This window comes from Podarcis muralis, chromosome 7 (assembly GCF_964188315.1).
Source record: "Podarcis muralis chromosome 7, rPodMur119.hap1.1, whole genome shotgun sequence".
NCBI lineage: Eukaryota > Metazoa > Chordata > Lepidosauria > Squamata > Lacertidae > Podarcis > Podarcis muralis.
This window is the reverse complement of record NC_135661.1, coordinates 3,990,710-4,060,020: the sequence shown is the minus strand read 5'-3', so window position 1 is coordinate 4,060,020 and position 69,311 is coordinate 3,990,710. Positions and strand designations below refer to the sequence as shown.

The 69,311-nt window shown below is 46.8% G+C and overlaps 4 protein-coding genes and 1 long non-coding RNA gene across 10 annotated transcripts in view; 1 reads left to right on the top strand and 4 right to left on the bottom strand.

Annotated features, from left to right (window-relative positions):
• The window catches only part of GPAT4 (glycerol-3-phosphate acyltransferase 4), a 25,151-nt gene extending 2,476 nt beyond the window's left edge, over positions 1 to 22,675 (bottom strand). Inside the window, exons 1-10 of one of the 3 annotated variants that reach the window (XM_028741523.2) lie at positions 22,530 to 22,675; positions 9,729 to 10,497; positions 5,997 to 6,066; positions 5,615 to 5,912; positions 5,151 to 5,225; positions 3,897 to 3,986; positions 2,472 to 2,565; positions 1,642 to 1,757; positions 1,335 to 1,390; positions 815 to 900 (exon numbers count right to left, since the gene is read on the bottom strand). In XM_028741523.2, coding sequence (XP_028597356.1) covers positions 815 to 900; positions 1,335 to 1,390; positions 1,642 to 1,757; positions 2,472 to 2,565; positions 3,897 to 3,986; positions 5,151 to 5,225; positions 5,615 to 5,912; positions 5,997 to 6,066; positions 9,729 to 9,893 — 1,050 coding nt within the window. In that variant the 5' untranslated portion in view covers positions 9,894 to 10,497; positions 22,530 to 22,675. Of the gene's footprint in view, positions 1 to 814; positions 901 to 1,334; positions 1,391 to 1,641; positions 1,758 to 2,471; positions 2,566 to 3,896; positions 3,987 to 5,150; positions 5,226 to 5,614; positions 5,913 to 5,996; positions 6,067 to 9,728; positions 10,498 to 14,278; positions 14,431 to 22,529 lie in introns of those variants that run through there. The other 2 variants (XM_077931044.1, XM_028741524.2) reach the window with 2 other exon arrangements.
• A 9,103-nt stretch (positions 22,676 to 31,778) lies between these two features.
• LOC114602835 (protein phosphatase 1 regulatory subunit 3C-B-like) lies at positions 31,779 to 37,473 on the bottom strand. Its single transcript, XM_028741522.2, has 2 exons — positions 35,674 to 37,473; positions 31,779 to 33,734 (listed from the first exon to the last, which is right to left on the bottom strand). Exons 1-2 carry the CDS (start codon positions 35,886 to 35,888, stop codon positions 32,831 to 32,833), a joined length of 1,119 nt encoding a protein of 372 aa, XP_028597355.2. The 5' UTR covers positions 35,889 to 37,473; the 3' UTR covers positions 31,779 to 32,830.
• LOC144328350 (uncharacterized) lies at positions 35,843 to 38,214 on the top strand. The gene is made up of 2 exons (XR_013393530.1): positions 35,843 to 35,929; positions 37,471 to 38,214. It is a non-coding gene; the product is annotated as an uncharacterized LOC144328350 (long non-coding RNA).
• Positions 38,215 to 40,228: 2,014 nt separating this feature from the next.
• GINS4 (GINS complex subunit 4) lies at positions 40,229 to 50,479 on the bottom strand. Of its 2 annotated transcripts, XM_077931042.1 has the most exons (7): positions 50,313 to 50,478; positions 49,573 to 49,659; positions 48,198 to 48,311; positions 47,589 to 47,686; positions 46,714 to 46,802; positions 43,147 to 43,237; positions 40,229 to 40,870 (listed from the first exon to the last, which is right to left on the bottom strand). In XM_077931042.1, exons 1-7 carry the CDS (start codon positions 50,373 to 50,375, stop codon positions 40,774 to 40,776), a joined length of 639 nt encoding a protein of 212 aa, XP_077787168.1. In that variant the 5' UTR covers positions 50,376 to 50,478; the 3' UTR covers positions 40,229 to 40,773. The 2 variants fall into 2 exon arrangements, with proteins under 2 accessions (XP_077787168.1, XP_077787169.1); XM_077931043.1 differs by lacking the exon at positions 49,573 to 49,659 and having other exon boundaries at positions 50,313 to 50,479.
• Positions 50,480 to 51,777: 1,298 nt separating this feature from the next.
• GOLGA7 (golgin A7) lies at positions 51,778 to 68,274 on the bottom strand. Of its 3 annotated transcripts, none has more exons than XM_028741516.2 (6): positions 68,154 to 68,274; positions 66,969 to 67,101; positions 63,084 to 63,236; positions 58,045 to 58,146; positions 56,775 to 56,837; positions 51,778 to 53,101 (listed from the first exon to the last, which is right to left on the bottom strand). In XM_028741516.2, exons 1-5 carry the CDS (start codon positions 68,168 to 68,170, stop codon positions 56,790 to 56,792), a joined length of 453 nt encoding a protein of 150 aa, XP_028597349.1. In that variant the 5' UTR covers positions 68,171 to 68,274; the 3' UTR covers positions 51,778 to 53,101; positions 56,775 to 56,789. The 3 variants fall into 3 exon arrangements, with proteins under 3 accessions (XP_028597349.1, XP_028597350.1, XP_028597351.1); XM_028741517.2 differs by having other exon boundaries at positions 68,088 to 68,167; XM_028741518.2 differs by lacking the exon at positions 68,154 to 68,274 and adding an exon at positions 67,327 to 67,926.
• Positions 68,275 to 69,311: the final 1,037 nt, after the last annotated feature.

Below are 69,311 nucleotides of genomic sequence, written 5' to 3'. Positions count from 1 at the left end.
CCATCAACCCCTCTTCCTCATCAGGCTAGTTTCCAGACCCTTGATCACCCTGGTTGCCCTCCTCTGCACACCTTCCAGCTTGTCAACATCCTTCTTAAACAGCAGTGTCCAGCTCTTCCTTCAAGGAGCTCAGATCACTTTACATGAGATTATCCTGTTCCATCCTCACAACAACCCCATGAGATCAGTAAATTAGGCTGAGAGAGCAACATGCCCAGTTTTCACTGTGGGGAACCTGCAGATGTTGCTGAAGACCTGGAACTTCCTTCATTCCTGGCCACTGGCCATGCTTGCTGGGACTGATGAGAGCTTAAAGTTCAAGAAGGGCCATAGGTCCCCACCCCAAGGGGTAGAGCAATGCAGCTGAAATTCCTCTGTCTGTGTGCCATCGTGCAGTGGCCTGCTTTACCCAACTCTCTACGTGCTCATGCAAGTTTTGAATGTGCCCCAAACAAATTCCATGGATCTGAAATTTAGTCCAAATAGGCATAGGCTAGTGGGGAATTCTCCCATGAAAGTCCCGATGAAGAAATGGGGATCACTCCCAATCATTCCAAGGTGGCTCATCTACAGAACTCCCCAGTGGAACGTGTCCAATGTAAAGCCCAAGAGTAAATACTTTCAATGGCATAACAGGCTGAGAGGTTGTGAAAAGTTGCAGGGCCTGTGTTACATAAGATTCTGGAACCTCTTGCCAGAAATTCCCAGGGCTTCTCAACTCTCCAGCATTCCTGGCTCCATACAGACCACAGTGGCATTATCCTCCAGTCTCCAAGGCCTACCTAGCAAGCTTCAGGGTGGTAACAGCTCTCACCTTGATAGCAACCGGATAAACAGTGGCACCAATCTCAAAGCTCCCTTTCTTGAACATCATCACCGAAGTGTTGTTGATGCAAGTGCCTGTGAAGAGAAATGGCCATTTCTGTAGGAACAGGGATCACCAATGGTGGGACAGAGGACTTACCCATGGGGGTGGGGTAGGGTGGGGAAGCCTGTGTATTTGTGAGAATGCGGCATAAATCAAGGGCATAGCTTTCAATGAAGTCTGAGTGGCACATCCAATTTCAAACAGAACGTATTTTCAGTGGTGAACCATACCATGTCAAGAAGTTGTGGGCCATAGAGATGCAGGGATAGAGTGGCCTTCAGTCTCTACCCACCCAAGTGGCTGCTTTCTGTTAGGTACTTGGAATTCAGGACTGTGAGTCCCTCCAGCCTTTACTTGCCTCTACAGTTTATATGTTTAATAGGATGCTTTCATCCGTCCTGTGGCTGGGGCACCATGACTATAGAGAGCCCTGGGACTTAACCCTTCTTCCTTAATTCTTGCTTACCTTCAGGGAAAATAAGGATGGGCAATTTATTTTTATCATGAGCATGTTCGGACAGCCTGCAGGTAGAAAGGAGAGAGAGAGAGAGAGAGAGAGAGCATGTGTGTGTATCACTGAGAGGTACATGCCTGGCTGATCCAGAAGAAGATTCCAGCAGCCCCAGCAACTACCAAGGAAGCTCCTCAACTTCAAATCAGCCAGGTAGCCAAGTCTGTCACCAGTCAGAGCTGCAACTCCCCAGACCATACGCAGCACAACCCACAAGCCTTGCCTGCTGGGCATATGGAGCAGGGACAGATTGTGCACCCACCTTTTAGCCACCAGGTGGCGATCCTTCACCTCCGAGCGTTCAAACCAGACATGGGGACAAGCCTTGACCATGGCCCTCTGGATTACCCCCATGAGCCCCCCATGGACCTGGCCCACCTGAGGAACAAAAAAGAGGTCATAGGTCAGTCAGGGTGTGGGGGGGAGACTTTGGTTCAGGATTAAGACAGCCATGCCAACATCAAGCAGCTCTACTTGCAGAGGAAGATACCTTTGTCTGTATAAAACTCTCCATCCCGCAGGAATGCCAAGCGTTAAGGAAGGTGAGAATGTGGGACCTGACTGCTACCCACCCATCATGGAATGTGGGCGACACCTGTCCTCCCTTTGTCCAAAAGCACAGGGTCCTCAGGGAGGGCTGCAGAGGAACACAGGCCTCTCTTGGCTAAGAAGCTCAGGAGTGTGCAAATAGCTGCAGCAGACCACCCAAGCACCTGACATTCTCCAGAGACCACCAAGGGCGCCAAAGGATTCCCAAGGTTCAAGAAAAAGGCAGCAGCAGCGAGGATGCTCAAGGAGAGTTCAAACGGCCTCCACACTCCTATCTTATGACTGTTCCTTTGGGTGGTGGGCACATCGTAGCAGCATGAACAGAACATGCTTCCTCCCCATGGCTGTTGGGAGGGGCACATTGACAGATTGGTTTAAAAACAACCCAGTGCCACCAATGCTGCCTGACAGAATTGGGCAATGGCCCTGATTTTTCAAAAACGAATCCAGTATTTTCAATAAATGTTATGTTCAAGAACCTTCTGCTACTACACAGTGATCCTCCTCACACACACACACATGCACATGGTTCTCCATCCTCACCATAGCATAGTAACCATCACTGGCCAGAATTATGACATCAATCGGGGACGTGTGGTTAGCCACACAGATTCCTCCATTGCGGGGTCTGTTTTCCCTGAAGTTGGGAAAGAAAAAGAGATTAGCCAAAGGGGGGAAAAAAGGCTGAAGCACAAGCTCAGCCTGTCCTGGAAAAGCATTCAGCAGGGGGCCCCTTCCATGTGTCCTTCTTCCCCCAATTTCTATCCTTAAGGAACAAGCAACCTCAATGCCCTGCCACACAGATAATGGCACAGTTCACACACAGTAGATAAAATCAGGTTTTTATGTGTTCTGAACTTAAAAAACAAACAAACCAACAATCCTGAAGTTCTGCGTCAAAGAAACCTCAGATCTATGACCATATAAATTATATTAATTTGTGTCCCATGTTTGCACAATGTATTCTACATTGCTAAACATGTCATTCTTGGGGACAGTGGCAGATGACACTGATTATCCAGCTCAAATCTGGGTTTAAACCTGACTTTCAGAACTAAATAGGCCTTGGTTGCCCCTGTATCAGGGGAGTACAGCTCTGTTACTATGACTCAATCTCTCGCTGGCTTTTGAGACCACTGACCACGGTATTCCCCTGAGACTGACTCTGTGCAATGGGCACAGGGGTTCTATTCCTCCCCATGAGTGTTCATTCCCAGGCACCTGTGCTAGGGGGTTCCACAGAGCACTATTTTGTAGCCAATGCTATTTAACCTCTATGTGAAACCACTGGGAGCGGTCCTTAGGTGTTTCGGAGCACAGTGCCATTAGCACGCGGAGGACATGCAGCCCTAGTTCTCCATAGCATCAGAATCAGGAGAAGCTGTGCAAGCTCTAGGCAAGCGTCTTTAAAAGCAGAGCAGGAGGAACCTGGGAAGTGTTGGGACAGCATCTTTGCTCATGAACACAGCTTATGAATGGTTGAACCATGTATCCAGTACTTAGAGCGGATACTGAGGCCGTGAGCCAGGACACAGAGAGTCATCAGGCACCATTGCTTTTGACTTTCACATTTCTCTTGAAGACTTTCTAATGTCAACAGGCCTATGCAGTTGCTTAAAATGTCCCTTGAACAGCCAGTGATTTTAATAAGAGCTTTGTTTTGCTTCTGCGTGTTTCAGTGTTGCTGTACAGATGTTTTGCTGATGCTTTATTTAAGAAGACATAAGGAGGAGCTGTAAAGGCACTGATCGTACCCTCTGACTATTGGGATTCTTGTTCAGCCACCTTCCTGGCTTCTCACATTATCAGGCATTCTTTTTGCAGCCATAAGATCTAAAAACTTGTTCTCTCCTCTTTCTGTTTTTTTAAAATGAAAGCCACAGAAATGCAGCCAACACACAGGCCCCAGTCAACATTCCCCCTTTTCTGGGCATGTGTACTACAACCTCCCTCCCATCCCCTCCATACCGGTGGTGGTAGGTGATGATAGCTGTGAGAGCTCGCACACAGATCCGGTAGCACATCAGATGAACGTGCCTGCTCAGGAACTCTTTGCACCTAAAGGGCAAACACCTGATTAAATTGAAAGTTGTTGTTGTGGCTATTCATTCATTCTCCACCCTTTTCCCTAATAGGTACTCAGAGTAGCTTGCAGATAAAATAGGAACAGCTAGAAAAAAGAAAATAACAACTACTGTATAAACCGTAATAGAATGCTTAATATTAAATATTAAAACTATGTGCATATGTTTATTTTAAAAATCTATTAAAAACACACTATCACAACGGCTATAGCATAGTGTAACCATCTATGTCTAGGTGCCCCTGCTTTCCTCAAAATAGCACTTACAAACCTAAAGAAAAGAGGAAGACACACATCTCTAAATGGCCACATACCAGGCAACCTTTAGCGCCTCCCTCTGGAAGCAGCTAGCTTTCAAAATCACCAACCAGATAGGACTACATGAAGGAACAGGTGGCAGCATGGCTTTAAAAGAGAAAACCGCAGCCATCCTTTTCTTCTGATGATCCCCTGATGAGGAACGACTCCAAATCCAGTGGGTGCAGACAGAAGGATCCTGCCATTTTCCTGGACTGGTGGCTTTGGTCAATGGACCCACTTTTAAGAAAGGGCTGGAGCCTGCCGTGTGAAGCCTGTGCAACAGCAGCCCTGTGGTGGGGGTGCTTCCTCACAAGTTGTTTTTTGCACAAGTTGCACACATGCAAAAAGAGGGAGATCTCAGGGAAGCCCCCTTTGGACTGGTGTGACTCAAGAGGGTTGGGGTGAAAGGCAGAAAGGCTAGCCTTCTGGATATACTGATAAGCTCTGACCTTTTAGTGAGAATGGCATCATCTTAACAGAATTCTATTTCTCCTTTGCTCTGCCTTTTTTTTTAAGATTCTTGCTCAGTTATTCAAATTTTCTTGAGATGCTGAAGGCAATTCCCCCTTCCCACCACCCAAATAGAGAAGAATACAAAAAAAAAGTCTCGCCCACTTTTGTTCCACGTTTAATTGCCCAAGGGCAAAATGGTGATATGAAGGTTGAATCAACAGAGCCTGACCAGAGAGACAAGAGCAGAAACAGGGAGTCCACATTTAAATCCATTAGTTTTCCTCTGATGTTTTCTCCTTAATCCCAGTACCCGAAGCAAGTTAAGAGTATTTCAGCACCTGTTGCCAGGTGGTGATCTTTGTAGGGGTCCACTATTGAGAACTCACCTTCCGTTGGGCAAATAACCCACCATGGTTGTGCCAGTCACCAAGAGGCTAATGCCAGTGAAAGCCAGAGCTACCCTGCGGGGGGGGGGGAGAGAGAGAGAGAGAGAGAGAGAGAGAGAGAGAGAAAGAGAGAGAGAGAGAGATGAGAACCCTGAGGAGGCAGGACCACCAACTGCACTGGTACCCCAGCCACTAACATAGTTCCACCATGGGGCAGGCACAACATGAAACACACACCCCCCCCAGCTTTCATTCTGGAGCAAGTGGAGAGGTTCTTCCAGATGTTGCTCGGCTACACTCCCATCATCCCTAAGAACTACCCCTGCTGGCAGGAGCAGATGGGCACTGATGTCCAACACTGGCTGGAGGGCCACAGGTTCCCCATCCCTGGACCATAGGGAGCCCCGGTTGCGGTGGGGCCATCACCCCGCTCAGTCTTTCCCAGGAGAGGCCCCAGGCCCTACCTGAGTGGCAGGAGGAAGCAGTAGCGGATCAGGACGCCCAGGCCCCAGAGGACTGTGAGGCGCAGGCTGATGTAGTGGAAATTGTAGTTGGTTCTGCTCAGCAAGTTCCAAGACTGCAGCTCTTCGGCCGAGAAGCGCTTGGTCACCTCATCATCCATGATGGTCTCGATGCCCTTGCGGCAGAAGTAGAAGATGTCAGAGAGTTCAAACTCGGGGGCATCCAGGGCCTTGTTGCTACCACTCCGCCGGATCTCTTTGATCTCCTCCTCCAAGGAAGTGGGCTCCTTTGCAATGATCCCTGCAGCAGACACACACAGTGAGGGGAACGAAACCCGCCACGCACCCCCTCCTCCCCCAGAGAGACGGCAGCAAGGCCTCTTACCATTCACATAGGGCTTATAAAGCGGGTGCTTCTTCTCTTTGGCCCCACGCTCAATCCTCAGCGTTGCCCACTGCAAGACAACAGAGTGGAAAAAGGAGAATCCTACCAATCACACACAACTGACCTGGAACTCACTCCTGTGAAATGTGGCAAGAGACACTCACACAGATGGCTTTCAAAACAGCTGGACAAGTTCAGGGAAGAGGATGGGTGGACCAACCACCAGAGTGAACACAGCGGAGGCTGGTCCATTAGGGTGAATGGGGAACTGTCCCACCAACTTCAGTCTGCTTTTAGCCACCCCTGGACCAGCCTGCCTACAGCTTCCTCTTCCTCCATCACCACTGCCTCCATGTTGCCCTTGTGGAACTCGGCAAAGGAGAAGGATGGGGACAAAAGTAGACTGACTTGGCTCTGGCTCCCCCCTACTAGTTGCCTTCCTGCCTTCTGCCCTACAAATGGGCAACAGTCACATCTCCATTTAGTAGTTCACCTCTGAATACCAGATCTTGGAGATAAACAGGGGTGGCCACTGGCTTCATCACTCGCTTGTCAGCTTTCTGGATGCTTGGTTGTCTGTTGTTGGATGAGGAACAGGACAATGGGCCCTTCGTCTGCTCCAGGAAGCTCTCTCTTAGGTGTGCAGGAAAGCAACCCCCAGCAGCCTAAGCTGGTAAGACTGCGAGTGGCTGGGGTAGGACCTCGGAAAGCCACTATGAATCAGGGTGGGCAACACCAGGCTAGGAGGAGCAGCGACTTAGAGGAGAATGAACAGGACACAAGGCTGCTTTGCCTAGTGGGGTTTGTTGAGTTCCCTGCTCCGACAAGGGCAGACCTGGCCCCTCATAATAAACAAAGGCCTGTCTCACAGGCAAACAGGATGCTTTCACTGGTTGCTGGTTTAATCTGGTTGTGGATGCCTTTCTCTGGCTGCAGTGCCTGGTTTGTATTGCCTGTTTTAGTGATGGCAATTGAAATGCCAGTGTTGCTTACTGATGCTTGTGACCTTTCTTTCTTTTTGGTAGCCTGCTTCAGATGCTGTCCTCTCAGAAAAATACAGCCCATGAAACGCTTAAAATAAATAAATATATCCGAATCAAATTCTGGGAAGGATGGGACTGGAAAAACAATCTGTGGACCTGGATCGTAACAATAGCAGCCTGTGGAGGCTTCCAGCCCAGGAAGCGGGAGGCCTGAAAAATAGGAAAGGGCTGGTCCAGTCAAAGCTTTTCCAAAGCACCGTATTGGCCCGAAAATAAGCCGCACCTGAATATAAGCCGCAGCTTTTAAATTGGAGCGGGGGGGGGAGGATACCTGAATATAAGTCGTTCCCTTCCTTGCTGCTCCTGGCTGCATACTGGGTGTGTGTGTGTGTTCGTGTGTGCTGCATTGTCAGCAGCCTTTCCCCTTCCTCGCTCTCTCCCTTCCCGGTCTTGGGGGAGGGGACGGGGGACTACGCGCAGGGCGGGTGCCACTGTTTGCCCCACGCTCCTGGCTGCATACCGTAAGGTCGCGAATATAAGCCGCACTTTAACTTTTCACGGTTAGAATTTGGGGGGAAGTGCAGCTTTATTCAGGTCAATATGGTATTTGTTGAAATAAAAAAGCAAATCCTTGGAAGTTCAGGAAAGGGAAAACCATACCTGCACACACATCCTTTCTCCAGCTGACTTCCAAGTTACATGAGGAACAGCAAGAAGCCAGCTTAAACCAGTCAGGGCCAGAGCTCTGCTTGTTGCCTAATGCCCTTGCCAGCTTTTGCCTACTTGACCTCTGGAACTGACATGAAGCAGACAGCTGGTTGCGGCAGAAGATGCACGTCAACGTGGCTCATGCAGGGACACCACATCCTCTTTGGCAGATTGATGCAAAAGGGGAAGTGCCACCCTGCCCTGCCCCTGCTCCTGCCCACTCACCACCCCCTGCCCATACCTGCAAATGCAGCCACATGCGCTGCTGGGCACCGCCAATTTCAAACAAGATTGGGCTGGTTTTTGGTGAGATCTTGTTCAAAATGGCTGCAGTCTTGCCTGAAATTGGCGCTGTTGGTGGCAGTGCTTCATCATCACTGACGGAGGCAGTGGGGCACCCCCGGGAGTGCCGCCTGGGGGGCTTCTGCCACCTGAGGCAGTGGCCTCACCCTGCCCAATTGCTGGGCCAGTTCTGGGTTCACGCAACCTAGCCAGGCAACGTTCTCCCTGCCCTGCCACCTCCAGTGCTCCTAATTTTCTGCCCCAACCAGCCACAGAACAAGACACAACCCTGGGCAGCTTTTCAAGTGATTGCCTGAAGCCAGCCTCATTTCCCCCTTATGCCCAGGTCAGCCTCTCCCCTCCAAGGCACCATATACCCACAACTGGACTCCTGGTTGCCTTCTGTTCCTCCTCCCTGCTGCACTGGTACACAGCTAAGGACTAAAATATTCAGGGCAGTAAACTTGCACCACAGGCCCACACTCCTCCTCGATCAACAGGCTTTTTCTCCACCAAAGTCCAGTGGAGGAAGCACACAACCATCTCTCAGGCTGAGAACACTGCAGCATTTCTTGGTATGGTTCTGAAATGAGGATTCTAAAACTGGTTAAGATATGCTTCTCAGAGTTCAGAAGAGTCTGCCCAAAGCTTCCTCACTGAAATGAAGAGAAAGCTGCAATAGTGACCCACATGCACTGAGCCGGTGTAAGCCCACAATTAAGCAATTCAGAACAGGGTATGCAATTGGACATGCCACACTCTTTGAACCCCTCACTTCTAAACATATGTTTAAAAAGACATTTAAGAGCATCTGTTGTGTGCGCCTGTTACCAACTCGGGCTCAAATGGTGATGATGTGGTCTACTGCAGAACACTTTGATTTGAAATCACTTTAGAAATAGTAAATGTAATGCTGAAACCAGCTGACAGAAGGGCTGGAGAGAGACAAGAAGAGAAGGAGAGAGGAGGGTGTGCTGGAACCCTCAGCATGTTTCCTAGAGGGAGTTAAGGGTATGCCTGTGCCAGCCCAGCACTTAAGAGCCTGGCAGAATTAATGATCAGAAAGAGAACTGGGGCACAAAGGCCCACGGTGTGCATTTAGGTTCCAGGAGATGTGGACCTCAGGGAAACAAAAAAATTTATGCAGAGCAGAGGCACTTTCATTGACTGCTCTTCTCTCAATTGCTAAACTCAACATGATACTGTATATGATTTGCTTACGCGAGCACAGTTGCTCACACAGCTGCCCATCACAAGCAGACTGGGGCGGGTTCTGCCTCCCAAACCAATCACAGCCCATATAGAAAGTGATCTGGACGGTGTCAGAGGGGAGCTTGTGCCCACTCCTCCTTAGGGAGACCCTTTTGTGCAAGGTGGTCCACAAAGCCCACTCTTAAAACTCTAGAAAAACTGACGGCAGTGCTAACGGGCTCTTTGACCCTGCCCTCTGATCTGGAAACTCTCTCCCCTTGCCGATGCCTGGGGAAACTTTGTAGTTACTTATTTAGTAGCACTTTGCACCTGCTCAGGGTCATCTTCGTTGACTCCAGCGTCATGCGTTCCAGGGCTAAGTCTTGGCATTGACAACAGCCGCTAGAGCCAGGCCTAGAGCAAATAAAGCCTTGCCTGAACGTTGATTGCAAAGCCTGCTGCTGTCAAAAAGCTCTGAGTCACCCTGACTGCTGACACATCCCATCCAGTGGTGGGGATTAATTCTTGCTGCCTTCCACTCACAGCAACATCAGGAATTTTGACTCACCTGGAATATCTGCAGCAGGGTTCTCATGTAAAGGCGGCGGATGCCAAAGGAAACTCCAAAAATGGCTGGCACAATGATGAAAACCAAGAGCAGAGTGAAGAGTACGGTCAGGGAAATGCCCAGCAGGTTAACCACCAAGCTATCAAAGGGCAGTAGTAGAAACATGGCGAGCAGCAGGCAAGGCGAGTGTCCTGTGGGATCCTGAGGCAGGCAGAGAGAGTGTGCCTGGGCAGTCAGCCAGTTCTTGTGTCAACCAGTGGCAACTTTGTGTGTGCAGAAGGTCCCTGGCATTTCACAGGTGCCATTTCAAAGTTCACACCCTTCCTCCAACAGTTGTGGGGTGGTGAGGAACCCCCGTGATCCAGTCCGGAAACAGGCAACAGAGCAAAGAGAAATGGCAAAGGCTTAAGAGTACGAAGGTCACACCAGGAGTGCCACAGCGAAGTGCACCAAGAGCAAGGAGAGATGTGCTCGGGAGCAGCTCCCAGGAAGCTGCGAGAATGAAGCCCCTCTGAGCTGTCAAGGGCATGAAACGTCTCTTTGCCAGGCTGAGGTGAGCTCCTTTTCTTGCCCAGCATTAGGAGGAAAGCCTGGTGGGCTACAGAGCTAGAGCTCTTGCCACTGAGACACAAGGGCCAGCTCTGAATCTCGCATGTAGTCTGTAGCAAGTGTCATTCCAAGGGCGTCTGGGATCAAGTCACAACTGGCAGGTGCTTCCTCTTCTTTGGAAGATGCTCTGTGAGACTGCAGCATTCACAGGTCTCAAACACTAGGGGAGGAAAGAGAAAGGGTCAGGCACACCATGCCACTGAAATATCAGAAGAGGAGAGGGGAACGTAAGAGAAGGGGAACAGAGTTACCAGTCCCAGGACAGCAGCGAAGGGGAAGCTCGAGTACCTTTCGCTAAAATGACAGCAAGGAGAAAACTTGGGAAGGATCAACTCATCCTGCCAGTCAGATCTGTGTATTGTTGACAAAGTCCACTAAAGTTACTACAGTGGTACCTCTGGTTGCAAATGGGATCCATTCCAGAGGCCTGTTCGCAACATGAAAAGAGTGCAACCCACAGCGGCGCGTCTGCGCACGTGCGGGTTGTGATCCGCTGCTTCTGCACATGTGTGTGACGTCATTTTGCACTTCTGCGCATGCGCGAGCGGCGAAACCCAGAAGTAACCTTTCTAGTACTTCCGGGTCGCTGCGGGACGTAACCTGAAAGAACATAACATGAAGTGGACATAACATGAGGTATGACTGTAGTCCACAAACATTGCTCCCAGCTTGTCTGATTTGTGGTCATAGAAGGAAATGAATAAGACCTAACTATTGGACAACTTCCCTGCCTGGTTGGCTACAGGTGATTCTGACTGGCGGGGGTAACCAAGCAAGAAGCGATTTACAAGCCTAGCACATTAACATGCAACTATTTTCAAAATGAAAGCAAGTAACCTGTGAAGAGGGACAGAATGTGTTCTGAAATGGAACATGTTCTACTTCTTTATTGTGTGAGTGAGTGAGAGAGAGAATATTTCCTTTTTCTAAAATTGAACTGTTTCACAAAATAAGTAAGTAACTTAATGAATGGAGACAACATTTATTTAAAAAAGACTGCTGTAGCACACAGGATGCATCTGACAAAATGGGTGTGAGTCCATGAAAGCTTATCCCATAATACAACTGTTAGCTTTTAAGGCACCACAAGATTCTTTCCTGAAAATATTTATTTATTTATTTATATGTACATTAATGACACACACAGAGATGTTCTAAATACAGGAGTCCAAAGTGTCTAAAATTGTAAAACATATCTATAAAAGCAATAAAACAATACTAGATCATTTGTAACACTAGAGAGGTCAGCCATCAGCCTTTCCCAAAGAGCCAGGTTTTAATTAGCTGGCAAAATGAATATAATAACAACAACAACAACAACAACAATAATAATAATTTTTATTTATACCCCGCCCTCCCCAGCCAAGACCGGGCTCAGGGCGGCTAACAACAAATAATAAAAACAAGTTGATTAAAATACAATTTAAAAGATTAAGATACAACATTAAAACAATTAGGGAGCAATCTCTTCATAGGAGGAGAAAGGAAAAAGAAAGAGGGGGAGGGAATCAAACTGATTCTGAGCCAAAGGCCAAGTGGAACAACTCTGTCTTACAGGCCCTGCAGAAAGAGATCAGATCCCACAGGGCCCTGGTCTCAAGAGACAGAGCATTCCACCGCAGGAGCCAGTGTTGAAAAGGCCCTGGCTCTGGTTGAGGCTAATCTGACTTCCTTCGGGCCCAGGACCACTAGGGTGTTGCTATATATGGACCTTAAGGTCCTCCATGGGGCATACCAGGAGAGGCGGTCCCGTAGGTACGAGGGTCCTAGGCCATGAAGGGCTTTAAAGGTCAAAACCAGCACCTTAAATCTGACCCTGTACTCCACCGGGAGCCAGTGCAGCTTGAAAAGCACTGGGTGAATATGCTCCCATGGCAGAGACCCTGTGAGGAGCCTCGCTGCAGCATTCTGCACCCGCTGGAGTTTCTGGGACAGATTCAAGGGCAGCCCCGCGTAGAGCGAATTACAGTAGTCAAGCCTGGAGGTGACCGTTGCATGGATCACTGTGGCCAGGTTGGGGCGGGAAAGGTAAGGGACCAAGTGCTTGATGCAGCGAAGGTGGAAATATGTCGCCTTGGCTGCTGTTGTAATCTGCGCCTCCATGGAAAGGGAGGCCTCAAGGGTTACACCCAACCTCTTAACAGAAGGCAATGGCACTAATTGGGCCCCCGCAAGAGTTGGTCCCTCATCCCCATACCATCCCGACCCAGCCAGAGGACCTCTGTCTTTGAAGGATTTATGATGGCCATCCATCAGCTGATAGAGCTGAGTGTCATCAGCATATTGGTGACAACCCAGCCCAAAGCTCCGGATAATCTGGGCAAGGGGGCGCATAAAGATGTTAAAAAACATTGGGGAGAGGATTGAGCCCTGCGGCATTCCACACACCAAGGGGTGGCGCGATGACATCTCCCTCCTTCCCATATAGCATGGGAAGCCCCATGGACTTCCCTGGAAAGGGCTTTCCAAAGCATTGGTACCATAACGCAAAAGGATCTGCTTCCCAAACTCACCCCCTGCCTGTACTTCAGTGGTGGCAGATGAGCAGGACTTCAGGAGCTGATCCTTGTCAGGGCAGGTGAGCTAATGTCCCTTAAGGTACCTGAGTCCTCAGTCATTTAAGTGGAGTCCTAGCACTTGAACTGGGCCAACAATGTCACAAATTGATCATTTTCAAAGCTGTAATCAAGATTTTTCAGGTTACTGTCCTTCGGGTTAGGATGCAATTAGGAAGGCACAGACCTTCCTCTTGGAATCAGGCAGCCACCTTCGCTGTCTTCCTTTTGGAGCCTGCTGAAGTCATTCGTATTTAGACAAGCCTCCCAGGTGTCTAGAAAGCTTGTATGAGTTTTAATTTGTTTAGTCTATTTTACTGTGGCTTTAATTTTCTGTTTGTCTTAAATTATGGTGTAATTTTTTTAGTGATAATTTTATTGTTTTATCTTTCTGAATCTAAGGGAGCACTTGATTGTGTTATACTGCTGAAGCAAAGAGGTAGCAGGGGTCAGCAAACTTTTTCAGCAGGGGGCCGGTCCACTGTCCCTCAGACCTTGTGGGGTGCTGGCCTATATTTTTTTTTGGGGGGGATGAACGAATTCCTATGCCCCACAAATAACCCAGAGATGCATTTTAAATAAAAGGACACATGTAAAAACACACTGATTGTGATTTAGAAGGCGATGGGGCCAGATCCGGCCCCTGGGCCTCAGTTTGCCTACCCATGAGGAAGATGGACCTGCTTGAATGGGAGACCACTGGGAGACCCAGGAAAGCCTCTTTAACCTCTCTGAAAAAGCAGAGTGTAACAAACACTAATTAAAAACACTATTACTCTAGCCCAGGTACCTGCCCATCAGCACTTGCCACATCAACTAAGCCTAGAGGCATGATGGAGATGCTACAACTCTCTCTCTCTCTCTCTCTCTGTGAATTACTGTATTTTAATATTTTGCTTGAAGCCGCCCAGAGTGGCTGGGAAAACCCATCCAGATGGGCAGGGTATAAATAAATAAATAAAGTGGTGCCTCTAGTTATGAACTTAATTTGTTCTGGAGGTCCGTTCTTAACCTGAAACTGTTCTTAACTAGAGGCATGCTTTCGCTAATGGGACCTCTTGCTGCCGCTGGCACACCATTTCCGTTCTCATCCTGGGGCAAAGTTCTCAACTCGAGGTAACTCTTCCAGGTTAGTGGAGTTTGTAACCTGAAGTGTTTGTAACTTGAGGTACCACTGTATATAAAACCCCTGACCAACTCTCCCATTTGCCCAGGATCCCACCCTGGCGGAAGCTAAGGACACAGAAGACCCCCGTCCCAGTCAGTTTGAACTGACTGAGTAGCTATTTACACCGAATCCAAAGCCCTGCCAAGGCCACAGACTCTCTTTCCAAAATTTGGAAACAGTCAAACAGTACTTTGCTGCTCACTCAGAATTTTACTCACAGAAGCTGAATAGAAGTCACAGAGGGAGGTGGTGAAGAACCGGAGCTTTAGCCCAGGAGACTGTTTATTAAGCAACATCCAAGGGGTGGTTGCTTTTTTTCTGGTGGGGGCGGAGAAACAGAAACAAGAGGCTCCAGAGAGAAACTCACCACTGGCTGCCCTCAACTGGAACAGTGTATGATCTTGCATCACCAATGGACTGGAACAGCAGTCAAGAGCATGTACACCCAGCTGGGGTGTGTAATCTTTGCAAAATGTTCCAAGAGATTCCATGGTTCACGCTGGGAATGACGAAATGGCTTCCTCCATGTGGGAAGCAACATATCAGAGTCAAGAGAAATCACTGCCTGAGGGCACCAGCCTGATTCTAAGTAATTGGCAGTGGTATAAAGCCATTTGTATGTTTCCCAAACTGATTGACTAGAAATGTGCACCTGATACAAATAAGCAGGAAAGCTGACTCAAAATTATTTTGACTGAAATGTGTTAATCACAACATCATCAGAACGTTGTGGTCCCCAAGACAGAAAGAATCAAGAGTGGGTAAACTTCCAGAGACATCAAGTTTCACTGTCCCAGAAAATCTGCATAGCAGATTTTCAAGAAAAGGACTCTTCAGCAGGCAGGTCTCAGCAGCATTCTGTGCAATTCAAAAACTCTGCCATATACAAAGCAGGGGAAGGAAGCAAAGCAAGAGCAGACAAGAGCAGGATGGGACCATGATTAAACTCAGACATATTCACTTCCATCACAATTTTGGCTTGCAGAGCTGGAAACATTTTCTCACTGGTAATTGTAGACTTAAACAGCAATGCTTGCTACCTAGGTTCCTGTTGTTGTTTTACATCACTATCTGAAATATGCACTGGTATCAGAATAGGTTCTGTTTCAAGTAATCTTCCTTCCAGATTGCATTGCTCAGGGCTCAATAAAATAATTCCATTTATCATCAAATAACCACCAATACATCTCATTGTTGTACTACACAACTGTGGCAGATTAAAGATAGCCTACAAAGTTCTCCCCATCATGCTCATTAAGGGAAGCAAGGGAAGTGGTCAATGAAATTGAAACCTCAACGGATCACATTAGCAGTCCCTAACGAGTGAGGCTGCAGTGATATTATATCAACATGCTCACGTTTGTGACAATTAACCTATGGAGTTCAGTACCGTCAAATGGGACGACATGCACTGGCTTTAAAAGAGAATAGTTTATTATTCATTTATTTTAGGTATCTAACATTTTCACAGAGTGGTTTACATGAACATTTTCCCACAATAAGAACCAGCAACTATTTAAATAATAAAACAGAAAAGACAACTGTTTCTTTTGGAGAAGCTGCTGCAACTTCTTCTCGGCTTCCCTGAGAGCAAGATGCTTGAAGAGCCTCTGTGATGGCAGGTGTGGGATGGCTACCACTGGACTGCTCCCAAGCTCTTATTTGCTTATTATGCTCAAAGGGATTAGATTAGCCTCCAGAGAGTGAGCAATGATAACCAAATAGAAGGGATAATAAATAACAAGATGAAAGATGAAAAAATATGTTTTAATAATTCCAGTGGCACCTTTAAAGATCAACTAAATATAAGCTTTTAAGGTATGAGCTTTCATGTGTAAACAGAAGGGGAACCTCTGGCCCTGCAGATGCTGCTGAACTACAACTCCCATCATCCCTGGCCATTGCCCATGCTTGCCGGGGCTAATGGGAATTGTAGTTTAACAACAACTGGAGTGCCAGGCCATACAAACAGGAAAAGGGCATCAGGTGTCTGTCCTGCTTGTGAGCATTCAGAACATCTGTCAGACCACAGTTGTAAACAGATTGGTAGACTAGGGGCACCATAGATCTGATCTAGCAAGACAATTCATATATACAACAAACTGCCCATTATTTGGAGCAAGAGACATTCAGACAGGAAAACCATTCCCTTATTTTAAGTTTTCCCACCTGTCCATAACCATTTTTTCTAATAGGTCCCTTAAGAACACTGTATAACATTTAGATAGTGCTTTTTGCAATGCTCCCCATGGACATGCTAATGCTCTACTGGCAGGGGAACCAGAAGCAGAACCTCAGGAGCCAGAGGGAAATGAAGGACACCTATGGGAGAATATGGTCCTTCAAGTAAAGGTAAAGGGACCCCTGACTGTTTAGGTCCAGTCGGGGACGGCTCTGGGGTTGCAGTGCTCATCTCGCTTTACTGGCTAAGGTACAGATTCCGGGTCACATGGCCAGCATGACTAAGCCGCTTTTGGCGAACCAGAGCAGCGCACGGAAACGCCGTTTACCTTCCTGCCAGAGTGGTAACCATTCATCTACTTGCACTGCATGCTTTCGAACTGCTAGGTTGGCAGGAGCAGGGTCTGAGCAATGGGATCTCACCCCGCCACGGGGATTCGAACCGCCAACCTTCTGATCGGCAAACCCTAGGCTCTGTGGTTTAACCCACAGCACCACCCGTGTCCCAGTCCTTCAAGTACCCAGGTCCAAATTAAAAGGGAGGACTCAATGGCACTATTGCCCGGGGGTGGGGTGGCATACTTGCTTTCTGCCCCTAGTGACCAAGCAATTAAGAATCAAGCTTGTTCTTTCTGCACAGGCCCATCCTGGATCTTGGTTAAGCTCTGGTGCAAGGCAGCATAGAGAACTGACTTAAAATATACATATTTTATATGTGTCAAAAATCTGCATGGGTTTTTTTTTAGAAAAAAAAAACCCCTGCAAGTGCTGCCAAGAAAGGAATTGAAAATATGTGAGGCATTTCACTGAAAAACTAGATGGATAAGGCAGCACCTAAAATTTCACACACCCCCAACAGCTCTGGGCAGCACTAAGCAGGATGAGCTCCAAAAAAATCTTATATGGCACATATCAACACCTCTTTCACTGCTTATCTGTTCCATTTGGACTCCATATGCCTTTTGTCTTCCTTTTAAAAATAAAATAAATAAAATCCATGTATTACTGTCAAAAACCAAGGTGTTAACCTGGGAAGCTCCCTCTTTCCTCTCTTCCAGCATGATGGTGAGGGCTTGTCCAGAAAACTCCAGAATGAGAAAACTAAGGAGTTATCCTTATGCTATAATCCTTACCCCACTTACCTGGGAGTAAGCCCAATAAGTTCAATAGGACTTACTTCTGAACAGATATGGCAAGGATTGCAGTCTTTAGTTTTCTAACTCTGGGGTTTTGTGGACAAGCCACCAGTCAGATGCAGCAGAATAGACTTCAGCAGAACTATAACCATGAGTGCCAACTTGCCCCTGGGGCCGTGGGTACTAACATTTGTGGGTGCCTGGCCCTTTCATGGGGAATTTTGTGTGTGCTCAGGCACCCAGGGAGCTGGCACCTATGACTATCATAACATTATCTTCTAAAAAGACCACCTTCAAGGCCGCCTCAATTGAATTCCTTAGAATTTTGGAGTTTATGAGGAGAGGCAAATATGCTTTGGGGAAACTCCATACAGTGGTACCTCAGGTTAAGTACTTAATTTGTCCCGGAGGTCTGTTCTTAACCTGAAATTGTTCTTAACCTGAAGCACCACTTTAGCTAATGGGGCCTCCCGCTGCTGCTGCGCCGCCGCTGCATGATTTCTGTTCTCATTCTGAAGCAGAGTTCTTAACCCGAGGTACTATTTCTGGGTTAGCGGAGTCTGTAACCTGAAGCGTATGTAACCCGAAGCATATGTAACCCAAGGTACCACTGTATTCTGGGCTAAACTTCAGTGGGATTCAGGGAACCTGATGAACAGCACAGTCCTATGCAGAGGTCCCACAAAGCTCAGTGGATTTATTTCCTTGTAGAGTTTAGGACTGTAGCCTTAAAAGCCTTAAATAATTTCCTTCACCTCTAGCATTCCTTGGAATCCAGTTTTGGACATCTGCACCTGCCATTTCCCATGTTGCTTTCTGTGGGCTCTTAATGTTCAGCTACTGCAGTGACCTAACTTTAAACAAAGGAAGTCCTTGTTTGAGTAGCTGTCTGAATTATTACATTGCAAAGTCTAGTTTTAATTCTTCTGGTAAAAGCAAAGTCAGATCCTCCTTGTTTCTGTGACCTCCAAGGTACTATCCTGGTATGCAGTCACATTAAATCAAGTAAAAGCCAACTTTCGTTAATATAAACAAACCACAAACAGTAACCAAGACTTGTTCTTGGCTGACCTCTCATGGTTTGCTTAGAGGACAACAAACATCAGGGATATTATGGCAAGGCAGACTATGGCCTGTTCCCCAGCAGCAGGGGAGGAGCAGAGCAAGAACTTTTCAGCAGAGGCACAAGCACATGGTTCACTTGCATCAATTCAGTTTACTCTTAGCTATGGCTTCAAGTGATATATGAACTGGGTCAGTGTGTGAGGCAGGATGATGGATAGGTCTTTGGGCCTGATCCAGCAAGGCCCGTCTTATGTTCCTGTTTAGAAGAGTCAACTGACTGGTTTGGGACCAAGGGTCAATTTAAGCAAGAGGCTTCCCGACTATCTACTTTAACAGAGACCTTTCCAGCCTAACTGGTTTGCTAATGGACACTCATACATCTGCCATGGAACTTGCATGTATTGCAGGATGTCTGGGGTGCCCTACTTCATGCAGGTGGCTGCCTGAGCCTTGCCAAGAGGCCATGTGAACTGCCAGGGGGCCTATCCATGCACTGCAACTGCCCAAAGCAGCAGATTGGTAGGAATGGAAAGCTATCTTCCAAGGAAGCTTTTTGCTGGTGATAGGACTTCCCTGTGTTTTGATCATGGGCTACTTCTGGACTTTGTCTCACATTGTATCTGTGTTTTGCCATGGGACTGTGACCAGACCTTCCATTTTGGATTGCTGCTGTAAGTGGATGTGGGGCTGCTAGGTTTGGTTTCATCTGAAGCAGGAGAGCAACCAATTGCACTGAAATCCTAAGGACACTTATTGGGGAATACTGAACACAGTGGAATGCTACTTCCACATAATTATTCATAGGTTTTAGCTGTCAAGTTACTAATCTGACTCGATATTCCTTTAGGAAAAGCTTACCAAGCCCCCAATGGTCTTCTACCATGACTTACAGACATGTACTTCAGCCTTTCAGGGAAGGGAGGGTTGTTGTTGTTTTTTTAAAAAATGCTCTCAACTATGGATTGAAATCTAGGGCCACTGGGATACTATAACCCCTGCCTCCTTGGAAGAACATATTATTATTAAGTATTATAATGCAGGGCGTTGTTTAAGATTGGCCCAAGACCTGAAGATGTTGAGAACTTCATAGGGTGGTGTGTCCATTTGCACACATGCAAATGGAGTATCTTCAATAAATCTCCAAACATCATCCTCATTCCCACAGTTTGTAGGTAAAGAACATCTACCATGGTGCACATGCAAATGTAAGTGCACAAATCATTAAAAAATGTGGATTCCCTGACCATGCTTGCTACCTAGGCCTCATGCAACTTAGGAATGTATCATCATTTTCCTGCAGTCAACAAGTTCCTGGCATTTACTTTAACACATTTTTTACATAAGCACACCTATATAATAAGGCTGTCACCTGATTAAACAGTTGTTCAGAAAAAGTATGATTGTTTTATCCAGTTTTTACGTGACGCACACATGTCACAGTAGGCATCACCTTAGAAGAAGCATTATCTGCTAAGTGTGAGAGAATCCTCCTTGCTGCTAGTAGATTTTGGAAATGCTTGTTTCTTTAAAAGTACCACAACCAACCTGCTCCCCAGTGACTTGCAGGCATCTCACACTCTCACAATCCACTTAAATTAAGCCACTGTGAAGCCATAGCTCAGCAACAGAGCATCTGCCTTGAAAGCAGAAGGTCCTGGGTTCAATCCCAGGCATCTCAGGGTAGGGCTGGGAGAGACTCGTGCCTGAAATCCTGGAGAGCTGCTGTCAGTCAGTGAATATTGTCCGAGAATACTGAGCTAGATGGACCAATGGTCGACCCACTGATTTTACTGAGAGGAAAGTATGAGCTACAATTGTCCTCAAAATAAGCCACACTGAACTCAGTGGAGCTTCCTTCTGAGTTGATATGCACAAAATTGTGTTGTAGAACCACATTCATACACACACTTCCCTGGGAGTAAGTTCACTAAAAATGGTGAGAATTACTTATCAGTAAACAACATATTCATTCCTTAGAAAGACTTGTGTCCTGCCTTTCCGGTCCAAACATTGAACTGCTAGAAATGGCTAACAAAATATATTTTAAAATACAACTCTAAAATATAAAAGCTGTGTACAATTAGGCTGCAAATATTTTCCACACTAATTAAGTAGACTCTGAAGCACTTAACTCTGATTGTGGTGTACCTGTAATTATTTGTGTATATTGTAACAAGTACAGCCTGCAACAAAAAGGTGTAACAACAGTGGTGTTTTCCAGTTCCTTGTTTGAGTCAGACATCTCCTAATAATAATAATAATAATAATAATTTATTATTTATACCCCACCCATCTGGCTGAGTTTCCCCAGCCACTCTGGGCGGCTTCCAATCAAGTGTTAAAAACAATACAAAATTAAATATTAAAAATAAAATATATATTTAAAAAGCTGTTCTCAGTTCCATTCTTCTCCTCGCCTAATTTTCTATTTCCCCCTTCAACTGTCAATCAACATTCCACACCCATTGCCCAGTCCTCACTGGCCTGTTTTGGGAATTCATCCCCTATTCCTCAGTATTTCCCCCATTATTATCAGTAGTAGTAGTAGTAGAAGTAGTAGTAGTAGTGGTATTTCTGCAAATCTTGGCCTTTCACCCAAGCCTGCCAATAACGGCATCGCATGTGTTTGGCCAAATAAGGACTCACAGCCTGAATGCAAAAAAGATAGGGAATTACTCTAATACATATTCTAATGTATAATACAGGCCAACACACACAAGTATACAAGCACTCGGCTCAGCACCTGAGATCCTCCTGCCAGCTGAGTTTCCATGGGTGGATGCAAGGAACAAGGCCTTTATGGCACTGACGCTCTGGATTGTCCTCACTAGAGCAACTCGCATGTCTCTACCACATGGACAGCTGATATAATACTGATACACACAAATACACACACACACACCGTATATATACATACACACACACACTATGCAAAGCCTACGCATGGCTAGCCTTGGGAGAATTTGAAAGACTGCTGCTCAATCCTACACACCTAGCAGTAAGTCCTACTGAACTCAAGGAGATTTACATCTGAGTACACACGTATAATGCATAAAAATAAGAAATTATCCAAGCAGTGAATAGAAAGCATATTATGAAGCATAATAAGAACAACTACAAAACATTTTAAGCAATCCTTTATTATACTCCAGCCTGCATTTGGGTGCTTTTAACTGAAGTTTTATCTGCTGAGGCTATCTTATTTTAATAATTTGTGAACTGAACATTGGTCATTGTTTACATGGTTCGATTATATGCTGTGTTTTAAGTGTGCTGTAATTCACCTTGCAAGTGGCTTTCGACCCTGAAAACGGGCTAGAAATCCATTAATTAATTAGAATCTTTTTTTCCCCTTTAACAAACTAGTACCTCCCCCGTACATGGTACTAAATCACCTACACGCACATTGTATTTCATACACAGGGTGACTGACATCAATCATCATGCAAGTCAAGAGCATTGGGCATCAGTTCTGGGAGGGTGTGGAGGGGAAGAGGGAAGGGGCAAGCTGGTGGGCAGTAATTAATAATGTAGTAATTATGATTAACAGCAAGAGAAACTAAGGATTAATGTCACAGGCAGTGGTTTGATTCGATTCCTGTTAATAACCACAGCAGACCAGAGCTATGTTGGCTCATAAGGGGAAACCCTCCCGCAGCCACAGCTGGGCAGCACCAAGGCTCCCGCTTCGCAGGCGTCGAGGGGCCAAGCGCTGCCCTGGAGGCCCCCATCCCCAGGCAGAGGCTGCCCCTGCGGGGAGACAGGCGCCACGAACAGATCGGAGGTGCGGGGGTTGGAGCCGGGTTCAAATCCCGCCCGCTGACCTACCTCGCAAGGGCTGTTCTGAGAGACACGCCCGCCCGCCCGCCTTCAGCAGAGGAAGAGCGGTGTACACGTGTCAACGTCACGCAAGCCTGGCGCCGTCACGTGTGAACGGCCGCCCCGCTCTTCTCCACGCGCTCGCCCAGCCGCCCCGTCCCAGGCGGCCCGTCAGCCGGCCAGGCCCGACGGAGGCGGCCGGGGAGGGAGCCGGTGGGGGGTCCTCCAGGGAGGGGGCGTGGTCTGGCGGAATGGGCGGGGCACTCACCTGCCTTGGCTCGCTCGCGCTCTGCCTCTCCCCCAACTGGTCCGGCTGAGGTGAAGGAGGCGCCGCCGCCGCCGCCGCCGCCGGAGCCAGGAATCGCGAGCTGGTGCGCCTGCGCGCACAAACCGCCGCCGCTAATACGTCACAGCGTCACCAGCCGGGGAGACTCGCCGGCGCCGGTCGCTCCGCCCACCAGGGGCGCTCTCGAGCTCCGCCTTTTCGCGAGGCAGCCAATCGGCGGCAGCTTTTCCAGAAGTGCCGCGAGCGTCCAATGAGAACGGCGCTAGGGTTGAGGGAGAACTGACGGAGAAGGGGCGTCCTATTGTGCGCGCCCAGCGCGTCGAATAGTGTTCCTAAGCCGGAGGACACGTCGTTCTCCCGCCGCGACGCAAAAAGGTGGGCGGGGCGGAGAGACGCAGCGCGAGGTTTGCGCAGGCGTGGCAGCACGCGCCTTCTCAGGCCCGGCTGTGGTTGGAGCGCGACTCCGCTCGGCCCTTGGGGGGGGGGGGGGTCAGGGATGGGGGGAGTTGTAGAGGCGAAGGGGACCCTGAGGGTCATCTAGTCCAACCCCCTCGCGACCCCGAGAGTCTCCTGCTCTTTACCTGCTCGCTAAGCTGGGAAGCCAAGTTTGAGAAACATTGGACGTGCTTGCCCATTAAGGAGGACACTGCACTCTTAACGTGCTCAGAGGTGCTGTTGCTCCTTCCCGTAGGTAGGGAGCCTCGAAATTAACGCCGAAGCCTTCCAAGTCAAGTGACATCACTGCCTCTGGCAAAAGCTGCATGACATCCCAGAGTCCTTGGGATACTTTCCTCCCAGAACTTGCAACAACTCTGACCATGGGTGATACTGCCTGTGGCTGAGGGGAGCTGGAGTCCAACAAAATTGGAGAGGACATAGTTTCTCTACCCCTGAGTTAAAGGGATACTACATATCAAGGAAACCAAAATGCTTGTTTACAAAGCTATTGTACTACCAACATTACTGTACGCTTGTGAAACATGGACCACTGATAAACGCCATCTCCAGCTCCTCGAAAGATTCCATCAACTGGGTCTCTGAAAATTTAACACATCACTTGGAAAGACAGGTGAACTAGTGCCAGTGTACTGGAAGAAGCAAAGATCACCAGTGTTGAAGCAATGATTCTTCAACATCAACTTCGTTGAACTGGTCATGTTGTGCGGATGCATGATGATCGTCTTCCAAAGCAACTACTCTATTCCGAACTTAAAAATGGAAAGTGTAATGCTGGTGGTCAACAAAATATGTTTAAAGACTGTCTCAAGGCAAATCTAAAAAAATGTAGTGTAAACACTGACAACTGGGAAACACTGGCCTGCGAGTGCTCCATTTGGAGAACAGGCTTTACCAAAGGTGCCATTGGCACTCAAACTCAGGACGCAAGGGAGAAAGATGCTAAGAGGAAGGCACGCTTAACAAATCCACACCGCGATCAATTCCCACCTGGAAACCAATGTCCCCACTGTGGAAGGACGTGTGGATCCAGAATTGGCCTCCACAGTCACTTACAGACTCATTGTTAAAACCGTGTTTATGGAAGACAATCTTACTCAGCTACGAGTGATCGCCAAAGAAGAAGAAGAAGGAAGACATATCAAGGACAATCTGGGGCGAGGATGAGAGCACTATTAAAGGATTAGAAATGGTCCAAAACCAATTTCTCAAGAGACTGTTTTCCGCACCCAAGGGAACAGCATCCGAACTCTTACACATGGAATGTGGATGGCCAACATTAACTGCAAGAGCTATTTGCACCTCGTTTAATTAGCTGAAAAGACTTGTTATGCGGAATTGGTGAACAGCCTGTAGTGGAAATCTAACACACAATATTATTTGAACTCTTTATTATTTCCCTAAATAGAGGAGATTATATCTACAGACAAATGTCATCTAAGGGATTGGTGCCACTGGACAGAATCACTACATGATCTGCAAGCGATTAAATTCTCTAAATGCTCTCCTTGGTTCCCTCTTCTAAAAACAGTCCATTTTAGAGCCAGTTACCTGTCAAATCTCTGGCCAGCCTCACTTAGATTTGCTTTTGCTTAGCTGCATTTTCAAGTTATGCCCTCCACTATCCTGGACAGATAATATAACAGGGTACCGTACGAAGATAAGACTCTGAATATGTGGGCATCTGCAGGTGGAAGACATCTTGCACTATTTACTATATTACTATTTACTATACCTTGGACCCAGGAGGCAATTTCTCACCTTACAGGAAATTTGTCTCCCCCCAGCAGAGAAGGTCCTATTGCTTCTTGGTGATGCAAATGCTTCAGTGACTCAACAAGTCACCCTTTTTGCTTTGGAGGCCAGAAAAGATCAGAAAGAAGACCCTGGGCAATATAGCACTGAACTGTAAGGGAGACACAGAGATCTAAAGAGAGACCATTATTTGTGGCATGACACCCCTTTTGCTTGTATTTATTTTTTATTCAGATTTGCCATGGCCAATGGCTAGTACAACAACATTTGGACAGGACATATCGAGGACAAAAATGCCTATTGTTTCCCATCCTTGGATGATGTGGCATGTCAGGTGAGGTAGGAAAAGGCCCGCCCATTGGTCTCTCTAGCAACCTCTTAGGGCATGCAAATAGCAACCCAGGCCAGTACCATAAGCAAGGGACTGGTTTGACTGGTTTAGCAGGTTTCCTCTCATGAAATCTAACCCCACATACACAGGATCTCAGGTTTGGAAGGGACCCACAGGTGCAATCCACACTGACACCCACAAACCTGTAACAATATGCTACTCTGATTAGCAAAACAAGTTGCTGTTGTTTTATTCCAAAAAACTGAAACATTTTCCACACACAAAAATAAACCTTTATTAATCACAGTTGTATGTGTGTGTCTTTCCTTGAGCCAAGCTGATCAGAATGTTTCTGGTATAGAATTTTTGCATGCTTTCCAGGGCATTAGAGTGGAAGAGGATGCGCAGATCGGAGCTACGGCAAACATCCCCCATGCAGGTCCCACTGAAATGAGTGGCAGCTGTGCAAGAGCATGGTCAAGCTTTGACCCAGATCCTGTTCATTTCCATAAGGCTTGCCCTGGGTTGTGATCCACTTGAATTAGTTGGAGGTGTCTGGATTTTCCAGCACCAATATTTGTCTCTGCTCTGGGTGCACGCAAACCTCGGAGGATCAGGCTGTGACATTTGTGCAGCCTGATCCTATGTATGTTTCGTTGCAAGTCACACTGAAGTTAACAGGCATTACTTCCATGGGCACCAGACTGCAGCAGGAATGGGGAACCTGTGGCTCTCCCAATGCTGGACTCCAACCCCCATAAGCTCTAGCCAGAGAGACTAATGCTCACAGAATGATGGGAGCTGGAGTCCAGCAAACTCAGGAAGGTAGTCACAAGGCCATAGAATTGTAGAGTTGGAAGGACCCTGAGGGTCATCTAGCCCAACCCCAATCCTTGGGCTCCAGTGTCGTTCACACAGGCCCATTACATTTCATCCAGTAAAACCCGTGTTTAGCAAATCATCACCATGGAGAAACCACAAGCGTAAGAAAATGGGCCCCTTGGTATAATAGTTTAAGGCAGGGCCCAAGCAGGACACTCCACCCGCCCCCCCATTCTGTGGCTGTTGTGCATGCCCAGACTTCGGTGGGATGTTTCTGGGAGGCATTTATTTTTTGCCATCTTAGGCTTCTGCTAACCTTAGGTAAAGGGACCCCTGACCATTAGGTCCAGGCGTGACCGACTCGGGTTGCGGTGCTCATCTCGCTTTATTGGCCGAGGGAGCCGGCATACAGCTTCCGGGTCATGTGGCCAGCATGACTAAGCCGCTTCTGGCGAACCAGAGCAGCGCACGGAAACGCCGTTTACCTTCCCGCCAGAGCAGTACCTATTTATCTACTTGCACTTTGACGTGCTTTCGAACTGCTAGGTTGGCAGGAGCAGGGACCGAGCAACGGGAGCTCACCCCGTCGCGGGGATTCAAACTGCCAACCTTCTGATCGGCAAGTCCTAGGCCTTAGGATGGCCCAAATATACCAATACTCCTCTCTTGTTCTTCAGCAGCCTCAATTGGGCTACAATCTTGTCAGCAATAATCACTACATGAGGTCACAAGTCGAGGGAGACATGATGTCACAGAATCCAAAAGGTAGCCCAGCACATTGGCATCTGTGTGCAGGAAAATGTGCTTTTATTCAGGATTGTATCCAGTGCTGGTCCTACTCAGAGTAGGCCCATTGAAGTTAATGGACACTGTTGGACAAATTTGCCCCAGGGATCTTCCCCAGAGGTAGTCAATTGCTCTGTGAGAGGGAGGAGTCTGACACCACGATCAGGCAAAACCACAAGTTGTTTATTCTCGAGATAGCGCTGCACGGACATCTCCCCACTCATGCTGCAAAGAGGGAGGGCACCGTCCTATTTACATCACAAGTACTTTATACCCTAAAGCCTGTCCAAATTTCTCTTCACAATCTCCTATTGGTTAAGAAATTGAAGTTTACAGACTTCCCGGTCCGCCTATTACATATTTTCTCCTTGATATGTACCCCCACTGTTACATACATCACATGTTCATGTTAATTAGCTATAGCTCCACCAGGGGCGGTTTGACTAATATTCATAGCCCTTTTAATCATGCGCAATGCCTTTCTAACTGTTCTCTTCCATTTTTCCTCATGATTTTGAGTCACCCACAGACTGTCTAATACAGGGGTCAGCAAACTTTTTCAGCAGGGGACCGGGCCACTGTCCCTCAGACCTTGGGGGGGGGGGCTGGACTATATTTTTTGGGGGGGGGGGATGAACGAATTCTTATGCCCCACAAATAACCCAGAGATGCATTTTAAATAAAAGGACGTTACACAGGATGAGACAGTAAAATCTGCCATGATAAAGTGGGCGCAGGACATTGGACATAACATTATGTTTGAGGACTGGGAAAGGTTATGGAACACCGGAATGAAATTCACGGCATGTAATGCCTTGAAGGAAAACATTATGAAAATGATATACCGGTGATACATGACCCCAGTCAAGCTTGCTAAGATATACCATTTGTCTGACAATAAATGCTGGAAATGTAAGGAGGCTGAAGGGACATTCTTTCACCTCTGGTGGACCTGCCCAAAAGTGAAGGCCTTCTGGGAAATGATACACAATGAGCTAAAAAAGGTATTTAGGTATACCTTTCCCAAGAAACCAGAGGCCTTCCTCTTGGGCATGGTGGACCAGAAAGTGTTAAAGAAGGATAGAACTTTGTTTATGTATGCTACTACAGCAGCAAGAATTCTCATCGCAAAGCACTGGAAGACACCAGATTTACCCACGCTGGAAGAATGGCAGACGCAGTTGATGGACTACATGGAACTGGCTGAAATGACTGGCAGAATCCGTGATTTGGGAGAAGAAATAATGGAGGAGGACTGGAAAAAATTTAAGGACTATCTGCAAAAACATTATAAGTTGTATGAATGTTAAGAATGTGTACGATTTGGAAATTTTTGCTTCAGCAACTTGAATAGGGGAATTGGAAATTAAGCTATAAGAAAGATGAGGCAGACAACATGAAGTAACCATACTATGTTTATTTATAGGGTACAAATAACTGAGATACAGTATTTTAAATGTGGAAACATAGTATTTGAAAGATACAGTAAGACATGAAATAAGGTAACAAATTGCTGATGTTACAATTGCAAAGAACGCAGAATTCGGAAGATGTGGGGAAGTCCAATTGGAATTGTCAAAGTATTTTGGAAAGTTGGAATTTATGTATACTTTCTTTTTCTTACTTTTACTTTCTACTTTTTATTCTGTAAATTTCTGAATATCTGAAAGAAAACTTAATAAAATATTTATTAAAAAAAATTAAATAAAAGGACGCATTCTACTCACGTAAAAACATGCTGATTCCCAGACCATCCACTGGCCGGATTGAGAAGGCGATTGGGCCGGATCCAGCCCCCGGGCCTTAGTTTGCCAACCCATGCTCTAATACCTTTTGGCTACTCTCAGCAATTTCTATACTTCATGTATTACATATTACCACGAGTTTCCTCTGTCTTTGCAATGCAAACAGTTACAACAGCAAGGTGAGGCATGGTTGCTTCTGCTAAGCCTTTTCTTATCCATTTATCCCACAGACATGAATAACTTAGTGGGTCTACTCTGAGTAGAACTTAGATACTGCCTATAGTGGTCTTAAAAGAAAAAGAAAAAACCTCATTACCTGAGATATGGCATAATGTGCTTCAGTGCTTTTTTTCTGGGGTACGCAGGGGTACGCATAACGCCCAAACATTTCGTGAATCTTTGTACTTTTGTCCATTTACTGTATTTATTTTTCCTGATTTGAACTATAAAATGGTGATTTTCTTGAGTCAGAATGTTGTTGTTTTTGTTGTTTAGTCATTCAGTCGTGTCCGACTCTTCGTGACCCCCTGGACCAGAGCACGCCAGGCACTCCTGTCTTCCACTGCCTCCCGCAGTTTGGTCAAACTCATGCTGGTAGCTTTGAGTCAAAATGAGAGTAACCCTAAACATTTTTTAAAGAAAAAAAGCACAAATTGTATACATTCAATGACGCCAAATTAAAAGGTGTCAATTTTTTCTCCTAAATCTGTTTAAACTGCCTTTCTATTTCTTTGGCAGACTTTCTGTTAAAGAATCCACCTCAGCTTGGGCCAGACCTTTTACTCTGTGGTTATTGCCAAGTTAGAATTGTACTATGTATTCATCTGGTACAAAATTCCTTGCATGTAGAAAAATAGCACATCAAGAAGTGGCTTTTATTATGTGCTCTCTCTCTCTCTTTCTCTCTCTCTCTCTCTGATGTACTACTTTACTAATTGCAGGGAGGCCCGATTTGTTTTGTCTTTACACAGGGAAAGTTTAAGAAACACATTGAACTGACTCTGCTTAGTCTGCCAACTCATTCTGCAGCATGTGCAGACTGGACTTTCCTGTGTACCTCTGTCGTAGAGCCCCTGCTTCCAAGGCATGAAATGCCTGTACTTCTAAACTAGGGGCATAGCTCAGTGGTACAGGACCTGCTTTTCATGCAGAAGGTAAGCTCCCAAGTCGATTCACCAGCATCTCTGGCATGGAGGTAGCAGATGCTGCTGTTTGTAGATGCCCACTGCAGTGGTCCCAACTCCACCTGCTGTGGAAAGGACCACGCTTGCTTCCAGGAGCAGCTGCAGAGACAAAATCTCCTCTGCAAGAAAGGCTTTCCTTCTAAACGGCCTCTCTTGGCTTAGGGGAATGCAGATGTCAGTTCTGGTTTGCCACTTTCCCCATCATGTCACCTGCTAATCACAGCGGCAGAGGACACAGGAACGAAAAGGATTTGAGTTCCATGACGCAGGCACAGGAAATCCAGGTTTCTTGAACCAGATTAATGGCCAGCTTAAGATGAAAGAGCTAAGAAGGGCATTCAAAATCTGGAAAGAGACTCTGGTCACTGCCAACCTGTTTATTGAGCATTCATCCTGATTTGCTTCCACAAATCTGTGGGGAGGTTGTACAATGTATGCTGTTTAGGGAGCAATCATTCTGATTTGTTTGTGGGGAGATGTCACATCTATACCTTCCAGTGTATGTCCCCAACACTTTTCTTAGCACAAAAATCTATGGCTGCAGGGAGTGGGTTTGCTGCGCAAGAAATCCAACTCAACTGCAGTTGCACAACCTGAACTTGTTGGTGCGCAGGAGAAGCCCACCCACAAAAGAGCAAGGGTCTGAAACAGCCTCATCATTTTGGAAAGTTCCTTTTGCCAGCATTCGCCAACTTGACTTATGCAGTCACCTACAGAGAACATGTTTAGCACAGAGCCTGCCTGGGTGATCCCAGGTTCTAGTAAAGCGAGAGAGGGATGGGCGACTTCTTTCTAAGCACCACGAATAAATGCCAAATCACAGAGGGATGGCTTATTCAGACTTTCTCTTGTGCTGTGTTTCTAGGCACAGGTCTGTGCTTTAAAGCTCCCTGTCAGAGCACTTTGTTTGTTTTGCCTCTGTGCTTTCCCTGTGAAAACCCACTCTTTGCAATTCTATGAAATGACAATCCCTGAGCCACTCTGGAAACTTTTGGGCTGGAAGAGTGGGATATGAAAGATTTAAATCTCTCTCTCTCTCTCTATGTCACCCCTTGCTTGCATTGTTTCTCAACTAAACAGCCACAAATGTACCCTTTCCTCACAGACAAGTCAGAACCCTGGAATTGTAGAGTTGGAAGGGACCCCGTTAATGCAAGAATCTCAACACATGGCCCACCATCCAATGCAAAACCATACTGGACCTTGCTTAGCTAGCAGCTTTATTGCTGCACCACTAGGGAGGTCATAATAGTGGCACCATAAGGTAAGGAGAGTAGTTCAGCAGAGGTGACAGGATCATAGCAGGTACAGAGGATTTTGCCTTCTGCCTTGCCCGAGGGCTTCCTTGCAGAAGGGGCATAGATAACTCAGGGGTCCATCTAGCTTGTTATTGTCTACATACTTGGGTCACCAGCTGCTTTTGGACAATTCCCATCATCCCTGACCAATGGTCTTCTAGCTAGGGATGATGGGAGTTGCAGTCCAAAAACAGGCTGGAGACCCACGTTTGGGAAGCACTGGTAGCAGCTTCCCAGGGTTGCAGGCAGGAGCCACTTCCCAGCTGCACCAGGGTATGGCAGGGGTTTAACCTGGAGCAGATGCTGTTATCACTGAGCTGGGATCCTTCCCTCTGGACCCAGCCAGCTTCACCTCTCAGAGAGGAGGAGAAAGGCAAAGCCACACAGATGCTTCCCATGCTTTCTCCTCCCCTCTGCCATAGCTGCTCACTCCCTGGGTTAAGGTAGGTAAAGAGGCACCAAAAGCAAGGAGGAGAAGCAAGGGAGGAGGCTTCTGAGATTGGCAGTGTGGCCCCTGCTTGGTACTAACCGCTGGCACCAGTGCTTGCAGCAAGCAGGGGAAGGGCTCAGCACCCCTTTCTCGGCCACTGCTCCTTTGCCTACACCACTTTCCTGCCCCCCACTTTCTCAGAAGACACAGGTTGTAACACAGAGACCTGCTGCCATCACACCCGGTTTGTGGGCTTTCAGCTGCACTTCCAGCCACTGGGTCTCAAATCCAGCCAGGGTCACATGGAGAGCAAGGCACACCTTCCCAGGACGGCTTAGAAGCACCTCCTAAACTAAAGCATTGCTCACTTCAAGGGAAAAGGAGTTGGGTTGCAGTCGCCAGACCGGCAGCATCACTCAGGGTCTACACAGGAACAATATTTAATGAACAATTTGACATTTACATCAGCATTGTGCAGCACAAGATCCTATGCACATTTACTCCTGATGTCAGTCCTGCCAAAGGGACTTACTCTCCGGTAGGTGCATGTAGGGTTGGAGATATTAGACGTGCAAAGCTCTTCACGTGCATAATCCTTACAACCACCCGGTCAGGTAGGTCAGTACCTTTATTGCAATATGGGGAGTCAGGGTTGTCTGTGTGTGAGAGAGAGAGGCAGACAGAAGTCAGGGGCAAAGAATCTCTGGACCAGGGCCAAAACATGGCCTTCCCAGCCTCTCATTCTGACCTTCAGGATTCTCTGCAGGTCAGAACCCCTCTCCCCACCCACTTTTGGCCGTCTTTGAGGGTTGTTGCCTGGCTGGAATGTGTCCTTGAACTTGCTTGATATTATTAATAATAATTTATTAAATTTACATTCCCTCCTTGCTCCCAAAGGAGCCCAGGGCAGCAATGACAATGGATGGACAACAGAGGGGGTTGTATGAGGGTATGTAGAAATTGGGACATTTTGTTGCACTTCTGGCCCCAGACACCAATGGCATGTAGACCCTGGAAAGTTCCCTGGAAGGGAATGAGGTCCTTGTGCAGGAAAAAGCTCCCCCACCCCTGATCTAAGAATGGCCTGCAGGGCGAAGAACCAAGATGGTGCTATGACGGTCCTAGGCAGTTTTTCTAATCCATGCTGATGAAGCCAGGCAAGCCTCCTCCCAGATAACCGTCCATTTCCCATCTGCAGTGGAATAATTGGGAGAGCCTGCTTTCTCCTTGACCTGCACCTCCGATTTGGCCAGCTTCTGGCCGTCAAAGTCTCTCTGGTGCAGCCAACCCCAATTCTGCCATGAACCTCAAGAGCTTATGGCTTGGTTGCAAATGAAGATCAAATTGCACACTGCCAAAGTATAGACTCGGCATGTGGCATTGGCCACAGAACAGTCTTTGCAAGAGCCGCCAGGAGAGCAATGGGTCAGAGTCGTGATCTGGAGCTCAGCCGAGAGAGCTCAATCCAAAGCATCCCTACCAGTAGGCTTGGTCATCGGAGCGCCTCCAGGTGTGCAAGCGAGAGAGGACCAGAGCGGCAGCACGAGAGGTGCCCAGGGGCTCGCCAGCCGTGAAGGTGCCCTTTGCCAGACGGGAGAGTGCATTGGGAGGGGAAGGACCCATTACGGGGCGGATTCTGTAATTCTTCCCGTGGTTGTTGTCCCAATAGACTTTCTGGCCACAGTGGAAGGAAACACAGAACTCAATATTCCCGCAAGGAGCTGGTGCCTTTGGTAGGGCCACCTCAAAGGAGAAGACATCCGTGTCGGTGAGGCCGTATGTGTTGGGCATGTACTGGCAACAGACATCGCGGAAGCTCCTCCATGAATCAAAGGTGATGCGGATGTACACTTTCTTCTCAAAGCTGATGTTTCTGACTTTGATGGTCCCTGAAAGGGACTTCTCCTGGATCACACAGTTCTCCAGAGACACACAGCTGCTTTGCAAGCGGTTGCGAAAGGCTAAATAATCAGCAGAAGGTTGGGGAAAATCCAGCATGTATTTTTTCGTCTCAGGACGGGAGCCACGTAGCTTGTTCCGAAAGTTGGTCAGGTGAGACAGAGCTTGGTGCAAATCACACAGGTCCTCCTCAATCTTGGAGAAGATCCGGACAGCCGTGAGTGAAAAGCCCTTCATATCGGCAAAGACCACCTTCTTCTTTTTCTTGCCACGGCAACCCTTGATGGCGTCTCGCCTCTCGCCTTCCAGGCAGTTGTTCAGGCAAGGGCGCAAAGGCTGGTGCCCAAGACCCTCCCGCAGCTCCTCGTAGGAATCCAGCAGCTTGCGAATGGGAGGGGTGTGGCTCAGGCAAAGCCTCATGGCCCGATCAACGGAGGTGGCTCGGGGCACCATCGCCCGCGTGCTGAACACCTGGAAAAGGCTGGAAGCCGGAGAGGGAGTTAGGGACTCACGTGGAAGCACCTAGCCAGGATCAGAGACAGCACAAGTCTTGGCGTGACTTATTCCCCCTCAACATAGAGATTATTAATATACATATTCGGGGTGGATAACTCCACACAGATGATGTAGTAGACAATGTGAGCATTCATTTCACTCCCAATACCTGTGATTGGAGGCTGGTGCATGCACACAAAAGCCTTCAGGCAGATATACAAGTACCAAAATAGCAGAAAGGCAAGTTTGCAACCACTCAGGGCCCCTTCCAGACATTTGTTGTTGTTGATTTGCAGCTTTCTTCTGCAAGATGCCACTGATGCAATAATAGCACATCAATGGTGGATTTATACTGGACTGTCCACACATCATTCAGCTTTATTATCTGTTCTGCAATTCTTCCGCAGTGTTATCACATTCTAGTTGTCTGGAAGGGCACTCTTGTACTACAGCAGAACAAAAGGACAACAAACAACAACAACCCTCTGGATATTTGTGGTATGTAAAGTTACAGGTTTTCAGTAGGAAGTTACCCCTGTTAGATTTTTTTAGGTGGAGATGTCAAGGATTGAACCTTGAATCTTTGGCATGTCAAGCTGGCACTCAACCACTCAGATACTTTCCTATTTTGGCTATATCCCTGTGTTTCGTCCCAGAAGATCAGGGCTGCCTCACGCTGTTTTATCTATGTGATAGATGCCAGCCCAAGGCCAACCAGGGAGCGGGGATTTGAACCTGGGTTTTGCCAGCAGGGATCACACCAAGGCACCAGTGTGACTGCAGCTGATAAAGTTAAGCCTACTTGCACCATGGCTAAAGATCACAACAAAATCAATGGTCAGTCTCTAAGGCTGCACACACAACACCTGTTTAAAGCACACCCACACCCAAATCCTGATAAATGTAGTTTACCTTCCACAGAGCTGTAATTCCCAGCACCCTCAACAAATACAGTTCCCAGGATTGCTTGGGGTGGGTGCTTTAACTTAATGGTGTGCATGCAGCCAAAGAAGGGGAACCCAGTGCTATCTGTCTTCAAAGGGCTACTTCTCTTGTGCCTTTAGCAGATTCTTGATGCCCAGAACTCAGAAAAGGCTCTTTGCAGCACAGAGACAAGCATGACTCCCTGCTAAAATCTACACTGCAAGTCCCCTTAAAAGACACAGGGTGCAATGTTCCATGGAGAAGTTGGTGACCCCATCACCAATCCTACCACCTCCTCCCCTTATAAGGAGCAAATGCTTTTTTATTGAATTCCGCTCCCGACCTGGATGGTCAGACCGGCAACATTTTCACCTCGGAAAGCAACAGGGCTCTTCCCAAGAAAACCTGGAGGGGGTCCCTCCAACAGGCCTCCAGCATTTGAGCGTTGCCCATTCTCCCCTCTTGCCGGCTCAACCCCCAATTTACACTCAAGTAGAAAGACAGTCCCGTGACCCAGAGGAAGCTGCCTTATACTGAGATGATTACTTAATTTATTCAGTTAATTCGATTTATACCATAAAGTGCTATTAATATCAGTGTAGCCAATCTGGCTCAGCAGCCTCAGTTCCAGCCTTCACCAACCTGGCGCCCTCCAGATGTTTCAGACTGTTATTAGGATAGTTAATAGTACTACATTTATTTATATCCCACCCCCCTGGGTCAGCCCAGAGGCGTCTCCCAGAAAGGCTTCCCTCTCCACTCCAGGGCTCGGTTCCAGACCTAACGGGAGCTGCCAGGATCTGAACTGGAGCTTTCCCGCCTGCTGCTGCCAAGCAGGCATCCCCCTCGAAGCGTTAGGAAGGGAAAAGTTGCCTCCATGGGAACCCAGTTATGGGCAGAGCTCCAGGGGAGAGGCAGCAGCGCCTGAAAAAGCGGCGCGCCCCAGACTGCTCCCCTTTCCCCCTTCCTTTGCGCGCGTGTCCCGTTCCCACGACACTCACTCTCCGCAGCTCATCGCGCCGCCTGCAGCCACGGTCCCGGGTCGTGGGCTCGAGGCGCTCCCGAAATGAAGGAAGGAAGAAATGAATGAAGACGCTGGAAAGGGAGGAGTGACCACGCCCCCACCGCTCTGGCCACGCCCCTCCACCTGACCCAACTCTGCCACGTGCGCCTGGATGGGCGGGGAGGAGGAGCAGCGGAGGCCCCTTGTGAGCATTGCCCAGCGCGACCCAAAGCGGCTTACAACCAACCAGACAGGTAACAGACAACCCACAACGTGGTTTGCATGCAAAAGCAAACCCCAGAGCACGTGCAGAGTGCATTTCCATAAGCAGCGAGGAACTTGCAGCTAAGGCTCCAAATCGTGGGCTGGGGAGGGAGAGGCTCTGCTCCCGAAGGCCATGGTTCTCACTCACCAATACATTTCCAAAGGGGCAGGCTGGTTTCGCAGCAAAAAACACAGACGGACAGCTAGCCAAGGAGCAGTGCCACAAATACAAGCAAGTTTATGATGGCAAAAGCGTCCGCGGGCCAGAATCTGCAGGGGATGCCAGTTGGACTAGACTAGAGCGTCAGAGTAGCACCTGGGAGATCCCCCCTCTTGGCCACAAAGGTCACCATGTGGCCTCTGGCCAGCCACTGCCTCTCAGTCTAACCGGCCTCACTGGATTGCAGTGGGGATTAAACAAAGAGAACAGGGGATGCCACCCTGGAGAAAAAGCTGGGGTGTACATGTGATAAACACAACAAACAGCTCCCTTTCCACCTCAGTTTCCCCTAGCTGTAAAATGGGAGACAGTGCAAAAACAGGGCATGGCCTTTCGTGTGCTTTATATTTTCATATGAAATTAAGTAGCAGGAGGCAGCCCATGGCCAGCAGTTTGCTTTGCTGTGATAAGTGTAGGAAGTTGTGGGCTGTTTAAAAGATCTGGAGTGGGCGGGGGGTGAACTTTAAGGCAACGGCTGCAAAGAGCCACAGAGGGGTGCAAGCTCAGAATTCACCTGCAAAGTTTTCCTCCACCCTTTGCCTCACATGCAAAAAAGTGGCAACCTTATTTGGAAACTGAGTCACAGGGTCAGTGACCCTTTATCAGGCCAGGGAGTCTATTTGCCCATAGGCAACCTCCTGCGGCCCCATGCCAACAGGTGTAAGCTCCCACCTTGCTGCAGCAGACATACCAGCGGTGCAAAAATGAGGTTTGTGGCACCAATGCCCATTTCTCCATCCTGGCAGGAAAGTGGCAGTTCAAGGACACTTCTCAGCTGGGCAAATGCCTTTGAGGGTGTGGAGCAGGGCTAGAGTGAGGCATGGCCTGGGGATTGTCCTGAGGGCCAGGCAGACCCCCTGGAGGGCTGCATTTGGGGCCCAGGCCCCCACCCCCTTAGTATGAAGCATTGCATTGCCAAAGCCTGGAAAAGAGGGGGACACCTTTGTTTAGGAAATTTTATATACTGCTTGGGATGTACAGGGTAGTATTTCTGGTGGGGGACACATCCTGCTACTTCAGCAGTAGTTTGCCCACCTTTGGTTCCCACCCTGCACTTAGCTCTCACCTGTGGCTCCTAGAAGCTGTCGTGTCAGAAGGGGACAGCAGCCACCTGGCTAAACCAGGTGAGGGGATCTGATGGGATTGAGCAGATGAGACCAAGGACTCAGCTATACAGCTGCAAACAAAACGTTTTAAGTGCAATATACTATGAGACACTAGATGGCGATAATGAGCCTTACAGAAAATTCAATGTATTTTCAAAAATGCTTTAAAAAAAAAAGCATTTTCATAATGTTTTTATATGTGCAGATTCCACCCACGAGTGGGTCCAGCAGGCAAGAAGGCAGTTTTTGCAAGTGCTGCAGAGGGAAGTGAAGGGCAGATGGAGCTCATCCCATCGCCCAGCTGTGAGTGGTGAAGGCTGCTCCCTGCAAGGCCCTTTCCACCTGGCCTGGGGGTGGGGCCCAGACTCACCAGCCCCACTGAAGAGGCTCCTCATGAGGCCAGAGGAACATCACTATGCCTGGCAACAAATCCCACTTTTTGGATTCTTCTGCCCCATCTTTTTGTGTCTGCCAAACAGCCGTGTCATGCTTATACAGTGGTGCCCCGCAAGACGAATGCCTCCCAAGACGAAAAACCCGCTAGACGAAAGGGTTTTCCGTTTTTGAGTTGCTTCGCAAGATGAATTTCCATATCGTCTTGCGATTTTTTTCCGCTCCCCCCTTTTTTCTAAGCCACTAAGCCGCTAATAGCCTTTTAGCCGCTAAGCCGCTAATAGCGCTAATCCGCTAATAGGGTTGCTTCGCAAGACGAAAAAACCGCTAGACGAAGAGACTCGCGGAACGGATTATTTTCGTCTTGCGAGGCACCACTGTATTTTATTCTCTTGTTAACTATGCTGTTTTAAATGTGCATTTCATATTTGACTTCACTTAGCAATGTTTTCTTTTGAAATGGTTAAGGTTTTGTTTTTTGTTAACTTTGTGTTAAATATGTATTCTGTAGTTGACCTGCTTTGTAATGTTTTCTTTTGAAATCTTTGAGATGGTATATTGGTTTCCTGTTAATTGTGTTGCTTTGACTGTGTACTTTATATTTGACTTTCTTCAGAAATATTTGATTATGCATTGTTTTATTGATGTTTAATATGCTGTAAACCACTTTGAGATTTTTCTTAAAAACATAAAGTGGTATAGAAATGAAATAATAAGAATAATAATCTAGAAGGAAAACTCTGGGCCGAAACCTCTGCTGCTTTGTGGGACATCTTTGGGAGCAGAGTCCCTCAGATGGGGACGTTTGATGGCACCTTCTACGCCTTCTTACAGCAACTCCTACTTAATATATGTAATATTATACAGTCATGCCTCATGTTGCATCTGCTTCAGGTTACGTCTTTTCAAGTTGCATCCCGTGGCAACCCAGAAGTACCGGAACAGTTACTTTCGGGTTTTGCTGCTTGTGCATGCGCAGAAACGCTAAATCGCGCAGCACTTCTGGATGCGAACGCTTTGAGTTGCGGACGTGCCTCCGGGACGGATTATGTCCACAACTCGAGGTTCCACTGTATTTAATATATATAATATTAAAATCAACGATAAGCTAAAAACTCAAAAAACAAAAAAACATAGTGGCATTCTGCATACCTGGGTAGGCTTGTCTGAACAAAGTTGTTACTTGCAGGTGCCAAAAAGTTTTAGACAGACGGTGCTGTCCTGGTGTCAATAGGCAGGGCATTCTGGAGTGCGGGTGCTGCCACACGAAAAGAGATCTTTCTTACAAATGCAAAAGGGGTATTTGGGCTGCTGTAACAGTGTCAGGGCTGCAGATCCAAGTGGCCAAGGGGGTGTTCTGTGGGGTAAGGAGATCATGCAGGTGAACCAGTGCCAACTTGTTAAGGGCCGCATATACTAATAGTGGCACCTTGAACGTGCAACAGCAAATCAGCTGTTTTTCGAGAAAGGGCCCTACTTCTGTGGTAGAGCTCATGTCTTGGATGCAGGTCCTGGGCTCCATTCATAGCCACTTCAAGCAGAGCTGGGAGTCCCACATTCAAAATGCCAGACAGTGCAAACAATATTGATCTAGATGAGCCAGTGCCCCGACTCTGTGGAAGGTCACTTGCTATGCTCAAGGGACTTTGCTGGCCTCCAGCAGACCTTGGACTGGAAGAGCAAGGCCCCCACTTCCTCTAATTAGCCTCGTGCTGCTGGCTAATCCTCCAGGCAAGCAGCCTTGACGTGAACACAGGAGACAAAGCTGCTAAAAACAGCGGCTGGCCATGCGCCACCCTCTCCCAAGTGTCCACCTGGACAGTGACCGGCAAACGCTGGGTCAGAGGGATTCCCGATGCCCCGTGAAAGTCCAGGGGAAACCACTCCACAGAATTCCCTGCGCTGTCCCCTTTGCAGCAGCCATTCCTTCCCCACACGCTAACCAAGCCGACCACCAAGGAAGCCAATTGCCCAAAGGCTTCCGCTGCCTCGAACTTCTTGCTGCGTCCTCACTTGACCCCACGGCAACATCAGAAGCAAGGGCACCCGAAGGTGTTTTGTGGGAAGGACCCACAGCTGAGCAGTGTGGCACCTACTTTGCCACAGTTTAAGTTCTGAAACCCAAGAAAGCTGCTGCCAGTCAGTGTAGACAATACTGAGGTAGATGGACTGAGTAATGCACCTTCCTATGTTCCTACAATCAGGTGAGTATTATTATCATTAATTAAATTTGTATATATACCATCCCTTATCCAAAGATCACAGGACACTTCACAAGATAAAAATACAAAATGAGAACACAAAAAGACCGTTGATCTAGCTCAGTATTGCCTCCACTGACTGGAACCAAGTGGCTTAGAAAGAGGGCAGGCACTGAACGGAGGGCAAGAACAGCGCCCCTACGGACACCTCCCCAACCAGGAATCTGCTTCCAGGACCTCTGTGTGCCAAGCAACTGCTCTGCCCCTGACCTATGGCCCTTACCAACACCCAGTGCGAGGGCAGCGCTGATGCATTAGGGTTAGGGGTGGATGGAGAACACCCTTGAAAGAGGTGGAAACAATGGACCCTCCTGGAACAAGCTGCTCTGCTTTAATGTCCTCAAAAGTTGTTTCTGGCCCTGCAAGAAGCGACTGGTGTTTTCTGACGTCACCCAGGGAGCTACTGCAGAAGTCAAGCTGAAAAGGAAGGGATGCTGGGCCCAGTCATCGCCTTGGAGGAGGCACACCTGGCAGGCACAGTTCTCTCAGCTTCTGCAGGAACTGGGCAGCAATGCCCAGAACAGATCCAGTGAAACATTGCCATCTTCTGGAGATGCAACAGAACAGCAGCTGTGCCTCTTTTTGAAGCCAGACCGCCTAGGAAGTCAAGCTTCCCCACCTCCAAAATCCTCTTTCCAGGGATAACAGCCCTTCTTTCCTGTCTGCTGGGGACATTCCCCCTGACATGATCTCAAGTTGCTATTTTAGCTTTATCAAGAGTCCTCCAGATGCCAGCAAGCCAAAGGAGGTGAATTACCAGGAACTAGACAGAGATGGTCACCAGGCAGTCCTTTTGATGTGGGATAAATATTCGCTTCAGCATTTGCAAGGATGTCCAAGCATCTGCATGCTGCTTAGATGAGCTGAACTGCCCCGGAAGCCACCAGGGGAGCAATGGTTTGGTATCTGATCAGATGCTGAGAGTCTTCATCCAGGTCAATCACATATTCTCTGAAAGAGACAGACCATAATAAGGTTAGGTAAGGTTGCAATCCTATGTACACTTACTTTTGAGCATAGTAGGAATTTCTTCCTAATTAGAGATATGTTGGATTGATTTGCATGCTAGTTACTAGGAATTTATTAAACTCAACTAGGGCAGTGTTTCCCAACCGGTGTTCCGCGGCACAGTAGTGTGCCGCGAGATGTTGCCTGGTGTGCTGCTCCGGCGGCTCCTCTGCGGCGGCGGCTACAGCGGCAACCTCGGGCGGCTCCTGAGGCGGCGAAGGCGGCCCAGCGGCCGGAGGCGAAGACGGTTGCGGCTGCTCCCGACGCTCACCAGCGGCCTCCTCTTCCTCGCCGCTGCTGCTTCGCGGCTTCTCCTCCTCCGCCTCCTCCTTCTCCTCGCCGCCGCCTTTTTCGGGCTCCGGCTCCTTCTTCCCCTCAGGCTCCTCCGCGGAAGGCCCGTCCGGCAGCTCGGCCTCCGAGTCGCCGCTGCTGCTGCCGCCGCCTCTTTCTCCTCCGCTACCGCCGCCGGGCTCTCCTCCTCCTCCTCCGGGCCCCTCGTCCTGGGCGGGCAGAGCGGCGGGGGTCTCGGCGGCCGCCGGGCTCTCCTGGGTCTCCTGCATGGGGGGCTACGCGGCCTTCCCGCTCGCCTCACACACGCGGCACACGAACAGGCAAGGCGGCGCGCTGGGCCGAAAAGGGGGAGGGAGGGGGCACAGAGCGCGCAGGCGCGCGCACAGGGGAGGCGCCCTCTCGCCGGGCTATGTGCGCGAGAGCGGACCCGGCGGCGAGTCTCGCGAGAGGGGCAGGGACCAACTCGGCAGACGAGAGGGGGAAGGAACGGATTCCAAAACCGGTGTCTTGCCGCGTTGTATATGTTAATTTCCTATGTTAATGGGCTAGGACAGGGTTTGCGATCGGTTAACGCCCAGTTATGCTTTCCCCCTAGGAATTAGGCGTTTCGGTCTTGAGGTACGCTCGCTTCACACCCCACTTGGAGGTTCCCCGGCAAGGGGGAGGGAAAAAAATTGAAAGTTACACTTTCGTGCGTCCCTCCCGGCGTGACGCTGCGCGCTGACGTCACGGGGCTGTAATGGTGGTGTGCCTCGAGATTTTTTTCATCAAACAAGTGTGCCTTTGCCAAAAAAAAGGTTGGGAAACACTGAACTAGGGCACTAATTTCCATCTCCTCTCTCTCTGAGGTCACTGTGAAAATATATTTTCAAATGTCAAAGATCTGCAAATATTTACACACACTTACAACAGGGTGGAGAACCCATGTCGCTTTGTATATTGTTGGCCTCCGACTGCCATCCTGTAAGCCTGGCCAAGGATCAGGTGGGAACTGTAGGTCAACATCTAGAGAGCCACAGGTTCCCCAGCCTCTCTCAAAAACCGCCAAGCCTTTCCAAGCGGAAGGACTGGAAGCCTCACAAATCAGGCTTAACACCCACGACATATTTAAAGAAATCCATTTCCATTGCCATTCAGATACACACGGCCCCTGGCAGTGGAGGAAAAACAGAGACAGCCGCTGTGGCCAGAAGCCCTTGAGAGATGGGTGAATACAGAATAAGGCTCATTCATTTTCAAGGCCATCCAGGTTTGTGGCCCTTGCTTCATATTGCAGCAGCAAGTTCCACATTTTCACTATTTGCCGTGTAACGAAGGAAGCAGGGGAGCAACGGCCAAACCCTACTGGGCTGCTCCTGAGAAAGCTGACCATCTGTTGTTTTTACCCTGCTTTTCTGTCCATGGACATACAAAGCAGTTTGCAATTCTCAAATCAACTATAACAAAACCCTGAAACATAAACAGCCATCCTTGTTTAGAAAATAACATTTAAGACAGCAGCTGATGGAAGCCAACCAAGCACCTTTAGTGGTTTAGCTCAGTCTCAGTGCACAAAGCCCAAGAAGTCGCTACAATCCTGCCTGTTGTGTAAGCCGCTAGAGGTTTCAAAAAGGCAAAGGGACATGCCGAATATCAGCCGCAAGGAAGCAAAGAGACACACCCAGCAAGCAGGTGCAAAGGCTTCTCTTTTTCAGAAGTTGTGCACCTTGTTGGAGGCTCCTTGGGAACAACGGCTTGAACAGGAGTTTGTCCTGCTGGGTGGACAGGAGTAGCAGCCTTAAACATCTGGAAAGCACCAGGCTGGGAAAGGCTGGTGGAGGGAACTTCTCTGGGGAGATCGTTTGGATGCTGGTGTTTGGGCTCATCCCTTCCTTTTTGGGGTACTGATAAGCTCAGCAAGCTCCATTCTTGGGGAGTCTCTTTCCTACCTCTGCTCATCAGTCTCTGGTTCCACCAGGATATTCTCCTGTCTCTCTTTCACCCGCAGGAATACGAAGGAATCCAGATTCGGTTTGGGTACTGTAAGGAAACACAAAGAGAGGGAAAGGCTTCTCCATAAAAACTGTCTGCAATGCAAAGCACTCCTCCAAGGGGAGACTGTCACTCCATCATCTGGGAGTGAGACAGATTGACTTCTCTGGAGACTTCAAGGAGCGTGACTAACAAGTACAGCACCATCCAGAGCGGGGACTGGGAAACGGAGTATCAGAATGACGGAATATTGGGGCAGATCTTGATGAATTGCTTTACAGTGCAACCAAAAAGCCTTATATCCAAAAGCCTTATAAATTCCTGACAGATGCTTTGAAAAGTAATCACATCCCAAATAGATGGGAATTCCCGGAAGGGGTATCTTTTACGTATAAAGGTAAGAAACAAAGGTGCAGAGATACATCAGAAGTGGAGAAATTCTGGAGAAAGTCTAAAAAACAACTAGGAGAAGCGGAGCCCTTGACAGGAGAAGGGGAGGAAACTCCCTAGGATACAGGTGAAAAATAAGAAGAGATACAAAAGCAACAAGAGTCATAATTCAATAATTAGAAATAATAAAATTATAACATAAATCAGAATGGCAGATTCAAAAGTATAAATATGACATTGATATGAGAACAGAACAATAAGAATATGATTTAAAGATACCAAAAAGTTGAGAAAAGAGTAGAAGAAGCAGGAGAAGATATTATGTTAAAATAAACCAGAAGAGGAAGTTGAGGGAAGTCGTATGGGGGGAGGGGGAAACGGGGGAATGATATTATTGTTATATAATGTGACATTTTGATGTTTAAAAATGTATAACCCAATAATTTTTTTAAAGGAATTTTAACTTTCTTTAAAATAGTGGATAACTTTAATTTGATTGGTATTTGGAGATTTAAACACCCACTGGAGAGAGAATTTACATTTTTCTCAGAACTGTATTGGTCTAGCGGAAGAATTGACTCAGTATGGCTCTCTAGAGAATTATCAAGACAAACCAAAAAGACAGAGATACAACCAAGAACACTTCCAGACCATAATTCACTAATACTCGGATTAAAAGGAGAAAAAGATTGCCTGTTTAGATGGAGATTAAATGAAGGACTTTTAGATAATCAAAATGTTTTACAAAAAGCAGAAAAAGTCCTGAGGGATTATTCTGAATTAAATTTAAATCAAGAAACAGATATAAAGATGGTCTGGGATGCCAATAAAGCTGTAATGAGAGGCTATTTTATCCAACAAAATGCCTACCAGAAAAAGATTAGAGAAGGGAAATACTGGAAGAATTGATTAAAAATAAGAAACGGTTTAAAAAAACTGGGAAAGAATCAATAAAACAAATAATAAAAACGTTACAATATTCAATGATAATAAATCAGGAGATAGAGTAGAAAATAAAAAGGATGAAACAGAAAAATTTTGAATATGGCAACAAGCCAGGTAAGTTACTGGCATGGCAGTTAAGGTAAAAACAGGGCGCAAATTTAATAAACAAATTAAATATAGAGGGGAAAGTAACAGACAATCTGAAAGATAAGATTGCAATTTGTAAGGTATTATACAGATCTATACAGAGCAGGTACTGAAAATAAAGAGAAAATTGAAGAATATTTAAGCAAAATAAATTACCAAAAATTGCAAAAGAAAAAAATGATTTTTTAAAATGCGCCAGTAATGGTGCTGGAGGTGCAAGATGCAGTTAAATAAGCTAAAATAGGTAAAATGCTAGGATCAGACGGATTGTCAGCAAAGTATTATAAAAAAATTACAAGACTTTCTGGTACAACTGCTTGCAGATGTAATGAATGAGATTTTAAATATTGGGAAAGTACCAGAGTCTTGGAAAGAGGCCTATACAGTGGTACCTCGGGTTACAGACGCTTCAGGTTACAGACTCCGCTAACCCAGAAATAGTACCTCGGGTTAAGAACTTTGCTTCAGGATGAGAACAGAAATCGCGCGGCAATGGGAAGCCCCATTAGCTAAAGTGGTACCTCAGGTTAAGAACAGTTTCAGGTTAAAAACGGACCTCCGGAATGAATTAAGTTCTTAACCCGAGATACTACTGTATTACTTTGATTCCAATGCACGATACGGATGTACTTTTAGTCAAAAATTACAGGCCAATTTCTCGATTAAATAATGATTACAAATTATTTGCCAATATACTTGCAAACTGAATGAAAAGGGTTAACGGATTTAATTCATATTGATCAGGCCGGTTTCTTACCAGGCTGCCAGATGAAGGACAACATAAGGAATATAATTGACATTATAGAATATCTGGATGGCAGGAATGAAAAACAAGTAGCATTAATGTTTATAGATGCAGAGAAGGCCTTTGATAATATTTCATGGACTTTTAAGAAGAAGACAATAGAAATGATGAACTTTGGGGAGGCATTCAGCAGAGGTATTGAAGCAATTTACTCAGATCAACAGGCTATGCTGATTGTGAATAATGTGATAACTGAAAAATGCAAAATAACAAAGGGAACAAGGTAAGGGTGTCCCCTGTCACCGTTATTGTTTATTTTAGTGTTAGAAACCCTGGCGAGAAACCTAAGATTTGATGAGACAATAAGAGGTAGGAAGAAAAGCATATAAACTAAAAGCTTTTGCAGATGACCTTGTGATTACTGTAGAAGATCCCAAGAGCAGTATACCAAAGGTTTTGGAGAGGATCCTGGAATTTGATCAGGTATCAGGTTTCAAATTAAATAAAAATAAGCTCTTGGTGAAAAACATGACAGGGCAATATAAAAAGGACTTACAACAAACTACGGATTTAAATATAGCTAAAAAAGCTAAGTATTTAGGTGTATGGTATACAGCGAAGAATATAAATATATATAAATACAATTGTGTAAATATTTGGAAAGAAATAAAGAGGAACCTAGAGATTTGGGAAAGGATGCATTTATCTTTTTGGGGAAGAATATCACTGATAAAAATGAATGTTTTGTCAAGAATGTTATTTCTATTTCATCCAATACCTGCGATCAGCGGTGCAGGACACTTCAAGGAATGGCAAAAATATCTTTCCAGATTTATATGGCAGGGGAAGAAACCAAGGAAAAAATATAAACTGTTAAGAGACACTAAGGAAAGACTGGGCTTCGCCCTGCCAGATTTAAAATTATATTATGAAGCGTCCTTATCTGTTGGTTCAGGAATGGATAATTTTGAAAAATGCAGGTATTTTAGACTTAGGGCAAGATAACAGATTTGGATGGCATGTATATTTATGGTATGAAAAAGCAAAGGTACATAAAGGACCGCATGGAGACCATGTGGTAACTTCCAGACGTTGCTCTGATCCCCAACTCCCCACCCACCCAGTCCAGCTTGGTCAGTGGTCAGTGATGGTGGGACCTGGAGCCCCACAACAGCTGGAGCGCATCACGTTGCCAACCCTGTAAGCCCCTCAGAACAAGGACCTGCCTCTTAACTTCTGCAAAGCCACGTGGTGGGGAGTATTTGGATGGCCCACTGCCAAGTCCAGCCTTGCTTACCAGACTTCAGGAGATCCACCTTCTGCAGGTTGGGAGGCATGTGCTTCAAGGCCACATTTCTGAGATGAGCCTCGATGTTTGCCATGTACCTGCAAGAAAGTCACAGTCGTGGGCTTTTCCTGGGAAAGGGAGAAGCGCCAGAGCGGCACAAGCATGCAGCCATCCCAAGAACAAGGAGCAGCCAAGAAGCAGGGGGTCTCCTCCTTCTGCCCCTCCCAAACTCTGTGAGGGGAGGGAATCTCCAAACAACTCTCAGCTCCCTTAACCTATGGCTTGGGGGAAGCCATGACTGTTTAAAGAGGCATTGCAGCAGCTTAAAGGTGTGGTGCAAAGGGGGGGGGGAGCCTCTTGTGCCCGTGTAGAACTCAGCAGGGAGGAGTCTGGGGACCAAGTGAGAATTAGCTGGCCCCATCCGCCGTCGGCCCAGTCCCAACTCTTACCAGCCACCATAATGCTTTTACCTGGCTGGATCTGCGGCAATGTGTACCTGGACTGAGAGACATGGGTATGGGGTGTGTAGAAAGCTTTGGCTTTTGTACGGTTGGATTCTGCCAATGGTATTCACATGAGCTGTGGGCTGTACCAGCAACATTTGTTGCTGGTACAGCCCACCACTGGAAGGTCATCCCTGAGGGAATGTGGCCCCCTCCCCCTGCCACTATAGAGCATGCTGTTGTTAAAGGCACAGGAGCCGGCCAGCCTTTCTTTCTGATCAGTTGGCAACCCTAGTTTTGTGTTTGTATGTTAAGTTTTTGGCAGCTAGTCCAGGCCACCTGGAAGATGCACAATGCAACTGAAATTAAGAACACAGAAATGAGGGGCGAGAGCCACCCGTTGCTTTCACCTTCCTGCCTCCCCATGGCCCACTCACTCACTCTTTGGCAAAGGCAAACTCTTCCGGTGATAGGAGGGCTGGCTCCCCCTCTGCCCGAGTCTTCTCCTTCTCCAGGACATGGGGAAAGTATTTCTCAATCTGCAAGCGGAAATAAGTGGCGTAAGAACTGCTAAGCGGGCTACATGCTGCAACAGACTTCGACATGGCAATAATAGAGAAAGGAACCTGGGACCTCTTGCAAGCAAGGCCTACTCTCTGCCCATGAGCTCTGCCCCTCATTTTATTGCTACTGCTGTACACACACACGATTCCTCTTCTGAGGACCAGCAAAGGTTTCCAAATATTCTTCAAAGGCTATCCCGTGCATAACATATTGCAGCAGTTGATCAGAGGTTACCAAGGCTAGCCCTCCACAGCCCTTTAGCCTCCCTGCACACTCCCTCTGGAAGGGAGGCTGGAAGCACTTGCCAATTCTGGCTGAAAATATGGGAGATCATTCTCTACCTTACTAAGCTGTACAACAGGTAGCAGAAGACACACCAAGAAAGTTGATGTGACATGTGACCTCTGCATGGAAATCACGCTCACAGCGACTCACCGATTTAGAGCAGAGAGCAGCACCTCTAAGCAAAACGCTGCTGGCCCTTACCTTCCGTAGGCGGCAGCGCAGGTAGCTGCTGAGGATGTAACGGATCCTCTCGACCTCCATGCGGTGAATGCTGACCTTGAGATCACCTCTCTCGGCCCGTTTCAGATTCGCCTCCTGTCACACACACAAAACCAGAAGTTCTGCACCGAGGAAGAAGGAACAGTCGGCCAAACCCTTTCGTCTGCGCAGCTGCGACATTTGCTCCCATGGAAGGACGCAGGGGGAGAAATTGATGCCCAGCCTCCAGCTGTTCCCATTCCTTGGTCACACCACAGTGTGATGCAGTGTGCCTCCTTCAAAGTAAGACACAGACTCCCTAACATGGGGATAGTGAATCAAGACATTCACCCTTAAGGAAGGGCAGCTAACCCATAGCCTGAAGGTTATGTACAGTCCCTCTAAGGTTATGTACTGGCCCCCATGAGACCTCCTGTAATGCGTCAATTACAAAAAGATTTTTTAAAAATAGCTCTTATGGGCCTTCCCACTGTGAGGCCATAGAAATTTTGTGCTGACCCCGTGCAATTTTTAAAAAAAGTAATACAGGCGGCCACCGTTCCTGGCCCCCTGTGCGTCGGCGGAGTATGCAATTGGCCACTCACCTTGCCCCTGTTCTGCCCTCTTCTACCCACATGCTGGCAGTTGTGTGCCAACTGGATGCATGCAAAATTGTCGCCGCCTGCAATTACTTTTTTAAAAAACAAACAAACCCGATTGCTTCCATAGGTTCCTCACTATGACGAGAAATGTTTCTGGTGCTGTACACCTACCCACCCACCCACCTAACTTTCCCGTTTGAAAAACTTATGCAAGCATGAGACATACATCTCTCTCTATGCATAAAGTAAATTATTCCTTTATACAGGAACCCGATGCCCACCAAAAGGTCATTGTAGCCCCCCAATATCTGTCCATTTTAAAGGGCCTTTTTTTTTTTTTTTGCTGACCATTCCCATGCCTCCTGCTCTGATTCTGCAATGCCAAAGGAATTTACCGGCCTTATACAGACTCTAACCATTGACGCATACTGCCTCGTTCTGTATTGTGTCCAGTGACTGACAATGGCTCTCCAGGGTTTCAGACAGGGAATACTACCTGTGCTGCCTTTGAGGACTGAACCTGGGACCAGACTCTGCATGCAAAGAAGATGCTCTGACTTAGGGCTACAGCCTTTCCCCACAATGTAATGGGGGTGTCTTTTAGATTGACCAAAGTCAATTTTACATGTGGCCCCCAGAAGGCTGGCTGCCTGCCTGCGGGTCCATGTGGCCTCGGCCCTCAAAGGGTTAGCCACGCCTGCCTTAAGCGTTCATCTGGGCATGGCTTTTTCCAAACAAACAGAGTTAAGGTCCCTCCCATCCGCCCCACATATTACCATGTGCTCCAGTTGCTCGACCACACAGTCCACCACTTCAGACTTGCTCTCCAGCAGCTCAGGGGAAAACTTCTCATTCATCCAGGCCTGGAGAGCAGAAACAGCCAATGGGCATTGCGGTGGTGGTACCAATTCTCCCAGCCTCCTTTATAACACCTTACAAGACTGCGGCGCAAATTTGCATATGGTTATCTATGCACGCAGATGCAAATTTAAGTCATGCTTTTCAATGGATTTGTGGGAGAGGCTGGGGGTGTCGTTGGTTCCCTCTGCTTTTGTTCTTGTTTCTCCTTCTGTCTTTCGGGGTTTTATCTTGTGTTTTTGAGCTGTGAACCACCCTGAGGTCTCTGGATATAGAACTTTAGCAAATAACCACAAGTAACATATGCTATATAAGCTCACGGACATGGTTTTATCTAAACCACTTTGCGGGTTTTGTTGCTTTAGTAGCATACCAGCAATGAGCGTTTCGGGTGCATCACCACTGGGCGCCCCGCCGGCCCCGCACTCAGCGGCTCTGGCCCCTGGAAATCTCGCGAAAGGACGGGGCTCCCGCGGAGGCGCCCGCTTGGCCGCGGAAATCCAGGCCGCCCTTGGCCAGGGGCTCCCCGCTCGGGCCGAGGCCCCGCCGCCCCGCCGGGAATGCGGCCTCGGCGGCGCCCGGGCCCCCGCAGGCCCCTCGCGGGCAAAGCCAGCCCGCCCCCCCCCCCCCGGGACCCAGGCGCCCGCGCCTCTCCCACCTGCTCCAGGCTCCGGAGCAGCTCCGCCGGGGTCAGCAGCACCTCCTCGCCCGAGTCCGCCATGGCGCCGCGCGGGAAAAGCCGGAGCGCCCCGCCCCGGACCAAGAGGCCTCTTCAAGGCGCCGCCGCCGCCGCCCGGCCTTTCCTCCCGGCAGCGGGACCCCGAGCCTGCCGGGCGAGCGCGGAGATTCAAGGGCCGCCCAAGAAACGTTGACACATGAATGACTCAGTTAATTAATTCACCGGCAGATAAGAAGACGAGAGCCTGGACAGAGGATGGCTTGCTTCACGGGATCAGGGAGGAATGAAGCAGCAGCAGCGTTGTCCCTTGAGCCTATTCTCAAGTAGTTGCTTCTGCCTTAGAAATGGCAGCTGGGAGGGGTGTCTTTTTCGTTTTCCTGGGTATTGTTTATCAATTAAAACAAAAAGGTGAACAAATTGGTTTCCCGAAAGTGTGGCTCAGAGAAATAAGTTGAAGAGTCACTGCCCTAGGGCCGGATGGGGAGAGAACACCCAGCAGCACCTTTTAACTTAGGGTTACCAGATGTCCCAGTTTCCCAGGGACAGTCCCTGGAATAAGTCCCCAGGCAAATTCCATCCCCAGAATGTCCCCGGATTTCATCAAACATCCCCAGGAAACGCAGTCTCAGCAGCCCGGAGGAGTTGGCTCTGGCTGGCTTCAGGAGCTGCTCGGAGGTCCCCATATGATGGTGGTGCAGGGGCTCAAAGATGCAGCTTCTGGGCTGCAACCCCAGCAACTCAGCTGGGAAGGGAGGCTTCACGCTGCCCATCAGAGCTTGCGTGCAAGCAGGAATGGGATTGGGGCTGCTCCGATGGGAAGAGAGGCATCGCGCTGCCCAAGCCTTCGGCCCTCCTTTGCCTTTCACATTCCATTTCCCACCACCACCGAAGAACCAACAACTCAGGGGCTGCCCAGGCTCATGGAGAAAGGAGATAGAAGCCTCAGAGGAAGGGGAAACGTGGCAGTTGAGGTCAAGGTGGCGGCCGCCCCTCTACCACCGCCATTGCTGCAGCATCAATGTCCCAAACATAGTATTTATTTATTTTATTTAAAGTGTCCCCGGATTCATTGAAAAAAATCTGGTAACCTTATCTTAACTCCCATCTCATGCTGTGTTGTCAGAACTAGAATATCTGCACCATTCTGGCTGCAAATAAATAAAAATATTTTATTTGAATTGACATTGGGATTCTGTCTTTTGTTAATTCCTCCAAATAACTGAGGATGTATAAGTGCAGTGCAATGATTTCCTTGGTGTGCAATAATATTCACATTATAGATCCCCCAAAAATGTGTCTCCACAAATATACCTGTAACATGCAAGTTAATGTATACATACAAATAAGGCCATGGGCAGGCTGAGTAGCAGAGGGGATCTTCAATTCCCCCCAAATGTCATTGGTTTAACTTTCTTGGAAGAAAATAAACCCAAATTCAGATCAGTGCTAGCAAATGACAAAATTTATTTAAGAAAAAAAGTTACCAATCCATTAATATTTCTCAAAACTGATTGTAACGGGTGCAAAAGGCAGAACACTGTTACAGTTTAGAAAAACAACAACAGGTGTTTCGTACACTTAAATATTAAACAGACTTCTAGAGGAAAGGATAAAGAAACCAGCAAATAGGTACTGAAGAATAATCCACCTAAAGACCCTGATTCACTACTGGCTTTTTGAATCGCTCAAGAAGTGAAATTTTTTGTAGGTGGTCCGTTTTGTAGGTGGTCTCGTTTGGCAAAGCCTTGAATTCCTGGACATGGGAGGTGACAGCAACTGTCAAGCGGCTGAGCGACTCTTGCTGGCCTCTACTCAAGGGCCCACTTGGATGAACAGAGAAAAACATTTGATCCATAAGAAGGTATCAACTCAGAAGACTAAAATCTTCTATATATTTTGTAAGTGTTGCTAGAGGAATGTTGAATGCAAGTGAAAGTACTACAGGCTGCTGAGTTGCACACTGTGTGAGAGAGATCTAAAACAAAGCGCTATCATAACACCATTTCTAGTCAAGTTACCAGCTTGCCCTAAAACCTTTTAACTGCTAACAAAACTGAAAAAGCCATTTATTACCTAGCTCACATATTCAACACTTGAAAAGGGATGGAGAGAGCAGAGGGCGGTTACACTGACTGGCACAGCATACATTTGGGCTGCCGCGCTTCCACGCATTGAACGAAACAAACCATTGACCTTCTCCTCTCTTGAAAGACACAGTGAAAGCAGAGGACTTCGTGTCCCGAAGACTGCACTAGCTCTTGGTGAAGTGTTAAAAATGAAACCCTTTTTGCATGGTTGCTGTTACCACCACAGGAGGCTTCAACTCAAGATGGTATTTGTTCCAAGTCTCCTCTGAACAAGCAGAGAAACACCCTGCTGCCACTTCACAAACATGGGCCTCATTTCTGAAGATTCAGCTGCCTATGCCGCACTGCTGCTTTCTTCCCGAACAGCTGACAAAATCCGAGCGCTTGCAAAAGGAGCCACTCAGCACTTAGCAGACTCCAGTCTGGTCTTGTGCCCAGTGACTCGTATGGCTGCTCAACTGGTCCTTGGAAGCTAAAGCTACCAGGCAGACGCCATTGCTTTTGGCTTACCCATATGACACAAAATGGATGCTATCCTGTCCATGGGATTTTGCTGTGAAGGAGTAGGATTTTGAGAAGTTAAGTCTTTGTGGTAGATGGCACCATGGGGTTGGCGGCAGAAGAAAGGAATGATGTTATGATGGAGGAGGTAGGGGAACTTTCTGGAACAAAAGCTGGAACCTAGGAAGAAAGAGAGCTGAGTTAAACAGATTAAAACATTGATGCACTTTCCTCTCAGATATGTTTGTGTTTTGAAGGTAAATTTTTCAGTGACTTTAAAGGTTTGAAGCCTTGTACTGTTACCAGTGTTGCAAACCTGTGGAGCAGTGGTTCTGACAGAGGAGAGAGAGGGGCAATTGCTTTAAGGTTTTATTACATGTGGCCTGCATCAGGTGAAGTCCATCTGACTGGCCTGGGTGACAGCAGACTCTGATTGGCTGGAGGTTATTTATAAAAGAATAATAATAATAATAATAATTTTTATTTATACCCCGCCCTCCCCAGCCACGGCCGGGCTCAGAGCGGCTTACAAGCAATAATAAAAACAAGATGAATGATTACAACTTAAAAACAAAAATAAAATACAACTTTAAAATAATGGAACATTAAAATATTAAAATGTAGCCTCATCGCAGGAGGAGAAGGAAAAGAAAAAAGAAAGAGAGGGAGGGAGGGAATCAAATTGGCTCCAAGCCAAAGGCCAAGCGGAACAACTCTGTCTTACAGGCCCTGCGGAAAGAAATCAGATCCTGCAGGGCCCTGGTCTCACGAGGCAGAGCGTTCCACCAGGCCGGGGCCAGAGTTGAAAAGGCCCTGGCTGTGGTTGAGGCTAATCTAACTTCCTTAGGGCCCAGGACCACTGGGGTGTTGTTATTTATGGACCTTGAGGCTCTCCGTGGGGCATACCGGGAGAGGCGGTCCCGTAGGTACGAGGGTCCTAGGCCGTGAAGGGCTTTAAAGGTCAAAAGCAGCACCTTAAATCTGACCCTGTACTCCACCGGGAGCCAGTGCAGCTTGAAAAGCACTGGGTGAATATGCTCCCATGGCAGAGACCCTGTGAGGAGCCTCGCTGCACTAAATAAATAAAGTACCAGCTCTGTGTCATTCTGATGAGCATCAGGCACTCAAATGCCAATTTCCAAAGGGGTGGTTGAGTGCCTATGTCATGAGGGTCCCCATGGCATCCTTGCTGTGTATGTTCAACAGCTGTGGACCATTCTGGACGAATGCCGTGGACAGGAAGCCAACCTCAGATGGCTTGAAGAGGAAGGTGACCAAAGGACAATTTTGGCAGCCAGAGAATCTACAAAGCTCCTTTTCTACCTCAACATTACTGGAGAGCTTCAAATCATCATGCTAAATAAAACACACTTGCAGTTAATGAAGCTATTCAGAAATGTACTATCAGTCTATGTGCCTTAGGTTTAGAAATTTCACAGTGGCTTGAACACCAATAACATAGGTCCTTTGTGTATGTAATTGCTCAAAATCCCTACAACTATTCTGGAAAGCACTAGCAACTGTCAAATGAGCCATATCTAATGGAGGGTGCCAAACAGATGTGGCAGTAAATGCAGCCGGCGTGGAGGGAAGAGGGTGTATTACAGCCACAGAAAACAAGAGCCTAACATGACAGCTTCCTCTCAAGAGTTCAGGGATTAGCAGGACCTTCCAATGGACTAGCTGCACTATTCTTAAGCTCACCAGCAACAGTCATACTGCAGCCAAAGGGTGTCAGGGGCCAACATTTTCCTCCAGGGAAGCCAACAACAGACTGGACAGAAATTGCTTTCGAAACAAGAGCAGCAGCAGCAGCAATAAGCAGGACTACACTTTGTTAATCATTTGAACAATGACTTCTGGTTAAACTTTTTATATTTATAGGGAAAATCACTTGTAATTTCAACTAATTACTTCCATCAGCACTACAGTGGTACCTCGGGTTAAGAAATTAATTCATTCTGGAGGTCTGTTCTTAACCTGAAGCATCACTTTAGCTAATGGGGCCTCCCGCTGCAGCCGCACAATTTCTGTTCTCATCCTGAAGCAAAGTTCTTAACCTGAGGTAGTATTTCTGGGTTAGCGGAGTCTGTAACCTGAAGCGTATGTAACCTGAAGCGTATGTAACCCGAGGTACCACTGTACACTCCTTCTTGTGACAGGATAAAAGATCTAGAATTTCACTTTCAATAATGCTGCTGCCTACACAAGAGGGTAGATTTCAACTCCCAAATTTGGTTTTCATCCCACTTTTCTCTCCCAAGTAATGAGGATGCACAACTTAAGGCAAGATAGATCAAACTAGAATACTCTTAATTGCACATGCTTATGAGTGAAACTTCTTTCTGATCAGCATAGGAGCTGATAGAGGACACTGACCAATCAACTAAAAATTGATCCTTGCATTATAAATCACCTATCTGGCAAGAAAGATTGAAGGGTGTTCTCTGTAATGACCTCTTTGGCCTGATAATGGCATTTTTATTGTCAGTTGGTGAATTCACCAGACTTGTCACTTGCTTTCACATGTTGCCTGCTATTCAACAATGGTCCTAAAGCCAGCTTAAATAACATCTTTCTTTGTACCAGGTGGGTGTGCCACATCTACAACATGTAGATTGGTTGATTTCTTGGAAGTATTATTCAATCTCAGACTTATCATCAGTCCATTTCTGAGCCACTGAAACTCAGGCTGCTAATCCTAACCCCTGGGCAGAAACAGAGGGGCCCCTTGCAGTCTCGGGCTGGTGGTGGGGTCCACCTATCAGACACCTTCTTGGGGGGCGGGGGGAGTTGCTGACTGGATCCTGTCCGTGGCAGCTTCCACTCGCCCACTGGGGTGCCCCTTGCTCAAACTTCCCCACAACTGGCAATGGAGTCTTCAAGGGCAAGGTGGAAGGACCCCTCTGCTCCGTGCAGACCCTCCAGCAAGGCGGACTGGGGGGGGCTGAGCTGCAAGGCAACATGCAATTTCTGACAAAGTGTCCAAAAGGAAATCCTCCTCATGCCAAGCGGCTGAGGATTTCTGTTTGTCCTTCAGTGCTTGGTTACATTCTGGTTTCCCACTAGGTTGTTGGGAAAATTCACTCTCCATTCAAAACTGATGACTAGGTGACAGAACCCAAGAACCAGCATCCTGAAAACAAGCAAGATGCATACAAAGAAAAGCCTGAATATGCACTCTATCTCCTTGGCGACTACAACAGTATTACTCCAAACCAGCTATCACTGTTTTGTGAGTCTCCCTGTTCTCCTTTTCTTTCCTCCACATCCTCCCGATCTTGATTCCTCCTTTTCAACGTGATAGGTAGAAGATAATACTCAATCAGATTAAATAAAAAAAGTCGAATTATTCTATAATTCCAGAAGAATCATTAGAAGAAGAAGAAGAAGAGTTTGGGTTTAAGGAGTCTCCAAGCGGCTAACATTCTCCTTTCCCTCCCTTCCTCCCCCACAACAAACACTCTGTGAGGTGAGTGGGGCTGAGAGACTTCAGAGAAGTGTGACTGGCCCAAGGTCACCCAGCAGCTGCAGGTGGAGGAGCAGGGAATCAAACCCGGTTCCCCAGATTACGAGTCCACCCCTCTTAACCACTACACCACACTGGCTCTCAATTCTGTTCCTTCATTTGCTGCTAGAACAGCTCTCCAGGGGTTTAACATTATTTTAAAATTTTCACTTATTTAGGGCTACGTGAAACAATCATAATGCAATAGTATAGGGTTGTTTTTCCCATGAACTTTAAATGCAGAAACCATTTTCTTTGGTGGGAGCAGTGGGAATAAACTATTTTGGTGGGGTTTTATTTTGTAGAGAAGCAGATCACAAAGCAGCATCTACAGTTAACACTTACCTTGGACCTCAGGATTTATCTCCCACTATTCACACCTCTGTCTTCATAAATGGTAATTTCAATCTGCACAGCAGGGCTGTTAAAAAAAATATACTGCAGAAGAGGCATGTGGGTAAAAACATCAAGATAGAGAAGTACTGAATCTTATATTGCCCCACCCCCACTTAAGGGGCGAGAAGGACCTCAGCTCAGTGCTTTGCCTGCAGAAGACACCCGGCTCAGTCCTCAAAGGTCTCCATGGGAATGTCCCCTGCCTCAAAGCCTGGAGAGCTGCTGCCAGCCAGTGCAGACAATGCTGTGCTAGATGGGCCAATGAGTCTGACTCAGCCAAATTCTTTCTTTCCAAATGTTATACTATTAATGAACTAGCATAAACCCTTCCCCACCCCCACTTTGAATTCTGGAGGAGAGATGCCAACACGCTGCTCCTTACAGGCAAAGGCGGCTGCAAAGCACTTTACTGCCCTCCCAATAAGAGCCCGTGTTGCCTGTGCCCTTGTCAGAAGCAAAATCTACAGAATGGGGGGAAAGACTTCTTGGAAGGCTCTTTTTGCTATAGCTGATAAGCAACACTCAGAAGGAAGCTTGTTCCCTACCTCCAAGGATCCCCAACCAGTACTCTTTGACACCTGTTAAGAAGAGTCCAGGCAAACCGGCCTGTACACTTGAAGCTGTGAAGAACACCCCCATCACTTCCTGGTGTGTCAACATAACAGGCCTCACATAGCAAACTACAATTCTGCAGAAACTGAAGCAAGAGATGCTTCTCTTCTGCTTGGAGCAGCCTCCCTAACCAGCACTGGTGGAAAGGTTCTATCTGCCAGCTTCACCCCATGTGCCATCAAGCGAAAACTCAACGGAAGTAGCAATCATTACGTATGAAGTGATTTCCACACCTAAGAAAGCGATTTGTTCCATTCATATCCCACCCTTTCATCCAAGGTTCTTTCCCCACTCCCCCCACAACAACTCTGTTAAGACCAAGACTGAGTGACTGGCACAAGGTTACCTAGTGAGCTTTTTGGCTGAGTGAGGAGCACGAATCTCTCAATTCCTAGGCCAACACTAATTGTGAAGATAGCTAAGGGGCTGTGCTTACACAACAAAGGCTAAAACAAGATTTGCTCAAAAGCTGGAGTAAAATACTAATTTCATCCCAGCAGGATTTGTTTGTTTAATGGCCACAGGCTGTTTTATTGGTTCACAAAGGCACAAACAGATATGAGAGCTACCAGAGCACAAAAGGTTAGGAAGCCACAGAAAAAGATACAACTCTGAGCCCTCTCTCAATGGGGTCCGTCAGGAGGATGCCCTGTGGGGCATAGATCTTCTCATTCTGTTCCTGAATGTACTTGGCAATCTTCTTCAGAACCTTGGGGAAAGAAGAGACAAACGTTCCTGTAGCATTTGCATCCAATCTCCTTCCCAAAACTATGTTTGCAAAACCATGTTTAAAGTAGTAAAGTCCTTTTACAAGCGCCTGTAGGAAATGTTATTTCCGGGGGGGGGGGGGGCACTAGGGGCGCATCGGAAGATGGCTGACAATAACATCTCTCCAACCCACACGAGGTAATTAAGAGGCTGTGATGGGAGTAAACAGCCTCCCGGCCCCCCCAAGTGTGTGGGGGGGATTGCCCTTGCCTGCTGTGCCCTATACCACCCCCGAATTTGAGGGGGTGGGGGCACTAGGCAGAAAGCCCTTGTGCGGATCTCGGTGCTCCTGGACGCTGTCTCTGATTCGCGCCTCTAGCTGCAGCAACTTCAAAAGAAACAATTAGGAGGAAGCTAATGCACATATTTCAAGGAAGAATGGGGAGTAAAGACTGCTAACCGAAGAGATCTCTGAGAAACAAGACGGGTCGGAGGAACAAGAATAAATCATGAGAAGACACACCAAGGCTCGGTATGTTCGGCAACGGGACTGGATGGGGGAGAGGGAAAAACTTTCCTTTCTTTTCTCTATGTGATTAACCAAGAATCCCCCCCCCCCACAAGTCAGAAATGCCATTTAAATGACTTAAGCTGTGGATTTAAGACTGTGTGGAGATAATTTTCTAACCAAAGCATGTTTCAAGAAGATCGTGGAAAGCATAAGAGCTTTGGAATGACGCAGCAAAAAATAGCGTCGCCATTTTGGCAAATTCTGTCGAAAGACTTGTGTCTGGGAGGAGGAGTAGATTTGTTTTCATATTGTGGGTAAGCCTCCTCAGAGGGACTAAAGAGTGACAGATTTGCAAGATTAATGATGGAAAGAGTGCTGTTATTTATGAAAGTGATGATATATGGAAACCATCTTGATATGATGATTGGACGAACGGAAAAATTCACACAGGATTATAATTGGTGTTTACCTGCTTAAGGAGATTATCAGAAGAGATCATAAAGAAAAAAAGAAAAATATACGAATAAGATGAGATGTGGAAACAGCAAGATGAGACTGGATAGAATTATGAACATTATTTGGACAGATTTGTGGATATTAACGCAGCAGCAAGAAGATGATCGGAATCCCCCTTCGGAACTTGAAATATGAGGCCCCCCAACAAAAATTTAAAATTCGGCTTTGTAATTCGGAATTTATGTGATGTGATTTGATTTGATTTGATTGGTCGGTTAATAAAAATTATTTTTTTTTAAAAAAGGAAATGTTATTTCTGTTTCAATCAATCCCAGTGATAAGCAATGTGAGCTGCTTCAAAGAGTGGCAGAAGGATATTTCAAAGGTATTTATCTGGTGAGGAAAGAAGCCAAGGATAAAATATAAATTATTAACAGATCTTAAGGAAAGAGGTGCCTTCTCCTTACCAGATTTAAAATTATATTATGAAGCTTCTTGTATATGCTGGATCCGGAATTAGATAATATTTAAAAAATGCAGATTTATTAGTTTTAGAAGGACATGATACTAAATTTGGATGGCATGTGTACTTGTGGTATCAGAAGGCAAAAGTACATAAAAACTTCCAGAATCATATAATAAAAATTGTGATTTTAAAGTTTGGGAAAAATATAAAGATTTGCTAGAACAAAAACACCATGGTGGCTTTCCCCACTGGAAGCAATATCCGTGAAAAAATTAAATATGAAACCTAATTGGGCAACATAGAGAGCTGTTAACAGAAATGAATAACCAATTAAAATTGAAGGAATTTCAAGAAGAGGAAAGGTAACAGACTGGTAACAATATTTTCAGTTAAATGAAGTATTCAAAAATGATAAAAAGAAAGGATTCACCAATGAAATCTCAAATTTCCAGAGAGAAATAATAGAAAGTGGTACTAAATTATTATCAAAAATGGAATGGGAAACGAAGGATGAAGAGGTCAAGTGTGTTACGATAAAGTGGGTAAAAGACGTGGGACATAATATTCAGATGACAGATTGGGAAAGACTATGGAAGAATGATATAAAATTCACAGCCTGTACCTTACTTAAAGAGAATTACATGATCTATAGATGGTATTTAACACCGGTTAAATTGGCCAAAATGTATAAAACAAGAGAAAGTAAGTGTTGTAAAGAAGTAAAAGGTACGTTTTTTCATATGTGGTGACAATGTAAAGTTATTTTAAAAATTGGGAAATGATATATAATGAATTGGGGGGGGAAATAAAAATAACCTTAGTTAAAAAACCAGAAACTTTCCTATTAGGTATTACAGGAATGGATTTACGTAAAGAATACAAGAATTTGTTCATGTATGCAGCAATGGCTGCCCGGATACTGCTAGCCCAACACTGGAAAGAAGAAGTCCCCACCAAGGAAGATTGGCAAACTAAGTCAATGGAGTATGCGGAAATGGATAAATTAACTGGGAAACTTAGCGATCAAGATGACAACAAATATAAAAAAGAATGGGAAATGTTTATTGCATATTTACAAAAGCAATGTATGCAAGTTAATACGTTAGCAGGAATTTTAAAAACACTTGTAATGTTATAGACAATGTTTAAAGTTGGAGTTAATTAGAGATAAAGATTTTTTTTTTTTTGACATGCATGAATGTAGATAATACAAAGGAACCAAGGGAAGGAGTGGAAGGAAGTCGGGGGATTCAAGTAATCCCATAATGCTAAGAAACCAGAGGCCTTCCTTTTGGGCATTGGTGGCCAAATGGTGTTAAAAAAGGATAGAACTTTCTTTATGTACGCAGTAACAGCAGCAAGAATACTTATCGCAAAACATTGGAAGACACAAGATTTGCCCACTCTGGAAGAATGGCAGATGCAACTGATAGACTATATGGAATTGGCAGAAATGACTGGCAGAATCCGAGACCTGGGAGAAGAGCTAGTGGAAGAGGACTGGAAGAAATTTAAAGACTACTTGCAAAAGTATTGCAAATTGTATGAATGTTAGAATGATGCAGGATATAAGGATAATATGGCATTAGTGACATAGTTGAAAGGAGTATGTAAAAAATGGTCTATAAGAACAAAGGTGAAGTTAGAATAATATTATGTCAAACTTAAATAACTGATAATAAAGGGAAAATTTGGAGACATAATAGTTGAAATGTATAATACAAAATAAGATTTGAAAGAAGGTGTGGCATTGCTGAATAAGATTGTGTAAAAGGGAACACAGAAAAGGGAGATGTGAGGGAGTCTGGAAGGAGGGTTATGAAAACAATAACTAAGAAACTGGTTTTTTATCTCTTTTTTATGTCTTTTTTCTTCTATTTTTTAGAGGGTTTTTTTATTGTATTTTTCTTCTTTTTTTGGGTTTTCTTGATTGATTGTGATGGTGTTTTTTCTTTTTTCCTATCTGGTTGTGAATGTGAAGTTTGTTTCATTGTTTAAAACTTTAATAAATATCTTTTTTAAAAAAACAAGTAATCCCATAATGTGGATTTAATATTGATTGTGTATACAGTTGTTTTAAATGTCTCATTTCCCCCCTTTAATGTAATGATTTAGTTTTTGTGTGTGAAAATTAATAAAAATATTAAACCAAAAGAAAGAAAGAAAGATAACAAAGGTGGTGCTGGCCTGTTTGCGGAGTCTCATGATCAAGGAAGTACCTTGCCTCAGTCCCAGCAGTAATGTCTGACCCTACAGATTGTTGGGGAGATTATCAGGATAATGAAAGTAAAGTGCTTTGAATATCAGGGCGAGTACTGCATAAATAGCCAGCTGCATAGGCAACCACGTCTTGCTCTGCTGTTTAGTTAGCTGGTACATTTTATACTGCTTATAGATGGCATATAGAAACACAAAATATTGTTTTGCGTTTCAAATTTGCCTCCTAACTTATCTGTAACATGTTAAGCAGCTTGATCCAACTATGCAGTTTTATTAAATAACTGAACAGCTTCAATGCACCCTGAATGCCAGGACCAGTGGAAAAATCTGAAAATTTAAAGAAACATAGGCCAAGGTTATCCAGATAATAACTAACTGCCAACAATATTTATTGCTCTTTTGAAGCATTAGTAAATTATTCATTTACAGAAAAAAGCATTTAACTCAAGTATGGTCTTTGGAAAGTGTGCTTTTATTCTACGTCTAGAAGGTCGGCAGTTTGAATCCCCACGACGGGGTGAGCTCCCGTTGCTCGGTCCCAGCTTCTGCCAACCTAGCAGTTTGAAAGCACGTCAAAGTGCAAGTAGATAAATAGGTACCGCTCCGGCGGGAAGGTAAACGGCGTTTCCGTGCGCTGCTCTGGTTCGCCAGAAGCAGCTTAGTCATGCTGGCCACATGACCCGGAAGCTGTATGCTGGCTCCCTCGGCCGATAAAGTGAGATGAGCGCCGCAACCCCCAGAGTCGGTCACGACTAGAACTAACGGTCAGGGGTCCCTTTACCTTTTATGGTCTTTGGAAAGGGTGCTTTTATTCTAAGTCAAGCACAGCAAACTTTAAAAGTCAACTTGGATATTTACTGTGGTTGGATCTAAATACCTTGAGTGTCCTTTATTGAATGCCAATATATTATAAATGCATTCTGAGTAACCTCAAAAAAGCAAGTAACAAAGGCACCAAATCCAGATTACATAATCTCAGAAACAGAAGCATTTATGAAAACTATCCTGAAAATTCAACTGGGGCCAGAAAGCCAACTAGCAGAGGGAACTGCTGCTGTTTCCCAGTGCTTTCCTTTGTTAAAGGCAGGCAGGCAGGCAAGCACCCTTAACTCTTACCAGAAAGTGAGAGCAAAGTTTATTCCTGGGGACAGAATGGTGCCACTGGACTTCATTGCTGCAAGAGACTAACGTGCCTGTTTTTGTGGAATTACTTTCTGCCATTGACAACTCCACTTTGCCCATGTTGCACCCTGCCCTTTCCAGAGGTCACAGTAACTCAATGTACCTTTTCATAATGTGTTTCCATGCACAAGAATATAGTGTAGGCAGTCAAGCAGGCCAGGCACCCTTCAAGGTAAGATTGGCTCCCAAGCTTCTCTGCTTCTGCATAAAGATTGTTTAGAGTTCGCACTGTTTCTTCAAACTGCTGCCTGTCGACCTGAAAAAGGCATCACATTTAGCAGAAGGCATTCAACCTGGTTCACGTAGCAAACTCCAATGCATATATGGTTTTCTCTGCAGTGATAGCTAAGTAACAGGTAAACCTTTGTTTCTAGAGGTGAATGTTTTCCAGTGGAGACGTCAGCTTATATACAGGCCCAAACAGCATTCTTTAAAAAGTATTTGCATGCAGTATACAGTGGTACCTCAGGTTAAGTACTTAATTCGTTCCGGAGGTCCGTTCTTAACCTGAAACTGTTCTTAACCTGAAGCACCACTTTAGCTAATGGGGCCTCCTGCTGCTGCGCCGCCAGAGCACGATTTCTGTTCTTATCCTGAAGCAAAGTTCTTAACCTGAAGCACTATTTCTGGGTTAGCGGAGTGTGTAACCTGAAGCGTATGTAACCCGAGGTATCACTGTACTAATTGGCAGGCCTGTGCAGCGGGGAGGGGCAGCCAGCTATACTTGCTCTGGCGACTGGAGGGCTAAGCTGACCTGGGGCTCCCACCATGAGCCTGCCGGACTTACACTGTCATGTGAAGAACACCCCATGTCTCCCAGCCGACTGGAGATTCCCACAACAGGCCTCAGACAATCTCTGCACAGGTCCACTAAAAGGCTTGGAAAATGAATTTCTTTCAAATCCATTTTGGATACAAACCAACTAACAAAACAAAATTAAAGAAGCACTGAATTCAAATGGCAGTAGGGGCAGTGATATCACTGTGGAAGACAATGGCTTCATTATTATCACCACCATTAAGGATGACAGCATCAAAACTGGACTAAGTCGCTGTCTCCTTTTGTTTAACTTCTGAGCTGGTACCATTTGGCGTTTAGTTGCAGGAAGACAAGGCTCAGGCTGCAATCTGTCACACGCTTATTTGTAAGTATCCCCATTTGAACTCAGCCAAACTTCCAAGGAAATGTGCATAGGATTCAGCTATTGGGTCGCCTTGGGCAAGATGCTCTTGCAGTTTAAGACGACTCCTTGGATTATTGTGAGGTTAAAACACTGTTGTAAGTTTCTGGAGGAAAGACAGTATAGTAGTACCTTGGTTTTTGAACAGCTTAGTTACCAAACATTCTGGCTCCATAACACAGCAAACCTGGAAATGACTGTTTTGATTTGCGAACTATTTTTGGAAGCCAAACGTCTGACAGGGTTTCAGTGGCTTCCTAATCAGAAGCCGCATTTTGGTTTTCAAACGTTTTGGAAGTTGAACGGACTTCCGGAACAGATTCCGTTTGACTTCTGAGGTACAATTGTATACATGTAGTAAGTTAAAAGCCCCTGTTCAAGTCTCACCTAACTAAGCTCATTGAAGGTGGTGCCCTTGCCGTGTCACTGCTCTATGAACACACCCTCAGCTCTTCAAGATCAGGACAATACAGTGGTACCTCTGGATGCGAACGGGATCCATTCCGGAGCCCCGTTCACATCCTGAAGCGAATGCAACCCGCGTCTGCACGTGCACGGGTTGCGATTCGCCGCTTCCGTGCATGACATCATTTAGAGAGTCTGCGCATGCGGCGAAACCCGGAAGTAACACACTTCGTTACTTCCGGGTCGCCGCGGAGCGTAACCTGAAAATGCTCAACCTGAAGCATTTAACTCAAGGTATGACTGTATTGTTGGAATAGACTACAATGTCCACTGTGCTGAGAAGAAAAAGCCACTTTGAGGTTAATGTGATGGGGGCCGGGGACGACCATTGGGTGGTCTTCCAGAGTTGCGCCTTCACCCTTTCACTTTCCCCTGCTTGCTTGCTTCAGTTTGGAACATGTGATGGGTGATCATCTAAACCAGGCATAGGCAAACTCGGCCCTCAAGATGTTTTGGGACTACAAATCCCATCATCCCTAGCTAACAGGACCAGTGGTCAGGGATGATGGGAGTTGTAGTCCCAAAACATCTGGTCTAGCAGGGAATTGTATTCTTTATTTTCCATTGCTGAAACTTCAAGTTTCATCCCCATGCACTATTTTGCTAAGTTAACCTTAAGCATGCAGGCTTTTAGGCAACTCTCCAAATGCAGAATGTGAACCAACATCCAAGAATACAAACAGAATCCAATGAGAATCCAATGAGAAGATACGACGTCACTGTTGCATTAGGCACACTAAGTAACCTAGAGAACTTCCACATACATAACGTGACTCAAGAACAACTCAGCTGCTTTTAACTGCCTGGGCTTGAGTGTGCAGCTGGATCTACAAGTTCAGCAAAACTTATACACAGGAAGTGACAATCAATAGACAAAACACAAAGATGTTCATGATCTTGGGTTTTCACTAGATAGCCCAAGTTTATTTTGATACTAGAAACTTACAGCCCATGAAAGGTTGGTCTCTAGTAATTGCAAATAAAAGGCAAATCACGTTCGCAACCTGCAGCGCTGCATCTGCGCATGCGCAGGTCGTGATTCGGCACTTCTGCGCATGCGCAAAGCGCAATTTAGCATGTGCCGAAACCCGGAAGTAACCCGTTCCGGTACTTCCGGGTTCGGCGCGGTGCACAACTCAAAATCACACAACCCAAAGTATCTATAACCCGAGGTATGACTGTATAATGACACTTAGTTTTTGAGCAAAGGAATTGGCAATTGAAAGCCAGCGGCAAAACTGGACTACAAGGGTTTTTCACAGAGCAGTTCACTATAGCGCTTATTTCCAAGGATATAACCCTTTATCACACACTTCAGGCACCTCCTCCTGTACTGAGCCACAGCCTTTTTAATACCTTCCCCGTCCAGTAACAGCAATGTAAACTGTCACCAGGATAAGGACATAAGGAGTTTATGCCCTCAGCCATGCACAATCACTTGGACTTTGCACACATCTGTAGCTGACGTGCATTGAGGGATAACATAAATAAAAGAAATGTTGATTTCATACTAGTACTTATTTACATATGGTTACAATTATCTATCTCTCTCTCTCTCTCTCTCCTGCCTTTCAGGATACAATCATTCCAAACTAGTTTACAAGTAAAATTAAAACAAAAATTTAAAAATCAAAAGAAAAAAGGGAGTAGGATCCTCTCCACAGGAAAGCTGATGGTAGATCACCCTGGTCCTGAGATAGGGCTTTGCCTGTCTGACTCCCTCTCTCTCTTGGAATCCTTCCAAAAAGAGCAGAAAAAGATTCAGCAGGAGAAAATCTGGGCACAGGCAGCAGCGCTGACCCTTTCACCCACACTTAATTTAAAATCTGGTCCCTGCTTGCCAGCCAGAACTTTAGAAAGCAAACAAAAACAGTTAGGCAGAGTGCCACCCCTCCAAAGACCATACACAGCTGATATCCTAGACTCTGACCGGGAATTGGTGGGTCCAATTTGAGGCATTTTTTTTAAAAAAATGAAGTGTGTAGTTAACGGGTGTGTAAAAATACTTCTGTGTTCCAAACAAGAATAAGAACGCTTTTTAGGACTCCCAAAGGAAGGGAAAATTAGTTTTCCTAGCTTTTAATATTGCTGCTTTTTCTTTGTATATTTTCTTCAAAACTTCAAAACCCAAGTTTGTATTGGTTGCTTTTAGCTGCTGTGCACCTTTAATTTTATAAATTTGAATGTACCAGTTTTTTTATTATTACTTAAACTGGAATCATGAATATTACTGTGGAAAAGTCACCCTTTCTATCAACTTTGGATATGTCAACTTGGGTGTAACCCAACTCTCCCCCACTTGTGTCAGACTGCAAGGGACGACGAAAGCACGGAGCCCTTACTCGATTCTCCAATTCTGGAGGAAACTTGGTCTGGAACTGGCATTTGGTGCCACTGCTGTAGTCCCGCTGGACAAAGACCTTGCTGGCAACAGGCGGCTGCTGCGGCCTCATCTCGCAACTCGAACTGGCCAGTCTAGAGGTGGGAGGAAAGAGAACATACACAGGGCTGGTGAGGCGGCTCCTCATCAAGACAGGCACCCACTTTCCTTCCACAGCCTTTCAGCCTCCATCAAATTCCAGCCAGGTCAGTCATTCCTTCCCTTCGCCCCCCTCTTAACCTTTGCCTCTGCTCAAATTCCAGCTGGTCTCCCACTCCAAACTGCCACCCAGGGGTGCTCTTTAGGGAGTGAAGTCTCACAGACTGTGTTTCACAGGATCTGCCCCTTATTCATCAGGAGCACTTGCATGTGACCAACTCCCTGGTTCCATACACAGGGTGACCATTGTGATGGACAATGGGCCCATGTACTTGTCCTACATACCAGAGGTACCAATCCCTTAGTTTAAAAAAGGACAGACACTTGATCTGTGTGGCAACAAGGTTAAAGTTACTGTGACTTCAAGCAGCCGTGGTAATTATCTTCATGCAGATTGATGTTTTGCAATCTAATACACAGAAGGACAGGCCTTTAAGCCTCCCTGGGATCTACACCAATTCTCCAAGGCCCTTTTCCTCTGAAAACTAACTCAAGTCACACCCCAACGCCCTCATTTCATGCTATCCGGGAGGGCAACCCATCACACCTCCCTCTCTAAAAAAACCATGTCTTTTTAAAGAACACCCCCCCCCCGGACATGGAAGGCGTGTTTTTTGTTCGCCACACTGTTTTTGTAGCCCTTCCTTTTTCAAAACTAAGGCCACCCTAGTTTATCCTTTGGGCTTGCAGAGTCCCCTGGAGTCGCCTTCGCACCCGCCCAGCCCGGGAAGCGGGAGCGCAGAGCCTCGGGGCTCCCAGGGCCGTCTAGTCCACCCCCGCCCGGAGCGGCCCTGGCAAGAGCCCCTCCCGAGGGCGCCGCGCCTCGGAGGAGTCTCCCCGGGCGGGCGGGGGTGGGCTAGATGACCCCTGGGGTCTCCGCCGCCAATTCCACCCCCCCCATCCCGCCCCGCTCCTCTCTCACGGGCAGAGCCGGAGCCCCTCCGCCGCCACGGCCAGCTTCCGTCGCGCGCCCAACGCCCTCACTTACGGCTGCCGTAAAGCCATCTCCCCGCGGTCACGACGGAGCCCGAGCCGGGCCGGAAAGCGGCGGGCCGCGCTGCGCCATAGAGAGACGCAACGGCGAGATGGGCCCGTCCGGCTGGCGGGATGAGGCGCTTGCGGGTTCGCTCTGGGAGGAGGCGCGCCTACTCGCGAGCAAGTCCCCTCGCGCGGCACGCGCTGCTTCCCCTTCGCTCTTCTTCTAGCAACCGTGTGAACATCTGCTTGTGGGTTGCGCTGGTCTAATGATTAAATATATTAAACCGTTTAATTGCATCTCTGAATTGTGTGTATTAAAAGAACATTGAGCAGACTCTGCTCCTTCCTTGGAGCAGAGCTTGCAGGACCACCTGACTCGGGGGTCGGGCTGGATGACCCCTGGCCGCCGCAGCCCCGCCACATCTGGCGGGCACCAGGTTGGCGGAGGCAGGAGGGACCTGGGCTGCCTTTCCTGCAGGAGACGGACAGTGCGAGCCGAAGCGGGTCTACTCGGAAGTAAGCCCTGTAGACTTACTGCTGGGTCCTCTAACAATTACGGTACCTGGCAAACTGAACGCAGCTGGGCGCCCTTCCGAGTCTGGGGCGTGGCCACGATCCCTCTGCAACAGAGCTGTCCTTTGGGAAAGAAATGCAAAATGTAACAAGACAGCATAAAAGAAGAATGTTACATGTGTGGAGGTAAGCGAAGGCGGGAAACTATGTTCCTGATCATAGCTGTCAACGTTTCCCTTTTATAAAAGAGAAATTCCCTTATCCCGAATGGGATTCCTTGCAAGAAAAGGGAAAGTTGACAGCTATGTTCCTGATGCAAGTGCTAAAATAAAAAAACTTATGACAAGTTAATACTGTAATGACGACTAATAATTTAATAATTAGCAATTCAATAATGACAAATAAGATTAATAATAAGAGGAGCAGTTGTTAATGATTTATACTGATGACAATGTGCCAGCCCTTCTAAAACGTTTCCCTTGAGATACAGTGTCGGGGTAACAGCAAACTACTCCAATAACCGCATCTCACGATTCAGTCAAAATCAATTCTGATCAAAGTAATAGGAACTTAATAAATTACATAGCAGCTAGTATTGAATTTGCCTTTTCAAGTAACTAGTAAGCTGAGTGCTAATGGTTCTTCTAGAAATGGT

What these genes read in the sequence shown, in the direction of transcription:
- GOLGA7 (XM_028741516.2), bottom strand. An exon ending in TGGAAACACATTATGAAAAG is followed by an intron (nt 58,147 to 63,083) that starts GTACATTGAGTT and finishes TCTTTCCCCAAG; the next exon opens with GTTCTGAAGAAGATTGCCAA. An exon ending in TTGAGAGAGGGCTCAGAGTT is followed by an intron (nt 56,838 to 58,044) that starts GTATCTTTTTCT and finishes CCTGCTGTGCAG; the next exon opens with ATTGAAATTACCATTTATGA.
- LOC114602835 (XM_028741522.2), bottom strand. Translation starts at nt 35,888, where the DNA reads ATGCTCACAAGGGGCCTCCGCTGCTCCTCCTCCCCGCCCATCCAGGCG. An exon ending in GGCGCGATGAGCTGCGGAGA is followed by an intron (nt 33,735 to 35,673) that starts GTGAGTGTCGTG and finishes TCCGGCTTCCAG; the next exon opens with CCTTTTCCAGGTGTTCAGCA.
- GINS4 (XM_077931042.1), bottom strand. Translation starts at nt 50,375, where the DNA reads ATGGCGGACTCGGGCGAGGAGGTGCTGCTGACCCCGGCGGAGCTGCTC. An exon ending in TCGAGCAACTGGAGCACATG is followed by an intron (nt 48,312 to 49,572) that starts GTAATATGTGGG and finishes TGTGTGTGACAG; the next exon opens with GAGGCGAATCTGAAACGGGC. An exon ending in CCAGAGACTGATGAGCAGAG is followed by an intron (nt 40,871 to 43,146) that starts GTAGGAAAGAGA and finishes TGTCTCTTTCAG; the next exon opens with AGAATATGTGATTGACCTGG.